General features: G+C 42.5%; 2 protein-coding genes and 1 pseudogene across 2 annotated transcripts in view; all 3 read right to left on the bottom strand.

The window, feature by feature from the left end:
- Positions 1-12,813: 12,813 nt before the first annotated feature.
- On the bottom strand, positions 12,814-47,370 carry LOC145356756 (chitinase-3-like protein 1). The gene is made up of 12 exons (XM_080209624.1): positions 47,346-47,370; positions 45,851-45,883; positions 40,706-40,823; positions 40,434-40,490; positions 32,462-32,627; positions 30,366-30,490; positions 30,066-30,189; positions 29,437-29,619; positions 24,816-24,932; positions 22,446-22,587; positions 13,784-13,925; positions 12,814-13,042 (listed from the first exon to the last, which is right to left on the bottom strand). The coding sequence occupies exons 1-12, from the start codon at positions 47,368-47,370 to the stop codon at positions 12,814-12,816; spliced, it is 1,461 nt and encodes a 486-aa protein (XP_080065750.1).
- Positions 47,371-52,918: 5,548 nt separating this feature from the next.
- LOC145357177 (U2 spliceosomal RNA) lies at positions 52,919-53,099 on the bottom strand (annotated as a pseudogene).
- Positions 53,100-64,390: 11,291 nt separating this feature from the next.
- LOC145356944 (acidic mammalian chitinase-like) overlaps positions 64,391-72,089 on the bottom strand; it is an 18,526-nt gene continuing 10,827 nt past the window's right edge. The window contains exons 10-12 of the mRNA XM_080209956.1: positions 71,669-71,785; positions 69,026-69,167; positions 64,391-65,124 (exon numbers count right to left, since the gene is read on the bottom strand). Of these exons, the coding sequence (XP_080066082.1) occupies positions 64,868-65,124; positions 69,026-69,167; positions 71,669-71,785 (516 nt within the window). The 3' untranslated portion in view covers positions 64,391-64,867. The remainder of the gene's footprint in view (positions 65,125-69,025; positions 69,168-71,668; positions 71,786-72,089) is intronic.

Raw genomic sequence — 72,089 nt, 5'->3', positions numbered from 1 at the left:
TCTGTGTGGAGTCTGCATGTTCTCTCCGTGTCTGTGTGAGTTTCCCCAGGCACTCCAGTTTCCTCTCCCAGTCCAAAGATGTGGGGGTTAGGTGGATTGGCCATGCTAAATTGCTCCTTAGTGTTCCAGGATTTGAAGGTTAGAGGGATTAGCGGGGGAAATATGTGGGCTTATAGGGATAAGACCTAAGTGGGATTGTTGTTGGTGCAGACATGATGGGCCGAACGGCCTCTCTTGCACTGTAGGGTTTCTATAATTTTTTTTTATGTGACCTTATGAAAGAAAGAATAGGAAGTGCAAAAGTATCCAAAGATTCTTTCATTCATGCTGACACAACAAACACTCAGATAACAAGGCAAGTGGCAGGTCCCTGCAACATTTTGCTCCTTGGATTTGGAATCTTTATGTGGGACTTGTAAGAATGTGAAAGTCATCTGCTTGGGGAAGTTTAAAGTTTATTTATTAGTATCACAAGTAGGCTTACTTACACTGCAATGAAGTTATTATGAAAATCCCCCAGTCGGTACACGGTGTACCCAGTGTTTGGGTACACCGAGGGGGAATTTAGTATGGCCAATGTACCTAACCAGCACATCTTTTGGACTGTGTGAGGGAACCCGAGCACTTGGAGGAAACCCATGCAGACATAGGGAGAACGTGCAGACTATGCACAGACAGTGACCCAAGCTGGGAATTGTATCCAGGTGCCTGGCACTGTGGGACGGCATTGCTAACCACTGTGCCACCATGTTGAAGTCTATTCACCTCAAAATTTCTGACTTCACTTCCCACTGTCGGGGTCCCCAACCTCATGATTAATTATCTTTATAGGGTCCAGGATGGTTAGCACTCAGATCAGTGAAGGGGGAGGTGGCAGAGCGATGGCCAGTCTGCTCTGCGCCTGGGGAAAACTGAATGAACGGATCCAAAAACTGTATAATTAAAAGAGTTCAGATACTCCAGTCTCAATCATGCGACCGGTTTGTTCCAGATTGTTATTCAGCTAATGAGGCCCCTGAATTGAAATCATGTGGGAATTGGCACCATATTGGAGGTCAGGAATTACAAACAGTTACCTTTTCACCATAGCTGTTCAAGACGGCTTGTCTGCTAATCCATTGTGTTTGCTTGGCTGGAGTGTTACATTCTTGTATTAGCCTTTGTTAGTTTTTCAACTGCTCAGACACATCTTGATGTCAGCATGTGACCAGTTGTAGCCACTTATTCAGCCAGTGGTTGTCCATTTTGAAAAAAAAACAGAGAGCAAAATGTATATATGTATAAATTTGCTAGGCTGACAGGGATATATTGGCAGGGACAATGATGTTTTGTTTATTGAGGAATAAAGCTCTAAGTCTAAACTAAAATACTAATTTTATTCAACACTTTAAAATTGAATTCTAGCACCTTTTTAACCTGTAGGTTCAGTGGCTGAAGGATAACAGCTTTGGAAGTGCCATAGCGTGGGCCTTGGATCTGGATGATTACAGTGGAACTCACTGCAACCAAGGAGCTTTGATCAATGCACTGAAGTCTGCCCTTAATATTTCTAATGCTGTTAAATTATAGTTTGTGAACAGACTGAACTTGACCTGCATCCCCTTGAAATAGTGTATAATATTTTAACAAATAATTTTGTTTGATAATGTTTTATAAATAATAATAATATAATGGTCACTCTATGAAAGAAAGGATATTATTATCCTTCCTATAATAGGATAGAGAAAGAGATCAGAAAAGATCTACTCAGATGCTCATGGAACTTGATAGTTTGAGTTATAAGGAGAGTCTGGATAGATAGGGATTTATTTCCCTGGATCACAGGAGGCTTAGGGGTGATCTTATAGAAGTCTATAAGATAATGAGGGACATAGATCAGCTAGATAGTCAACATCTTTTCTCAAAGTTAGGGGAGTTTAAAACTAGAGGGCACAGGTCTAAGATGAGGGGGAGAGATACAAAATGTTTCAGAGGGACACTCTTTTCAGACAGAGAGTGGTGTGTGTTTGGAACAAGCTGCAGAGGCGATAGTAGAGGGATGTACAATTTTGTCTTTTAAAAAGTTTTTTAACTCTGGAGACTTGTATCTAGAACAGTAAACCAGCCAGTCATAGCTGTGATGTTGTATGTTGTCTAATGAAGAGGTTGAATGGATTGTGCATCAGAACAGTAGCCAGACTTGGCCAGACTGGAGCCAGACTAGAAACATTGGCTCTGTTCTCTCTCCACAGATGCTGTCAGACCTGCTGAGATTGCCCAGCATCTTAAATTTTGTGGGTGGCATTTTACGGCCTTTCTTGGCCTAAGACCATAAAATCTCACCCAAGATCGGCCGACCCTCCTGTTGTCTGCCCCTTGCTTGCTCCAATTCCCATGGCGGGTGGAGCCATAGAATTCCAGTGCGTGTCTTTAATACAGACGTCAGTAGCCTTTTGTAGTTATGTCAAGTGTTGGGTGTGGCAAATTTTGATGAGGGCGAAGCTCATTTCTGCTTTTAGGCTTGCTCTTACCAACTTTGGTATTATTCTCTTTGGTTGGATTGGTTGTTGTGTGAAGTCTTTTGTCCATCAGAGTTCAGATGGGGCTAGATTGCATTTCAATGGATGTGTATGTTAACAGTTCTGTGTGAAAATCTTCCTTTATTTTTAAAGAGTCCTTATAATGTGGCCCCCTTTTTTGGCCACCCTTTTTGTTGTGTGTATTTTGGGGAACTGGTACAGTGATGGAAATAGGATGCGAAATAGGATTCAATAGGCGAATTGAGCAAAATCCTAATTTGAAAAGTGTAGGCAGTTATCAGGTACAATCATATAAATTAAAGTTTATTTATTTATTAGTCACAAGTAAGACTTACATTAACATTGCAGTGAAGTTGCTGTGAAATTCCCTTTATCGCCACATTCTGGCATCTGTTTGGGTCAATGCACCTAACCAGCACATCTTTCAGACTGTGGGAGGAAACTGGAGCACTCGGAGGAAACCCACGCAGACATGAGCAAATTCCACACAGACAGTGACCCAAGCCATGTGTCACTGGCGCTGTGAGGCAGCAGTGCTAACCACTGTGCCACCAGAATCCCATGGCTCATGACCATCCCGTGTTTTAATTACTGCCTCTTTAGTAGTTGTGTACAGTTATTTCACTACAATCAATCTGGAAAACAAATCCACCAAGGAACAACTTGCTGTTGATGACAAATAGATGAATGCCTAGTCCTTCCCATAATCTGTGACCTGCTCCGGAACTGTATGGGTATGAGGGGCTCCCATTAGTCCTGCTTATGCAGCATACACATCTGACAATTCACTCTTGTGTCAACTGCCCTAGCAATGCCTGGCCACCGAAGGGAAATTGGGATGATCAGCTACTCATTGTAGACCAGGAGATCGCAAATCACAGTGTTCTTGATGTTTGAACAAAGCTTGGTCCCTGTTGTGCCTGCCCTTCTTGGCAGTAATAGCGGATGGTGCACACTCCTCATCTCACATTTGTTTCTGGTGAATTGAATGAACTTTACTTGCAGTTTCCAGCAGGTTTCTTCTTATCAACTGGGAAAATGATTTGGGAGAAAGAAGTTCCTTTGACATTCTATTCTGTTGGAAAGTTCACTGTGGCTTGTGGAAGGTGTGTCTGCTGTTTGTTTTTTATTCTGGTCTTGCAGGCAAACATGCTGGAAGACATCATTGTGAGCTCCTTCTTGCTTTGCATTGAGACCAATGGCTTATGGTCTGATTTTTGGCCATTTTCTTGCATGCTCAGGTGACTGCAAGGGTTTCTTTTTGATGATGATTGGCAGCATGGTGGCACAGTGTTTAGCACTGCTACCTCACGGTGCCAAGATCACAGATTCAATTCTGACCTCAGGTCACTGTCTATGTGGAGTTTGCATGTTCTCCCCGTGTCTGTGTGGGTTTCCTCTGGGTGCTCTGGTTTCCTTCCACAGTCCAAAGATGTGCAGGTTATGTTGATTGGCCATGCTATATTGCCACTTAATGTTAGGGGGATTAGCAGGCTAAATGTGTGGGATTGCAGAAATAGGACCTGGGTGGGATTGTGGTCAGTGAAGACTTGATTGGGCAAATGGTCTCCTTCGTTACTATAGGCATTCTATGATAGTCTTAATTCAGCAATAGATTTTGACTGCTAGAATTATATACTTCTGTATATTAAAGGGTCCAAACTCAGAGCTCTCTCCATTCTTACTTCTACACATGACTCTGACTACACAAACCTCTTATATCACTGTGTGGGCAGAACTATTCTCAGCCCCACGTCAATTCTTTATGTGCTGGACCCTTATACTACTCATGTGGGAGAGACACTGGACAGGATTTATGGCCTCACTCATCCCGAAACTGTAAAATCCTGCCAGTGGCCAGAACATTCCGGCTGTTCAAGGCAGCGGCATCTTCCGGTCCCTTCTGACAGTGGGGCCATCATGGGTTTTTGGTGGTATGGAGTGGAGTCAGTGGGAAATTCTATTGACTGCAGCGGGACTAGAAGATCCTGTTGCCTGCAAACATGGTGCACTTCCCACTGCGAGAGGCCAGGGAATCCCATCCACTGTCCAACAACAGTCACACTGTTATCTGAATTTTTAATTGTCTTTATTGTTGGGCTAGATGTTATATTCTTAAATTGTTGAACTGACTGCTAAATCCAGAAAGCTGTAAAGAGCCCAGTCAAAGTTCTGTTCATTAAACTTACCTTGAGTTTTATTGGTACACTGTGCCAGGTCAAGTTCAACAAGGCCAGAATGGGAACAAGGTGGAGAATGAAGGTTTAGGAGGTTGGGCTCATGCTTGTGGACTGAATGTCAGTGTTCAGCAGAGCAGTTACCCAGTCTGCATTTGGCCTCTCCCATGAAGAGGGGATCACATTATGAACAGTGAATATTGTATACTAAATTGAATAAAGTACAATCACTGCTTCACTTGGAGGGATTATTTGGGATCTTGGATGGAGGAAAGGGGGGAGGTAAAATTGCAGGTGTCACATCTCCTGTGCTTGCCTGGAAAGTTATTTCAGGATTTTTTTTATAGTTTATTTATTAGTCACAAGTAGGCTTGCATTAACACTGCAATGAAGTTACTGTGAAAATCCCCTAGTCACCATACTGTAGCACCTTTTTGGGTACAATGAGGGAGAATTTAGCATTGTCAATCCACCTAACCAGCACATCTTTCAGACTGTAGGAGGAAACCGGAATATCCTGAGGTAATGCACGCAGACATGAAGAGAACGGGCAAACCCTACACAAACAGTGACCCAAACCAGGAATTGAACCCAGGTCCCTGGCGCTATGAGGCAGCAGTGTTAACCTCTGTGCCACCATGCTGCCATGGTGTTGGGGAGTGACTGAGGACTAACAAAGGAAACAGTCTCTTTGGAACACTGAAAGGAGAGAGAAAGATGCATTCCATGGGAGCATTACACTGGAGATGGGAGAAATGGGAGAATATGGAGGCTGTTTGCAGAGACAAGGGGAACACTATTGTTCTGGGATGGATAAAAGCAGAAATGTACAAAATAGAATGGATGCAGTTGAGGAGTCTTATAAATGAATTGATGTGGTTCAGGTTGTTTATAATATGTCTCCAATGGAGATCAAATCAGGTTCTACAAGACTTAACCATCTGGCAGCAATAAACACTTTAAATGGTGAATTCAGAAAGTTCATTAAGTGAAAATATAATAAACCAAAAAGATAAAAAGCAAAGTATCAATTGACAGAATGAGGAGCCGGCTTAACTTTAACAATTGATAAAACTTCTCACACCTCTCCTTGGTTGATCAGGCCAAGATGTGAAGGGGTAATTCTGAAAATGTGGGTAACATGTTAAAAAAGGAAGCTTTGTAAGGCCTTTATTTTATACCTTAAGGATGATATAAACTCAATTTAGCCAAGTTGTTGGAAATAACTAATCATTTATAATCTGCCAATAATGAAGTAAGGGCTAGCCCATTTGTGAGAAACACAGCTCACAGTTAAACAATTTAGTCAAGTCAAGTTCTGAAGGAGCAAGATTTTATTTGACGTTCTTGCAAGACCGGGTGTCTAGCGAAATAGGCACACTTTACATAAATTGGCAGCACATTTTATACTTTTTTTTTTACAAGCATTGTAATGGATTTGCAATATGTTGTTCTCCCCTAATTGGTGGTCCCTGTCCCATCTATGTGTTGTCATTCCCCTATTGGCTCGAGGTGTCATCCTCTCTATTCCCCATCTAACAATGTCTCCTGTTATCACAAGAGTGCATTAGCAAACTCATCCATCTTATCTAACACGGTTACATGTCCAGTTCAGATTGGCGGTAATCAATCCTTTGCCAACCTAATCACTGCTGTCCCAACCATCTCAGTGACCTTTCCCCCCTTTTATGCTTAGTTGTAAAAACAACACATCTTGCAGACCATTTGCTTTTTATAACGTGGGCCTCTTACATTCCTGCAGGATGTGGTGTATGCTTCACTGCACATCACATCTCTGATGTTATCTCTACATTACAGGCAGTCTTTTTATTATCCCTAAGTATTGCTGTGTTAGCAGCATCGAACCTTATGTCCTATGTTTGTGACTAAACTCACAGTTGTTTCCATAAAGTGGGTTATCAATGTGCCTGACTATATCCAATCTATTTAACTTTAAGCTATTTCTCTATGCTCTACAGATATATGTGTTAACAGCATCTTTACCTATTGCTCACACATTGTCTTAAGGTTAAGGCGTAATTAGCTAAGACCAATGAAAAGAACAAAGAACAAAGAAAATTACAACACAGGAACAGGACCTTTGGCCCTCCAAGCCTACACCAACCATGCTGCCCAACTGAATTGAAACCCCCTACCCTTCTGGGGATTGTATCCTGTATGACTTCTCTTACCTTGAATAAAACAAAGTGGAAAAATGTAACAGACTTGTGTTAATTCTGAATTGTGACAGTCTGAATGAAGCTCCATTCCATTCATTCAGTCATGGTTAAAAAGGTCTCAAACTCCATGTCATCCTTCCAGGTTGGTTAGGAATACAGCATTTTACAATTCTAATAATTTATGCCCTGTGAACATGACATCAAGTGTTAATTGCACGTAATAATAAACATTAAAAAAATTGTGCTGCAGGTTATATTACCAGCCTTACTAATACATATTTTCTCTTTTCAGGTGAAGGGAAGGTAAGGCCTGCAGGTGACCCCCTCTCCCTGGGTTACAAACCCGGGTTGCATTTATCTGCATCCCTAAGTTCTCTCTGGTGTCCCCAGAGCATGGAGTGCCTTGTAAGGTGATGTCTACCTGAGCTCCCCCCCTATATTCAACATAATCCTCAGTTGAGGGAGAAGCAAGATATGTCAGAAGTGTGTTTATGGAAGATGACTTCATCCAAATGGAGGTGAGGAAATTGGGAGAATACAACAGGGTCCTAACAGGAAGTGGGGAAATGTATTAAGGTTTAAGCTGTAACTAATTTTTAGCAGTACAAAGGCAGAGAGAAATGGGAGGGGAGGTAACAAGGAAATGTCTGTACAGAGTGGAAATCAGGAGTAAATAAATTGCAAAAAGACTGAAAGAGCAAGGTAACAGAGGATGACAATGGGACACAATAATGATTGGCTGAAGCCAGACAGAGTGGAGCCACAATCAGGATGTGTGTGTACCTTTACAATAGTTAGATGAACTTGGGTGACCTTAATGCAGTTAACCTTTAACAATTTAATTGTAGATGATTGGACATTTGGTCTGCAGAAGGTTGCACCTCATTCTGAGCAGAACTCATTTGAGATAATATTTGGTTGAAACTAGAGAGCTTGGAGCCAATGGTTTTTGGTTGATCCAGGGACTTGTGTGGACAGCAAAACCATAATGAAAAAGTCATAAGTACCTTGAGAATGATCAGTTCTGCTAATGTCACATTAAAGCCTCCTTATTCTTAGTTGAGATGGTGGAGACAAATTATTGACATAGGATCAAATGGTTACACCCAAGAGGGTCTGTTACAATGGTGTCCAAGTAAGGACTGAAACCTGCACCCTGCTTGAAAATTATCATACTTATTTTCATATTTTAACAGATGTGACAGGTCAATTGTTGGTCTGATGAAATTACATTGTACTCAATTTTATGTATTGTTCTTCCAAATATCCCCCCCAGACAGTATATATCCAATGGTACATTCCTGTAATTTGAATCTCAATCGTACTGTTATCCAATAAACTTTTCCCCTGTGTCTTGGGTGTAAATATTATAAGGCAATGGAAATATTCAGCAATGCAATCTCAGAGCGACACATTGATAAACAGCTTTAGCTCTGCTGTCCTGATGGGTCATATGGATCTTGCTAAACACTATCTACTTTATGAATCTTTCCTAGCCTCCATCACTGAAACACTAAACTGCAAAGAGCAGCTTGATCTGAATGTTTACTGGTTTCTAATCTCTCTTTCATGGGAGAATAATCTGATCACAAAGTTGTGCAAATGCAGGGCTTGAAATGTGAATGTTCTAAAAATGTGCAAAATGGTCAGTCTTGGTCTGCAGCTTTGAAAGGGTCGTACAACATCTCACTGCACTCCCACTCCACTCATTACTGGTTCAAAATCAAATACAAAAACAGATTGTAACATGCTAATTGAAACTTAAGCTATAGATATCACACAACTCACTGGTAGTGAAGAGAGAAGAAAACTGTAAACATGCGAAAGATAGAAGGAAACCCTAATGTTAAAGGCACTAAATTGCCAATGCTGTTCTAATGAGTGAAGGAACCTCACCTGGTCAATTTTACAAATTTCTGGTAAATTGCAACCACCTTACTACTTTAATACATCAGAATAGCCTGTATGGCAACAGGTAAGATGAAGGAAAACTAGATAGCATTTTCAGAAATGTTAACACAAATATAAAAAATGTGAGGAGTCAGAAGTAACTTGTATCCGGAAAATAAGCCTGATTAATAGCTTAATAACAAGACCATCTCATGGAAATCTTTGAATCTTTGTACCTTGACTGAGCAATATGACCTGTCTGGAACAGCCTGCTCCAGAAGCTGATCACCAAATTTATAACAACAATGAAAATGGACACAACACAGTCTCAGTTTTTAATATGCTGTTCATCTCTGTGTCCTCTGTCTAACTGGTGCAGCTCGTCAAATTTAGACAAGTGTCACCCTGCAGTCATGATAAACATTTTCACAGACTATTAATCTTTGCAACACTTATATCATGGTCTCCAGAACATTCCATATTGTTTTGCAGAGGCCTCTTTTTTTAAAAAAACTACATAATCTAAAGCTGTGCACAAAATTATATAGAATTTCCTGGGAGTTACTCCTGTGCCAAGGTCAACATTTTCTGGAAGTTCTGTGGAAATCTTATTCTGTGGGATCTTCCAGTTGATTTATTATCTTAACTGAGACCCTTGCTCCAATTGTCAGACACAAATCCTTGGTCTCAATTTTCCTATCCTGCCTGCCACGGGGTCCATACCAGGTGGGACATGGATAATGCAAATGCCTGTTAACATTGGATGGGATTTTTCAGCTTTGGGGTGAGCGCGGGATGAGAAAATCCTGCTCTTTACCTTTCAATCAAATAACATTTTTATTAGGAAAATATAAGAAAGTATTAAATACTCATGATTGCTACAAGACTGATTCTCCTACTCTGTATCTCAAATCAATGCTTCTATTCCCCAATAAATCTACTATTACAAATATACAAACATAGATTTTAATTACTTATTCTCATGTAATGGAGTTGTCGGGATGCCTCTATCCATTCATGCTGACCAGGCATTGAGAGGGTTCAGAATTGATCAAGCTGAAAGCTTTCTTCTTTCTTTCTTCTGTCGTTCTTCTCTTCTGATTCGGACCAAAGGATGGGCAGGTTGCTCACCAATTTTTTCACAGCACCCACTTCCCAGCCCCCTCCCAAGGGTAAAAACTCCAGATATTTTTTGGAACTGTGTACTTTTTATATTCATCTATGGGATATAGGTGTCACTGTCTAGACCAGCATTTAAGGGAAGATAATCTTTTAAGACAATTTTATTAGTGTCACAAGCTTACATTAACATTACAATGAAGCTACTGTGAAGATTTCCTGGTCGTCACACTCTGCTGCCTGTTTGGGTACACTGAGGGAGAATTTAGCACGGCCAATGCACCTAACTGGCACATTTTTCAGACTGTGGAAGGAAACCAGAGCTTCCAGAGGAAACCCACACAGACACGGGGAGAATGTGCAAGCTCCACACAGACAGTGAGCCAAGCCAGGAATTGAACTTGGGCTCCTGGCACTGTGAGGCAACTAACCACTGTGCCACTGCATTGCCCATTTATTGCCCAGCCCTAATTTCCCTCCCTGTGGTGCAGACACACCCGGGGTGTTGCAAGGGAGGGAATTACAGGATATGTTCACTTGGTCAGTTGAGCCCTCACACACAGCCAACCTCTGAAATGCCAGCTGGAGAGGAAGCCAAGGGTACAGCCTGCTTGTCTGAAACTGAAAGCAAGCGTGGTTGATAGATAGCAAGAACCAGGAAATACATACAAAATGGCCTGATTGGAAGCAGCTAAACACTTCCCAGGAAAACTAAGTAACAGGTTCAGGTACAATATGTTTCAATCAGCATCACTTAAGGCAATGACTGCAGGCAAGGGCACTCCAATCTTCAGGCTCCAATCTTGAAAACATTAACTCCCTTTCACACTCCACAGATTTTGCCTGTCCTGTTGAGTATTTCCAACATTTTCTGTTTTTATTTCAAGTTTCCATTAAGTGCTGTATTTCTTGTGTTATTAGAACTGCACTCTTCCAGGCAAGTGGAAAGTATTCCATCACACTGCTGACTGAAAACTTATAGAAGGTGGACTGGTTTGGGGGATCAGGTGGTGAGTTACACATGACAGAATTCCTAGCCTCTGACCTGCTTTTGTAACCACAGTATTTATGTAGCTTTTTCAGTTCAGTTTCTGATCAACGGTAATCCCAGGGTGTTGATAGTAGAGGATTCAGTGATAATAATGCCATTGAATGTCAAGGGGTGATGGTTAGATCCTCTCTTGTTGGATTGTCATTGCCTGGCAGTTTTGTGGTACAAATGTTATTTGCCACTTTTCAGCCCAATCCTTGATATTGTTCTGGTCTTGCTGCAATTGGACATAGACTATTTCAATATCTAAGGAGTCATGAATGGTGTTGAACACAGTGTAATTTCCAATGAACATCAGAAAAAAAGTTAGCTGAAGATGGTCAGGCCTAGGACACTATGCTGAGGAACTCTGCACTAATATCCTGGAACTGAGATGATTGACCTACAATTACCGCAACCATTTTCTTTGTGCCAGATGTGAGTCCAACTAGTGGAGGGTTTTCCTCTTGATTCCCTTTGATTCTAGTTTTGCTGGGGCTCCTTGATGTCATACTTGGTTACATGCCTCAATTATGTCAAGGGCTGTCACTCTCACATCACCTGAAAAGGTTCAGCTGTTTTGCCCATGTTTGAATTAAGGCTGTAATGAAGTCTGTGGGTCCCTGGCAAAACCCAACTGAGCATCAGCAAGCAGGTTATTTGCTAAGCAAATGCTGCTTGATAGCACTGTTGCTGACCACTTGCATCACTTTTATAATGAGTGGGATGGTAAAATGCCAGTCTACAGGTTAGAACTGCTCAATCTCTCTTCATAAGACAAACAAAAAAAGAGAGGATGCTGTGGGGGAGAGTTACCAAATCCTGAATGTATCTTACTTATAATGTTGGTGCCACTGTGATCCACATGAGTTTTATACATGCATCTATTAGTATTAAAACTTTAGTTCATATTTACTTTTCTTGCTATGATGGCGAAAAATTATTAGTTATAAATTTCACTCAGTTTAAACCACATTCACATTTTCACATTCAAATCATGTTTAAAATATGTGATTATGTTCTATTTTAGGAGAAATACTATCTTAACATAAGGGGGAACAGGGCGGCATGGTGTCAGCATTGTCAGCACTGCTCCCTCATAGCGTCAGGGCCCTGGGTTCGATCCCAGCCTTGGGTGACTCTGTGAAGAGTTTGCAAGTTCTCCCAGTGTTTGCATGAGTTTCCTCTGGGTGCTCCAGTTTCCTTTCATGTCCAAAGATGTAAAGATTATCTGGATTGGCAATGCTAAAATTGCTCCTTAGTGTCCAAAAATGTTTCGGTGAGGTGGATTGGCCATAGTAAAAGTGTCGGTTTATGGGGGTAGAGCAGAAGCAGGTCAATCTTCCTAAAATCAAACCCTAGTCAGCAATCCCAAAGGATCATTTAAAACTTTATTAGCCCAGATTAAAATAAACATGTTTGTTATATTGCTTCAGTAATAATTAGAGATCACTGTTTACAAACATTGTGATGCTCAAAATAAAACACTAAAGCTATTCGGAAAAACCTTCAAAGAAACAAAGAATACATATCAAAAAGGCACAGTAACATCACACCTCCCCCTTAAGAGGGAAATGAACCATTAATACTCAATGATGGTTTCATCTTTCAAAACGTTTTATTTTCACACTACTAGTACTTTGCAATATCTATATACATTTTATAAAACCAAAACATGCAAACACAACAGTATATAGTCCATTTCAGTCCTTGTCTTCCACCATCAATCATTCCTTCTCTTTTCTTTTCTCAACACGTTGCTTTTTTCCTCTCCAAAATTCTCTTCAGCACTCAATCCTGCTTTGATTTCCAAATTCAAGTTTAACTTTGTTGCTCCAATTGTAAATTAGCTCTGGGAATGTCCTCAGAGAGCTAGGCAGGATCAGGATGATAACATTTTACAATGTGTAGTCAGGGCTGTTCAGAAAGGTCACTTTATCTCTGTTTTCTTCTTTGTCAATTGTCCTCAGCCCATCCTCTGTCAGGCAGTTTGAGTCCTTTGTTTGCTGTGGATCTGCACCATCACTTTCTACATACTCCTTGACAAAGACACACAGCAGACTGTTTTCCTTGCTGTCAGGACTCTTTGCAACCATGGTTCCAGAGATCACTGTGGTAGTTATGCTGCTGCAAAAACCACTATAGTTTACATGAACACCAGCTGTGTACAATGCTGTTTCACTGAATATCCCTGTGTGTGCGGAGTGTACTGATTCATTATCCCAGCAATTCATTTCGAATGATGATACAGTTTCAGCAAACAGTCTCATTTTATGTTTGTGTCCTGTGAATCTCTGGAATTCTCTGCTCCAAAAGGTAGTGGAGGCTGCAGCATTTGGAATATTTAAAGTGGAGGTGGATAAATATTTGATAGATCGAGGGATGGACCGTTATGGGGACATGGCACAGAAAAGGATTTGAGGCCAGCAAAGATCAGCCATGATTGTATTAAATGGCAGGGCAGCCCTGAGGGATCTGGTGGCTATGCCTGCTTCTATTTCTTGTATTCCTGTGATAGCTATTTGGGGTAAACCATTATTAGTAAGGCATTTGGGCTCATGGCATAGTTCACTGTGAGGTGTTTGAGATTGGAGTGATGCCCATGAACTCTGTGGGAGGGAAGGGCATAGCGAGCTATCAATAAAATGCCGAATCAGGGTCTCCCTTGCGTCTCTGGCCTCTGAACATTCCTGATGTCAGCCTGTTCATTCTCACCGTCTGGCTGCCTGGGATTTGCATCTGAGTCAGCTTCAGTGTCCTGTCCTGATCCAGTACATCAGCCATATCGTCCTCTTGATCCAGAAGTTCATCATAGAGAGCGCAAGATTATGAAGGTTGCAGCAGACAACAATGATGGGTGACACTCACTTGGGCAGATACTGCAGGGTGCTCTGAATCAGTCTTGTCATTGGAAATTTATCTTCAGCAGCCCAATGGTCGTCTCCATTTTTGTCCTTGTGGACAGTTGGCAGCGGTTGTATCTCACCTCTGCCTTTGTCCTTGGGTGCCTCTGCAGCAAAGAGGTATGCAGCCACCTCTTTGCTGCATACCCCTTATCAACAATCAGCTACCCTTTGAGGAGAGCTGGAGCAGTGAAAAGCCTGGGCAATTGTGAGTGCTGTAGTATGTAGGCATCATGACAGCTGATCAACTACCTTGCAGAGACAGTCTATCTGAATTTTCATTGAGTGGAATCCCTTTCTGTTCACCAATGCAATTGGTTGACTTCACCTTGGTAGTTGCATGGAAGCAATTTATGACACCCTGAATTCGAGGAAATCTAGATGGCACGGTGGCACAATGGGCAGCATGGTGGCACATGTGTGACATAGTGGCACAGTGGTTAGTACTGTTGCCTCAAAGCGCCCTGGACCCCTGTTCAATTCCAGCTTTGGGTCATTGCCTGTGTGGCGTTTATACATTCTCCCTATGTCTGCGTGGATTTCCTCCGGGAGCTCCGGTTTCCTCCCACTCTCCAAAGATATACAAGTTTGGTGGATTGGCCATGCTTAATTGCCCTTCATGTCAGGGGGACTAGCTTGGGTAAATACGTGGGGTTATGGGGTTAGAGTTTGGGTGGGATTGTGGTCAATCCAGACTCGTTGGACTAAATAGAAACATAGAAACATAGGACATTACAGTACAGGCCTATCGGCCCTCAATGTTGTGTCGAGTTCTGTCCAATCCCAAGATCAACCTATCCCATCCCCATAATTCTGGGGTGCTCCATGTGCCTATCCAATAACCGCTTGAAAGTTCCTAAAGTGTCCAACTCCTCTATCACAGCAGGCAGGCTATTCCACATTCCAACCACCCTCTGAGTAAAGAATCTACCTCGGACATCCCTCCTATATCTCCCACCATGAACCTTATAGTTATGACCCCTAGTAACAGCTACATCCACCCGAGGAAATAGCCTCAGCACATCCACTCTACCTAAATGGCCTCCTTCTGCACTGTATGATTCTATGTGAAATCTACAAATGGTGACAAAGCCGCTGGCCCACCTCAACATAACTGACTTGGTCTGCCCTGAAATGAGTAAATGTTCTCATTTGCCTGAACAGAGCAATAATCACCAACCTGTCACAGCTATGTGCAGCTGACTGTGCAACTCCGCAAAGATCACTCACTGAGATTTAGAATGATCTGGAGGCATAAAAAGTTAGTGCCACAGTGACCTTCAGATCGACTGACGCTGGGTGTTTGCCTAAACAACTGGAAGCAATCTCTGGGTCAATCATCTAGCATATGCTCATCACAGCTTCCCTTGAAAACTGTAACCTTCAGTGGCATTGGACATCTGTTCAGTCCAAGTGGTTTAAATATTGCCTGTACAGGCAATCCACTGAGGGTACATGCTCTGGCCTCCCGGCTGTCCCTCATGATTCAATGCCTGTACCTCTGCCAGAAGTGGATGCCTGCGACCATCAAGCCACCTCCCTCTTTGTCCCTCATCCTTCTCCTCCTCAGAGGAGGTGCTGTTCCTGAGTAAACAGTATCCATCTGTGGGTCTGCAGAGTGGACTGCCCATGCACAAAGGGTGGCAGAGGGAACTACACCTCCAGTTCTAGAGAACAGCAATATCCAGAGAACTCCACATTGGGCCTGATTTTACCATTTTCATTCTAAGTGCTGAATCTGGGCGTAATTCAGATGCGACTTAGAAATCAGCTTTCAGGCACTCCCATACGTACTCAGCCTGAAAAAGAATCGCAGGTCCTATTAACGCTTAGGGCAGGGCTTAGCATGCCCGAAATGATCAGAGCTCTGAACTGCGCATGTGCAGTTGGAAAAATATTTGAAAAAGCAAGCCTGTGTCAGATTGCTCTCGGGCTGTAGAAAGCGGAGAAAGCGATGGCCCTCACAGACATCACTGTCCCCCTTATTCACGACCCCCCCTCCCCGCTACCCAGACTGATTGCCACCCCCTGCCCCTTCCCCACCCCCCACCAAGTGGCAGCGGACCCCCTTGACATCTCCCCCCAACCAGTGAGTGATTGGGCCCCCCTCCCCACCACCACTCCCCCCCCACCCCCCCCAAGAGATACATCTCACCTGCCTCCCTCGTCCTCTCCCCAAGAGAATAATCTGGCCTAACTCACCCCACTCCCCCTCAGAGAACATTCTGGCCTCACTCCCTCCCACCCCCTCTCAGAGAATGATCTGTCCTCACTCCACCCCCAGAGAATGATCTGGTCTCACTCACCCCCCCCCAGACAAACATCTGACCCGCCTCGTCTTCCCTCCCCACCAGACAACGATCAGCCCTCCCCCCAAGCACCAGAGAACGAGCGGGCCTCCCTCCACCACCCCCCACAACCCCCCCAAACAGAGATACATCTGACCCACTTCCTCCTCCTCCCTCCCACCCCACCACCACTGATCTGAGTCAGAGAGCCGTTGGAAGCGCTGAACGCGCTCTTCAGAAGCTGGAGCACCCGAATCAGACTTTTATTCAGCAGGTTCATTTTGGCATAACTCTGGATCAGTGAATGTGGCGGTAAAGGGGGACCTGCTGATAAAGTTGGACAGGCAGTTCATTAGTTCATTTGAAATACATGCAAAAGCATTTAAATCACTGTTGCGCCTGTTTTGGGTGCAAATCAGATTGCTGCCATTCCCGGGTTTTGGTAAAGTAGTCATCTGTGTGGACGCGGGCGCGGATTGCGTTAATGGCCTCACACCGAACTTAACCGTGTTTGCGCGCCCGAAAACAGGCACGATGCAATGGTAAAATAGGGATCATTGTGTTGAGCCCAACATAGAAACCACTCTCTCAAAAGCAAAAAAGCACCAACTTAACTCTCTCCCTAAAAGTCCCAACTCTTCATACTGTATTTGATCCATTCCCCTTTCTTATCCCATCCATCCTTGAATGGAAAAACTGAAAAAACAAGTTTAATCTGTGTGTGTTTCTTATGTACGAAGATTGAAATTGCCTGTCAAAACTTGAACAATTGGGGGATTCAATCGTCTCAAGAAACAGCACGATAGTCAGCAGGTATGCTGCTCATTTGCGCTTGTGCCCCTGACTGAAATCTCGTATGAGTTCGCATTGTCTAGGGAATATGCATCTGATGTTCTTTTTATTCATTTGTGGGACATGGGCATTGCCGGCTGGCCAGCATTTATTGCCCATCCCTGAGTGAAACTGAACGTCTCACTCGGCTGTGTCAGAGGGCAATTAGGAATAGCATGGTTTTGGAGTCAGGTGTAGGCCAGACCAGGTAAAGATTTCCTTCCCTAAAGGGCATTAGTGAGCCAGATGGGTTTTTCTGACAATGGTTTCATGGTCATTAGTAGATTCTTAATTCCAGGTATATTTTATTGAATTCAAATTCCCCCATCTGCCATGCGGGATTCGAACCCGGGTCCCCAGAACATTAGCTGAGTTTCTGGATTCATAGTCCAATACCACTGGAGCATCGCCTCTCCTCTCATCACGTGCTATTTAATACACCTCCAGGTCAGACAGGCGGCCACCTGGCAGGCATAAAATGCTACCCCTGCAGATTGGAAGGATGCAAATGAAACCCCACTATTTAGGAAAAGAGAGAGACAGGCAGAGAGAGAAAATGGGGACCTACAGATCTGTTAGCCTGACATTAGTAACAGGAGAAATGCTTGAATCTACTGTATTATCAAGGATATAATAACTTTAGAAAATAGTGATAGGATTGGGCAGAGTCACTATAGGTTTGTGAAAGAGAAATGATGTTTGAGAAACCTGGTAAAACCTGTTTGAGGATGTAACTAACTGAATATGTGAGGGGAAAATCAGTGGATGTGACACATTTGTTTTTTCAAAAGACTTCCAATAAAGTCCCACCCAAAAGGTTACAAAGCATAATTAGACCAAATGGGGTAAGAGATAACATATTGACATGGATTGAAAATTGATTAATTGACAGAAAACAGAGAGCAGGAATAATTTCTTAGGTTGGCAAGTTGCTAGTGGGATACAGCAAGAATCAGTAGTCGCGTCCCAATTATCCAAAGTCTACATCAATAATTTGGATGGGGAAACAAATGCAACATTTCCAATTTGCTGATGAATCAAAACTAGTCGGTTTGTGAGTTGTAAGGAGAGGCAAAGAAGTTTTAAGAGGCTCAGACAGATTAAGTGAGTGTGGAGGAAATGGCATATGGAGTACAATGTGGAAAATATGAAATCACTAATTTTAGTAGAAAAACAAAAATGTGGAGTATTTTTTAAAAGATAATGATTGGAAAGTGGACCTGCATGTCCTTGTTCGTGAGCCACTGAAAGTTTTCATGCAGGGGTAACAAGCAATTAGGAAGGCACATGATATGTAGACCTTTGTTGCAAAAATATTTCAGTACAGGAGTAAAGTAGTCTTGCTGCAATCTTTTGAAGTCTTGGCAAGACCGCACGCAGGTATTGTGTACAGTTTTATTCTCTTTACGAAAGGAAGGATGTACTTGTTATGGAAAGGTTCTGAATAATATTCACCAGGCTGATTGCTAGGATGGTGGGATTGTCCTGTGAAGAGAGGTTGAAGAGACTGGGCCTATTCTTCATGAAGAGTTTAGAAGGAAGAGAGATTTCATTGAAGCTCCAACCCACTTACATTGCAAATAAATGCTTTGGGTTGTATTAGTAGCTTCAATGGGTGCGGTTAAAATCTGTGCTCCTTCACCACAGTCAGCGCTACGTACTTCAGTACTTAGCTGTTAGGATGAGACAGGGATCTCATTCTTTCCAGTGTGGCATTTTGGATTGGATATTTAGGAGATCCCTTTTCTTCCCTTTTCTACCTGTTTTAACGTTCTTGGCTTGGCTCCAGCCCTGTTAATAGCAAAATGACTTTCCTCAAGCTCTTTGACTAAATGGAGCATCTTCCTCAGTGTCTCGACTTGTTAGTGGATTTTCTTGGTTTTAATTCTGTGGTCTCCGTTTGAAAACTCATTTATAACCTGCCATACAAGAATAATACTGAAAGAGGGCAAGGCAGTGATTACCTATTTTCACATCCAGGAAGGTGATTACTTCACCTGGCAGCAACTGGGAGAGGGAGCTTAGTTCTGAAGAGCTGGCTACTTGATATCCATGCCTGTCATACAAAGTTTGCAAAAGGACATTCTGATATTTCTGACCAGTATTCTTATTTCCCCATTTACTGGCATTCCATTGTAAAGTATATAAGACATTTCAGACCAATATTCTTATATCCCTGTTCACTGGTGTTCCATTCTAAAGTATACAAGACCAGTTCAGACTGGTATTCTTATTTCCTTGCTTACTGGTGTTCCAATGTAAAGTATAGAAGACCAGTTCAGACCAGTATTCCTATTTCTCCTTTTTACTATTTCTTTCCTTCTGGGTTGCCAGTGGGAAGATTGACTTGCACTTAGAGTTCCAGGAACCTAATTGCAAAATTTTGTCATAGGATTCTTAATTTTGGTGTGACGTGCAATTAGGTTCTCCCAGCTGACTTTTATCGTGCTTCCAGCAGCAGCAGAAGGTTCCGCTCCCTTCACCAAATTCAGATTTATTTACAATATTTAGTAATACTCAGACAGACTTCCCAATAAGAGTATACACCCTGAGTGCCGATATTGCAGACACTCCATATTATGTACCACTACAGTTTGGACATTTATAACTGTCTCAATCAGGGATCTCATATTCCAACAGGTCCACCTCATGGACTTTGCTAAAGTCATTACAAACCCTGACTTCAAAGCCACGGGAAATGAGTCCACTTCCTCTATTTCCTATTTCCACATGAAAACAATCATTTGTGTTGTAGAATAATCAATTGATTTGGATACTGATAATGCTTGGGGATGGGGTGGGTGGAGTTGGGAGCAGTGCTGTTGGAACTTAACCACAGTTTTCCAGTGAGGCAACTTTATGTTGAAGGATCTTTCTCTTGTCTGGATAGGATAGAGAGTGTACTTATCCAACCCTGTATTTGGAAAGCTTTTGTGTGGGTGTAACTAAATAAAAGACACAAGCCCAAAACAAAGTCGCAGGAAATGTTGAATCCAAGATCATTTTACTTGCTTTCACATTTCATAATTGTCTTTTTTATGATAAGGAGGATAGAAAGTAAAAGGGGCAAGAAAGTAATGAATGCAAAATAAGGCAGTTTAGGCTGGAATTCTCTGACCTCGCCCGAGGCTGGAATTTTCCAGTCCTGAAAATTCTCCCTTCGGGGGCCTGGGGGTGGGGGGGGGGGGGGGGGGGGGGGGGGGGGTGGGGGGGCTTGGAGGTGGGGTGGGGGGATGGAGGTGCAGAGTGAGGGGCGAGGGAGCGAGATCAAAGAATCCTGGCCTTAATGAATCTATATAATATGTCTAGAGACTGATTCTATAAAGCTTGGCTTTTTTGTTGTCATCATTCCATTATTACATAGTCAAAATATTCTTCTTTGCATAATTCTCTGCTATTTATTTTTAGTTACAAATAAGTAATTCAATACAGCAATCTTTTTTTTAAACTAAATATTGCTGCGGTTACTTATGAAGCAATCATGCATTGAACTCTGGAAATGAAACAGCAAATTAACATGCCAAAGGCATTCTTATTTCGAGAACTCTAATTCACTATTCATTTTTGATGGAATCTTTGCAATTGAATCTGTTTTCAACTGTAGCACGGCTTGTTGCAACAACGACAACCATTACTGTAGACCAATTTGTCAGGGCAATTCATGATGTAAGTTTGTCCGTCACCACAATTGTAAAATTTAGCAGTATCATTTTGGGTAGAATAGAACCCATCAGGCCTCTTGGAGCACCAATTTTTTGTGCCAGTATTCCTTATCGTTTCTGGCATATCACATTCTGCAAAACATAGTGTTAACAGTGTTTTAATGATTTGGATTTCATTAGAGATATTCATTCTCCATTCAGTCTGTTGCCTCCACAAATAATTGCACTATAACATTAGGACAAGTGGGGGGAAAGAAACTGAAAATACAAATTTTGACCTGATTTCAAGAATTTCTACTTCTTAAACTATAGCACTGACAATGCATCTTGAATTCAAACAGCATCCCACAGAAAAAGCAAAAGATGCTGAGCAGCTGGAGTCGAAATTTGAGGAAGTGATTGAAGCTTAGTATGTTTTCTGCTCTGACCAAGACCGCAAGAAACTACAAAGGGCTGTGATCTTAGCCCAATCCATCATACAAACCACCCTCCCATCTATTGACTCCATCTACACCTCTCACTGCTTTGGAAAAGCAGCCAGAATAATCAAGGACTCCGTGCACCTTGGACATTCTCCCTTCCACTTTCTTCCATCGGTAAAATGATACAAAAGTCTGAGATCAGTACCAACCGAGTCAGAAGCAGATTCTTCCCTGCTGCCATTAGAATTTTGAATGGACCTACCATAGATTATGCTGATCTTCCTCTACATCCTAACTATGGTTGTAACATTATATACTGTATCCTCTCCTTTCCTTCTTCCCTATGTAATCTATGAACAGTATGTACTGTTTGTATAGCGCACAAGAAACAATACTTTTCACTGTATCCAAATACACGTGACAATAGTAAATCAAATCAAAAGTTATTTGAAGAGTTTATGCAGGGGGAACCGGGATGAAGAAAGACTTAGAGACAGAACTCCAGTACATATGGCCAGGACAGTGGTAGATGGAGTGACGAGTGGGATAAAACCTGGTAGAGTACAGCACGACTGTTAGCATGAAGACCAACAGGGGATAACAGAAGAAGAATGGGCCCAGGCCACAGAAAGAGATGAAAGACAGTTAGAGAAATTTACTTTTGCCTTTGATCTATCTTTGCCTTTGCTCCTACTCCCAGGGTAACAAATCACTTTTTGCAATTTGAAATCTCCACATATTTAGAAAGCTTGACATAGTTATCATTTATGTAACATTCAACTGTTCACAATAATACCACGCAATCTCCCATGGCCTTACACATGAGCAGTCAGGACTAAGTGGAGGTTTCAAGCAGGGGCTGGGTTATTGGGAAGGGAATAATTGAACCAGTGGCTGGTGACTTTATACAATCCTCATTGAGAGTCCAACAATATGTCATTACTTTTGGAAAATAGTTTTATTTTATGATGTTATAGTAAAATTTTGAAACGTACAGAAATTTGGGAAGCAGGGAAATAGCTTTGATTCATGGAGAAGTGTTTCTTTCCAGTTGAAGTCAGGCATGGAGAAGTACAGTGCTATGGTATGACAGTCACTATTGATGGAAATGTGTGATTACAAGGTAAGGAGTAGGAACATAGAAACAGGAGAAGGCCATTCAGCCCATTGAGCCTGTTCCACTATTAATATGCAGATTGAACGCCTTTTACACCTACTATCCCCATAACCCTATCCCCATTATTGAAGTGGTTTGTAGTAGACATGTTGACAGTGGAAGTTAGATTGGAAAATGCAGAAAGGACAACAGAAATTGAGGTTTAATGCACAGGAAATACAGGTAGCAAGAAGGCTTGTTAAAAAAAAATGTACAAAGCAGCATCAGCTGCAGTTCAACATTAATTTGGTAACATATCATAAATTACCAGGACTTTTGATGTCAAGGACGGACTTCAGGGTTTTGACCAAAGGGTAAGCTCCTTGATTACATTGAGTTCCAGAGTAATCATCGAGATTCAAAGCCCACACCATGGCACCTGCAAATTTGTTTTTCTTCAGCCATTGAGCCTTCAAATAACAAGAATTCAGGTGAGTTACGAAGCACTTTGAATGCATTGTGATCAGGGCAAGGAGCAGGGGAACATTGCTATCGGGATTCCTAGACTTATTCTTCTATAATCAGCTAGTTTTTTCAACAATTATTATAACCTAACTGTATTGTACACTGCTGTTTTCCAATCAGAAGTCGTACAGTGGCTTGAAATAAGTGTTTCCCAGTTGACGATGTTTATTGTTGATCCAATGAGTGATGGTGGAGGACATTCTTCTGTCCAACACAAACCCATTTTGTTTCATCTCAATTCTATAGTCAGCTTTACACATGTTCTCGAGCTCTTACACCCTCAGTGTTTCGGTCTGTCACTGCATATGATATCCTTTAACTCACAGCCTATTATAATAATGATCTGCAAAATCTATTTTTTGGATCCAATCCAAAATATCAAATAGATTCATCACAGATGGTGAAATGTAGAATAGGTCTATCACATCTGATGGAATGTGGAATGGACCATACAACATGACATGAATGTGGATAACGACAAGAGTTACTAACTCCTGGATGCCTCTTACTTGTAATGCTGATGCTGCAGTGACCCCTCTTTTTATGGATTGCAAGAGTAAGGCAGGATTTTCCGGCTGTGCTTGCCCTGAAACCGGAAAATCCCACTTGAGATAAATGGGCCTTTCCCTGGTCCACCCCTCACCCGCTATGATTCCCATGGTGGGCAGAACAAGAAAATTTTCCCCATTGTTTTACTTCCCTTTTCTTGCTAGGACCATAGCACTTTCATAGTTATACATTACATTAAGTTAAAGCTAACACGCAGGTTATCATATTAAAATCTTGCTCAAAATACATAATTAAGTCCTCCATTAGGAGCAAAGTACAAAGTTATAACAGTAATCCTTGGACAACATGGGTGGCATGGTGGTACAATGGGCGACACGGTGATACAATGGTTAGCCACCAGGGTTCGATTCCTGACTTGGGTTGCTGTCTGTGTGGAGTTTGCACATTTTCCCTGCGTCTGCACGGGTTTCCCCCAGGTGTTCCGGTTTCTTCCCACACTCCAAAAATGTGCAGGTTAGGAGGATTGGCCTTGTTAAATTGCCCCTTAGTGTCAGGGGACTAGCTACAGTAAATACATGGGGTTATGGGGATAGGGCTTGGATGGGATTGTGCTCGGTGCAGACTCAATGGGCCAAATGGCCTCCTTCTGCACTGTAAGATTCTATGATTCTAAGAAGCTCTTTCCCCAGGCAAGATGTAATTCCTTCAGCCTTTATTACAACTGAAAAATAGTAGTCTTTCTTTTTGTTTTGTACCTAAATGATATAACACAATCAGTTCTCTTTTTGAAATGTGAACACTACTGCAAGTCTTTAAGCTGATGATTGTGAAAGCTCCATTGATTGTGATTTTTATTATTAAAATTGCCCTATTTGAACAAGTGCAATTCTCTGCTACTATTGAACTCTAAAAAGTAATTTGTTTTTGTTCTTTCATGGGATAAGGCAAACACAGCATTTGCTGCCTAACCCAAATTGCCCTTGAACTGAATGGCTTCTTTGGCCATTTTAGGAGGCAGTTAAAATTCAATGACGTTGCGGCAAGTCTGATGTCACATGTAGGCCAGGCAAAAATGGCAGATTTTTCTGCCCTAAAGGACAGTGATTGGTTTTTACAACAATATTTTCGTTTTTTTAAAAATAGAAACCCTATCATGCAGAAGGGGGCCATTTGGCCCATTTACTCTGCACCAACTTTCTGATGGACTGTCCCACTGAGACCCTATCCACATAACTCCACATATTGACTCCACTAATCTGCACATGTTAAGACACCAAGGGGCAATTTTAGCATGGCCAATTAATTATGCTGCATATTTTTGGACTGAGAGAGGAATCCAGAGCATGCAGAAGAAACCCGCAAGGTCAAGGGGAAAACATGCAATCTCCACACAGACAGTTACCCAAGGCCGGAATTGAACACGGGTTACTATGAGGCAGCAATGCCAACCACTGTGCCGCCATGCTGCCCATTTTTAAATTCCAAATTTTTGTCAAATTCAAATTCCACCATCTGTGATGTGATTCATTGTCCCTCACAGCATTACCCTGAGTCTTGAGATTACTAGCCCAGTCACAACAATGCAACACCATTATTTGGCGTTGCGTTGTTGTTGCGCAGCTCCCTATTTGTACCATTATGAAGGTAAATAAAAAGCTCCTACTTTGGTTTCAAAGCTCTGTGGATCATCATATCCAACCCATTGATCTCCCTTGAACGCATAAGGAACCTTCTGTTCATTAATAAGTTTACGGGTAGCACCTTTCAAAAATGGACAGATCTGTCAATCAAAACCAATAAGCGCTGTTAATATGTTAGACCAATGAATCCTGCCCTCTCACAATTTTAATGACATTTACGTATAGTATAATCAAATTCTCAATCAATGCTAAATCAAATTTTATTCATCATTGATAAAGTATGTTTTCAACTGTGATGGAAGAGGATTGTTGAAGTTTTATCAGAAAGGAAAGAATCTTTCTTAGAAGAAAAACTATATTACAAAAAAGCATAAATTAATATTGACTGTGAAATGGTGGTGGTGTTAACTTCTATTAGCTGACAATTAAAGTCAGCATTAAAGTCCCAGACTAGACCTCCAAGGTATATTATGAAGCAGAATAGACCCCAACAATTCTTTTATTTTGGCATAAATGTAAGGAAATGATGCTTCGCTCAAAGAGTAATTTCTCTGCCAAATTAGGGGTTTTTAATCAGAAAAAAATTATTCATAACACAGTTACAGCATAACTCTAACCAAATGAAGCAATTTTACTCTTACCTGTTGAATGATCTTTAAATATGAAAAGAAGAATTCTAATTCCTAACTTGTCATTATTTCTCTTCCAAGTAAGCAACAATGTTCCCATAGATGCAAATCTACTTTAAATATAGTCAGCAAACCTCAGGATACTTGCTATAAATTAGTGAAGGAAGTTCTGAAGCTATCAGAGAGACTTTACAGATAAACCTTGTGGAGAGACTTTGTGACGTGACTTTGTGGAGAAACTTTATGGAGAGAGCGAGAGACTTCTGTCTTTAAATAGTTCCAGCCAACTCAAAATTAAAAAGAAACTGTGTCTCTGCTACAAAGCTAGCTCCTCCTACTTCTAGTGTAGCATGACTCTGTATATCTAAACTTGCCTTCCATTACTTTAATCAAAAATATAATCCAGATGTAATTTCCCATTTATAAAACAACAGTCCATAAACTCCTCTGCTAAATAAGCATGGGGGGAACGGGGGTTCTTTCTAAAAAATGGCAGTGTTGGTTCTGGCAAGAAAATCAGTTTGTTTCTCTCGAGGGAAACATGTTAGTTTTCCCTTCAAATCTTATGACATTCTGGCAAAAAACCGCAGGTGGGCATGTTTTACACTGCGGGGAGGCGGGGCCTCAACATACTGGCAAAGCCCAGCCTCAATGAGATTGTGCTATCATGTTTAAAGGACACTCTCAATCGGAACAAGATTGATCCAGCTCCCCAACCCACCTTAGAGGTTTCAGAGACCCCCCCCACCTTCTCCCCCAATCATAACCGACCCTTATTTCTCCCTCCCCCCACCCCCCCAATTGGAGCCAGTGTACATCCCTCTCTGTCCCCCCTGCCAACCATTACAGCCATTACCGGCATTGCTCCTCCCCCCCCGGCCCCCTACCCACACATCTAATGCCAACATCTCCAGACCCCCACCCACACAGGTGTTCCCTGCTACCATGTCTGCTCCCGATCACCACAACAAAGAAATGAAACCCTCCTCCCCTATGAGACTGCCACTAGGTTCTGCCCCTGGGGGGTTTGAAAATACGGTGGAGGGGTCAATATACAATGAGGCAGGTACGCTTCTGAGACCTCCATGGTGGTCTGGGGGAGGGGCGGGGGGATATCATTGTTCTGTTGCCTTTTAATCATGGCACTCTGATCTCAGTGTACCTGGGTTTTGCCAGCATGTTGAAGTCCCACTGTCTCTCCACCAACTGCCGCCCCCATGCGCCCCCCCCCCACCCCCCAAAACTGCTATATTACAGAGTAAAATACACCTCCTTGATATATTTTGTCAGAATGTCAGAAGATCTGGAGAGAAATCCAATCACTTTTTCTAGAGAGGAACACACTAATTTTCTGGCCGGAAGCAACACCTTTCAAAATTTGGAATGGTATTGTGGCATATTTTTCTCTTTTTGTAATGGGCATCACATGTGTTTATATATTCTGTATATTATGCATTTACACATAGACAGATATCTATTTATTTACCATCTGTGTTGTATGGTTATGATAACACAATTAATCAATATGGACGCATTGAAATGTGACATTTGCAGTTTATTTGATGGGGTATGGAGATTATTGGACTACTTTTCTGCTTCCACACATCTGTGTGGGTGGCGTGTGGTATGTGGGTGGTACGGTGGCACAGTGGTTAGCACTGCTGTCTCACTGTGCTGGGGAATCAGGTTCAATTCCAGCCTCGAATCATTGTCTGTGTGGAGTCTGCACTTTCTCCCCATGTCTATTTGGGTTTCCTCTGGGTGTTCCAGTTTCCTCCCCCAGTCCAAAGATGTGTGGGTTAGGTTGATTGGCCATGCTAAATTGAGCCTAGTGTCAGGGTGATTAGCAGGGTAAATGAGGGTTACAGGCATAAGGCCAGGACTTAGTACAGACTTAATGGGCCGAAAGGCCTCCTTCTGCACTGTAGGGATTCTATTCTATGATCTGGATGCCCACTAGTAGATTGTAAAAAAGTGATCTACCCCTCATGAGAACCTGTCATATTGTGTTGTCGAGGGACTTTTAAGAATTTTGTTTCTGACTTTTTGTACAATCTAGAACCTTTCAGGTGTTTGGTCTCATTGCAGGGGGTGATTTTCAGGCCATGTTCACCATCAGAGAGAATGGTAATACAGATTGGAAATCTGGAGAGAGTCAGGTAACACAATTTTTCCTGTAGAGATTACGTTTTGTGAACTTCCGCGCCCCTCACCAGTGACAATGTGAAGTTCACGGCCACTCTGCCAATATAATTAACAGCCCCTCCCCCTCCCCCCAGCATGTTATCCCCCCCAATTGTATTTTCATACCTGTTGGCGAGGTTTCCAACAGGTTCACTCAGACCTATGGCCTCTGGGGGAGAGGGGCATGGACAGGCACTGCTCCCAGGCATAGGTTGGTAACAAGGCAATGTGGGAGTGTAAACCTGTGCCAGGTGGTGATGCCGGAGGCAGACCCTCGTGGGGGCCTCAGGCGGGGGAGGGTGTGTGTATGTAGTGCAGAGTGGGGCGAGGGGGGGAAGAGCAGAGGCGGAGGAAGTGATGTCAGTAGTGATAGTGGAGGGGGAGGGAAGAGAGAAAGAGGGAGCAAAAGGGAGAGGGGGTGATGGCATTGATTGTGGGGAGATGCCAGTGTTGATCGTGAGGTGGGGGGATGCTGGCATCGATCGCATGGGGATACTATTTTTGATCACGGTATTGGGGATCTGGGGATGCTGATGTTGATTGCTGGGGATGGTGGAGGTTGGAGGGGAACAGTGGGGTAGAGGGGTGGGGATGCCAGCATTGAGAGCAAGTGTGGGAGTGCCTAAGACCTTCATGGTGGGTTGCGGGAAGGTTTACTCTTGGTCCGATCAGGGTGCTCTTTACAAAAGGCACTGCAGTCTCAATACAGCTGGGCTTTTCTTGTGTGTTTGATCCCCACCCTTCAACATGATGGTGTGAAATACACCCCTGTTAGTGCCAAAGCATCTGGAGAGATAACTCACTGTTTCATCAGTTTTCAGTCAGGTTCTGAGCTTTTGCCATTTTTTTGGTAAGATTCATCCCATAGTTCCAACTGACTGGAAATGTTGTAATTTGAAATAAGTCTACTTAAAAATGCAAGCTGTGTCTCAAGGTGAAGATGAGAAGCAAGCCAACCACCCTCATGGGAGTGCAAAGAGAGAAACTTTTCCTATAATCCATTCATTCGCCAATCCTGTCCATTCTATCTCTTCCTGATCAGACAAAGAGTAAACCTCCCTGCAACCCGCCATGGAGGTCTCAGGCACTCCCACACTTGCTGTCAATGCTGGCATCCTCACCTGTGTGATCAATTCTGGCATCCCCACCCCTCTACCCCACTGTTCCCCTCCCACCTCCACTATCCCCAGCAATCAACACCAGCATCCCCTAATCTCCAATACTGTGATCATGATTCTGTGCACCTCTATCAAGTCATCCCTCAGCCTTCCAAGGGACATAACTCTAACCTATCTAATTTTTCTTCATAGCTACACTTTTCCAGCCCTGGCAACTTGTTGTAAACCTCCTCTGTCCGCTCTCCAGAGCAATTACATCTGTCCAGAAATGTGGTGACCAGAACTGCACACAATACTCCAGTTGTTGCCTCACCAGAGTGTTTTTTTACAATTCCATCATTAGGTCCTTGCTTTTATATTGTATACTTCTGCCAGTGAAGGAGGCCATTCCATATGACTTCTTTATAACTTTGTCTGCTTGCACAGCTGCCTTTAGAGACTTGTGTACTTGTATACCAAGATCTCTCACTTTATCTGCTCTTCTGTCTAAGAAAGATACCTACATGCATGTGTATGTCCATGTATAAAATATATATTTTTATATATATACATTTATTTATATATTTTTTATGATCTAAAACATATTTAGAATTTCTAACAGAAACACCATAATTCTACCACAATGTTTTGAAACAATTTATTGACTTTCTACTTAAGATCAGCTTTACATAATTTATTATGTAATAAACTAATAACATTTGCATCATAATTACCTCAGAGTATGCAAGGAGTCCAGATTTGCCAGTGTATGGACCAGGTGCACCAGCTCCTGAAACGGGAGCACGAAGACCTGTTTCAAGAGATTTCAGGGTGTAGCTATTTCCAAAGGTTGGAAATGCAACAAGTAGTTTCTCCGCTGGTGCTCCTTTGTCTGCCCAGAATTTCAACGCAGATTGCTGCAAGATAATACAGCCAGATATCTTAGTTAAAATTTAACAAATTAAAAATAATTTCTTGTAATATTTTTAAATGATAATATAAATAATTAAATACAGATGTCAATTTTTGGAAGACAGAGGCAGCACGGTGGTGAAGTGGTTAGCACTGCTGCTTCATAGTGCCAGGGGCCCAGGTTCGATTCCTGGCTTGGGTCACTATGTGGAGTCGGCACATTTTCCCCATGTCTGCATGGGTGTCTCTGGGTGCTCTGGTCTCTTCCCATAGTCCAAAGATGTGTAGGTTAGGTGGATTAGCCATGTTAAATTGACCATAATTTGGGGGAATTAGCAGGGCGAATATGTGGGGTTGAGGGAATAGGGTGCAATTGTTGTCGATGCAGACTCGAGGGCCAAATGGTTTCCTTCTGTAATGTAGTGATTCTATGATTTTATGATATACTTACAACATTCAAGTTACTTTGATGATCATTATGCACAGAGCTGCGAAACAGGGGGCTGTTGTGTCCAGTGAATTTATTCCAGTTACCATAAAAATGATATGTAATCACAGAGATAAAGTCTAGATATCTGTTTAAAAAAAACAAATACAATTCAAATTTTTATTGAATAGTTATTAGATATCATTGTAACCTTTACTCTGCCAATGTTTTCAGTCAAACAATGATTCCCCATTAGAGTTCCTTCAATTGATTTTTCTCTAACTTTTTAAATGATTCAGAATGAGAACTTTATCCTATACTCACTTTGACACCATCGCTATCTCATATCCCTTCTTGATAACATTTATGTTGCTAGCTACTGGAGCTGTAAGCAGGAGTCTGTCCTTCCCAGAGGTCTGAGCCTCAGCTGTAAAGGCCTCAAACAATTCCTACAAAGAATGAGCAATTGTTAGTGGTGATAAAAACTTCTTCAGAACATAATTCTTGCAGTCCAAGTGATAGTCAACATTCTGTCTCTCTTGAAGAATTATAATTGGTTATGCATCAGACGTTGACAAAGCACTTTTTAAAAGTTCATTGGTGGGACATGGGCATCGCTGTCTGGACAACATTTATTGCCCATCCCTAGTTGCCCTTGAAAAGGTGGTGGTGAGCTGCCTTCTTGAAACACTGCAGTCCATGTGCTGTGGGTTGACCCACAATGCCGTTAAGGAGAGAATTCTAGGATTTTGACCCAGTGACTGCAAAGGAACAATGATATATTTAAAAGCCAGGATGGTGCATGGCTAGGAGGGGAACTTGCAGGTGTTGGTGTTCCTGTGTATCTTCTGCCCTTGTCCTTCTAGATGGAAGTGGTCATGGGTTTGGAAGGTGCCATCTAAGGATTAGTGGTGCACTGCTGCAGTGCATTCTTGTAGATAGGACACACTGCTGCTATTGAGTGTTGGTGGTGGAAGGAGTGGATGTTGCGGTCTGCTTTGTCCTGGATGGTGTTGAGCTTCTTGAGTGTTGTTGAAGCCACACACATCCAGGCAAGTGGGGAGTATTCCCCACACTCCTGACTTGTGCCTTATGGGCAGGCTTTGGGGAGTCAGGAGTTCCAGCATGAAGTGGCAAAAGAGCACAACAAGGGAGAACAAATCTCTTTTTGCAACACCAGCTGCCATAAAGCAGGTGAGTTCAAAGAGAATGTAGAAAGGGAGAAGATAAGTTTCAAAGATAAGTAAATATAATGTGGGATAGAATTCAGGCATTGGTGTGGGTGGGCCAGACCTGGGGACAGTGGGGGATGCTGTGGGGAAGGGGGATGGATGTTGGGCTGAAGGAGGCTGTGGAGTCAGTTGGAGGTTGAGGAGGGATGAGATGGGCCAGGTCAGACCAGGGCAGGCTGGTGTCTGGTGTTAGTTCAGACTGGGGAGTTGGGACACAAGTGTTAGCCTGGATTGGATCAGGAGAGCGGAGTGCCTGGTGTGTCAGGTCGAGTTGGTTTGGTTGGGGAGAAGGTGCTGGCCTGTGTCAGGCTGGGGGAGGGATGTGCCCAGTGTTGGACCAGGCCATAGCGAAGGTGGGGAGGGGTTAGTCATACGACAGGTCAGCTTGGGGAGGTGGGGTCAGAGGTTCAGGTGTGGCACTGGGTGGGGAGTGCTGTCGGATTGGGGGCAGGGGGTGCAGGAAAGGGAGGGTGATTGGGTCATGAGGCAGGATCTGAGCCTGGTCTGGACAAGGAGTGTGTTTACTTGGGATAATGTGTGAGGGGGATTGGAGGAGTAGGAGGTGTCCTGTGCAGGGCACGGTCTGGGTATTTAAAAAAAGTTATGCAGAACTTAGAAGCCCATGTTTTGCTTCTAAATCTTTCAGAGTAATTATTTAGGTAAAACTGGCAGGACCATGCAAATTTAGCAATTTCATTTACTCTGTGGATGGTTCACAACACAGTGCAATTGCCCAGGGGAAGTTAGCACTTTTGGATAATTACCAGGTGAACCTGACCTGGGACCATCCAAGAAGGTCTATTTAAAGAAGATTAGGCTATTGAGTTGGATGATCAGCTATGATCGTAATGAATGGCAGAGCAGGCTCAAAAGGCCAAATGGCCTCCTCCTGCTCCTATCTTCTATATATCAATGTTTCTATGAGGGTTTCCCCAGTGCATCTTTGGGGTATTCCCCCAAATCTGACACTGGAGATCCAGAAAGTTATGGCCCAATATTCTGATACTGTGCATATTTCCCTAATATCCTGGTTAAACCAAAAATGTTTGTGTCATTTTCAGTGTTTTTCCAAGAGCTATTTTTTAAAGGTTCGTCCTCCTCTGATGGTGATGTATTGTTGATTTTAGATAATCTCTGAATGATTTTTAGAAGATGCCACATGAAACATAATTGCCGTTGACCTTTCACCTTGACCAACAATGTGAAGTGTTTTTTATCTTTCCTTGGACTGCCGCGAGCAGCAGGATACTTCCAGTCCAGATCTAAACCATCAAATCCTTGTTTCCGTAGAAAGATAATCACAGCCTCGATAAATTTTGAACGAGATTTCTTTGTAGCTGCTATGCTGGTGAATCTAATTACCAGAAGAGATTGAAACGAGAGAAAGCATTAAATGTTAAATCCATAAATCTTCTTTTGAAAATTACACTATTATTTCTGACCAGCACTGTTTTGTGTAACACGCTTAAACTAATCCACGCTCAATGTTGTATAAAAGATTATCATTGGGATATCTTAATTTGTCATGTAGTGGGTGATGTATCATTAAACTAGTCAGCTATGTGTTAGACTTAAGAGCGAAAGAGAGAGAGAGGTTGGGATCATGTGTAAGAAGTGTCTCTGTAACCTGTTTAGCAGTAGTAATAATGTGGTACTGTAGGGATCTATGCTAGGACCCCAAATGTTCACATTATGGGGGCAATTCTCCCAAAAAAATTCTATGTCGAATTCACGTAAAAACTGAAGTAAATTCTGACGTTTTTTCAGTGGGAGTTTCAAAATGAATCTCCCACACTCCATGCACTACAGAGTGCACGAGGGTGAATATCATTAAAAATCAGTGGGCAGGGCCTATTCCCACTGGGGAGGTGGCAGCACAGCACTGAGTGGGCCACTGCGCATGCGCTGATCTGTCAGAGCTGAGATTGGCGCACGCGCAGTAGCTGCGCACTGCTGCCTTCCCAGTTGCTGGCCAGATCTATGGCTGGTCAGCACAGCAATTCCTCATTGCTGCCCCTCCTGACCCCACCAAGCCTGATCACTGTGGCCCACCAAAGCCCCAATCTTCTGATTGCCCACCCACTCCCACACTGGCAGCCCTGACCACCCCCCTCCCTTAGTCCTGATTGGCCCTCGGCAGTCCTGACCACCTGACCTCCCCCCCCATCCCAATGCCCAGCCCTGATTGCTGGCCTGCCTCCTGCCTCCCTCTACCTGTAATTGTTTTGCAGAATGGCAGCAGGGAACCCCACCCCCACTGATACCCCCTGAGGCCCCACCCCCATTCGGCCCATCCCTTCTGGTCGTACCCTCTTGGCACTGCCTGATGCCCAGTGGGCAGTGCCAGAGCACCTGGGCATTAGCATTTTGCCCCTTGGGCAGTGCTGGGGGCCAGGCTGGCATTGCCATACTGGCAACGCCCAGGGAGCACTCTCCTCATCTTCGACCTCCTGGGGGGCCTTGGTGGCTTCCCCTTTGACTCCAAGGGGTCAGGCTGTTCGCTCCTCGCAAATGTGGAGATGTTGGAAATCCTGCTGTAGTGAAACACTCCTGGCGGTGGGCGGGCTAATTAATTATATGTTAATGATATTTAAATTAGGATTATACTAATTTACATAACTCTGCATGTAGTTGATGGTGCCGGAAATCCAGCTGCCGGAGACACACAGAGGCCGTGGCACCCAGCCGAGAACCTGCATAACCGTCTCCGCTTGAGTCTTCCAGCCCACTACGCAGATTTCGAAGTGCAGCAGGCTAGGAGAATCGCACCCTATATATTAATGAATTGAAAGAGGGAACTGAATGTATTATATCCAAATTTGCAGATGATACAAAGTTGGGTGGGAGGATGAGCTGTGAGTAGGATGCAGAGATGCTTAGCATGATTTGGACAGGCTGAGTGTGTGGGTGTGTGCATGGCAGATGCAATATATGTGGATAAATATGAGGTTATCCACTTTGGGAGCAATTATAGGGAGATAGATTATTATCTGAATGGGTGTAAATTGAAAGAGGTGGATACTCAATGAGACCTAGGTGCCTTCGTGCATCAGTCACTGAAAATAAGTGCATAGGTACAGCAGGCAGTAAAGAAGGCAAATGGAATGTTGGCCTTCACAGCAAGAGGATTTGAGTATAGGGATAGGGATGTTTTGCTGCAATTGTATAGGTCGTTGGTGAGGTCACACCTGGAGTGCGCAGTTTTGGTGTCCTCATCCGAGGAAGGATGTCCTTGCTGTAGAGGGAGTTTGGTGAATGTTTACTAGGCTGATTCCTGGGATGGCAGGTCTGTCATATAAGAAGAGATTGAATCATAGAACATAGAACATAGAAAAACTACAGCACAAACAGGCCCTTTGGCCCACAAGTTGCACCGATCATATCACTACCTACTAGGCTTACCTATAACCCTCAATCCTATTAAGTCCCATGTACTCGTCCAGAAGTCTCTTAAAAGACCCTAACGAATTTGCCTCCACCACCACCGATGGCAGCTGATTCCACTCACCCATCTCCTCTGTACCTACTCCCCATCACCTTAAACCTGTGTCCACTCTTAGCAACCATTTCAGCCCTAAGAAAAAGCCTCTGAGAATCCACCCGATCAATACCTCTCAACATCTTATACACCTCTATCAGGTCACCTCTCAATTAGGATTGTATTCACTGGAGTTTAGAAGAGCAAGAGGGGATCTCATAGAAACTTATAAAACTTTAACAGGATTTGACAGGGTAGATTTAGAAAGAATGTTCCTAGTGGTGGGGAAGTCCAGAACAAGAGGGCCATAGTTTGAGAATAAGGGGTAAACCATTTAGGACTGAGATGAGGAGAAATTTCTTTACTCAGAGAACGATGAATGAATGGAGTTCATTACCACAGAAATAGTTGCAGCCAAAACATTGTGTGATTTTAAGAAAAGAATTGATGTAGCTCTTGGGGAGAAAGGGATCAAGGGATATGAGAGAAGAGGGGAATGAGGATATTGAATTCGATTATCAGCCCTGATCATAATGAATAGTGCAGCAGGCTCGAAGGGTTGAATGGCCAATTCCTGCCTTTAGTTTCTATGTTGTTTCTAATACACAAATGTTATCTGATATCAGAGGATGTCTACAATCTGTCAAAGAGCCAAATCCCATGTCTAGCATCCAACCACAGAGTGAAGAAACCTGTGATAGCAATTTAAGAAATTTTAGCTGTTGAATGAAGCAGACTGGAAAGAGATAACAATGACCACTGGCCGGATTTTGTTGCCTTTTCCATTGGTGGGATCTGCAGGTCCCAAAAAAGCTTCAGCAAGTTTGGAAGATCCCGCCAGTGGCCAAAGTGAGTGCCACCTCCGCCAATGGAAAACAAGCCTTGGTTGGTGGGGGACAGAAAATGCCCCCCATATCTAGTAAGCAGACTCTGTTCTTGCCTTTCCTGTTTGACTGTCTCGGGGTCTGAAGAGCGGTCAAAGCTGCAAGTTATTTCCTTTCTACAAAGAATAGATCCGGCAGCAGACAATGTTCTCCCAGGTGTATAGAAATCCACCATGCATTTTGATTTCATTAGTAAATTCTTTGACATTTTCTCACCCATCATGCAACCCCATTATCAAATAAAAAACATATAGAAACATAGAAGATAGGAGCAGGAGGAGGCCATTTAGCCCTTCAAGTCTGCTCCACCATCCATCATGGCTGAGCATCCAACTCAACAGCCTAATCCTGCTTTCTCCCCATAACCTTTGATTCCATTCATCCCAAGTGCTATGCCTAGCTACCTCTTGAATACATTCAATGTTTTGGCATCAACTGCATCCTGTGGTAATGAACTCTACAGGTTCACCACTCCTTGGGTGGAGAGATGTCTCCTCATCTCTGTCTGAAATGGTCAACCTCAAATCCTCAGACTGTAATCCTAGTTCTGGACATACCCACTATCAGAAACATCCTCCCTGCATCTACCTTGTCTAATCCTGTTAGGATTTTATAAGTCTCTATGAGATTCCTCCCCCTCATTCATCTGAACTCCAGCAAAAACAATCCTAACCTGGTCAATCTCTCCTCATACATCAGCCCCGCCATCCCCGGAATCAGCCTAGTAAACCTTTGTTGCACTCTTTCGAGAACAAGAACATCTTTCCTCAGAAAAGGAGACCAACACTGCCCACTGCCCATGATGACCTCACCAAGGCCATCTATAGTTACAACAACACATCCCTGCTCCTGTACTCAAAATCTCTCGCAACGAAGGCCAACAAACCATTTGCTTTCTTTATTGCCTGCTGCATCTACATGCTTACCTTCAGCAACTGGTGCACAAGGTCACCCAGATACCACTGCACCCTTCCCTCTCCCAATTTACAGCCATTTAGGTAATAATCTGTTTTCTTGTTTTTGCTTCCAAAGTGAATAAGTCTTTCAGTGCACATATGACAGCAAGAGATTTGATCTGAGCATTGATCTGGCTAAAATTTGAGACCATTATGAGGCTTCATTGACTATGTTGCCTCACGGGCAGCCACCACACCCACAGGAATCCTGCCAAATCATGCAAAAAAGCATGAAAGCATGATGGTGCAAAAAAACAAGCATAGACCCCAAGACTGTCCAGCAAGGGGAAGTCGAATGCTAACAATGTGGTAAAATTGAACATTTCTAGCATTTCTGCAAATAGTCACTGTCATTCAAGTCGCAAAGACATTGCACCAAAAAATGGGAATGACCAGAAAATGATGACCCTACAAGAGTTCCTATGGGAAGTTGATGGTTGCTGGACCGTTTAAGGCCCATGCACTGGCAGAGTCTTTCAATCTTTTCACCCGCTGAGGAATGAGCATGGGGATCTTGCTGCAGAGTGCAGCCAGAGTAGATCCTCAAGCTGGAAGTATTAATATTGTGAAAGTATTCTGTATTGTATGTCTGCTTGTAAAGAAACTGATTTCATTATATACTAACTATCTGTCACCAGTCCTACCAATTACTACATTGGCGATGAGATAAATCAGAGCGACTCTTTTTGCAGTGAGGAATTCAAATACAATGTTGCTGCAAAACTACAGAGTGAATCAGATCAATGCAAGGCTGAAAACAAGGGAGCAGACGGGCCTCTCTTTGGGAAGCTAGAAGCTTTCGATGTGACAACTGAGAACCAGTTACAGTATGTGGAACAGTTGGAGTAATTTTTCAGGGCAAACGGAATAAAGGGGAGGGATGAGAGGAAAGTCATTTTAGTTATCACATGGGGGACTCAGACATATATCTTGATCCTCAGTTTAACATCCCCAAAATCTCCCAACATGAAAATATTTGCAGAGCCCATTGAGCTAGCAAAGGGACATTACCATCGTAAAGCCTTGGGAATACTGCAAAAGCTATAAGTGTAACTCAGTGGAGAAGGGCTAGAGGAGACCAATACAGCTTTTGGAGCAAGGCTAAAGCAGATTACAGAACACTGTGACTTTGGGTCAGCTTTAAACGACATGTAAAGGAATCGATTGGTAATGCAGATAAGGAAAATCCAGTCACTTTGCATTTGGTTGAATCTGAGTTGATTTGTAAGAAGGTGCAGGAAATGATGGCAGAGTTACAGGGTGTCAAGAAGGGTGTCCAGGAGTTACAAAGTGAGCAAAGCTTTGAGGTCCACCAGTTAGGCCAGGAAACTGCAAAGTAGTAATAGCATCACGAGCAGGATCAAACTCAAAGTTTAAAGTTCATTTATTAGTGTCACAAGTAGGCTTACAATAACACTGCAGTTAGTTACTTGAAACTACCTGGTGCCTGTTCGGGTACACAGAGGGAGAATTTAGCATGGCCAATGCACCTAAACAGCACTCACAAACAGAGTTGAATGCAAAAGCAGGAAGAATCACTAGATGCGAAGATTTAAGCAGCCTAAGGGTAACACATAGTACTTTTGTTATGGGGGAACACTCCATAGAATCCCAACAGTGCAGAAAGAGGCCATTCAGCCCACTGAGTCCACACTGACTCACCAAAAGAGAATCTTACATAGCCATTCTCCACCATCCTATCCCTGAAAACCTATGCATTTACTACAGCTAATTTACTTAACCTACACATCTTGGGACATCAAGGGGCAATTTAGCATTACAAATCCAACTAACCCATACATCTTTGGAGCATGGAAGGAAACTGGAGCACCTGGAGGAAACACCCAGAGACACAGGGAGAATATGCACACTCCACATAGTCACCCAACGTGGAAACCTGGGTCATTGTCAGGCAGAAGCACTGACCATGGCAGTAACATCCCCAGAAGTGTGTAGATGTAAAGGAACAGAGAATTTTGGGTGCGGAAAAGTGGGCAATTTCATTTAAGTCAAAAATGTAAAAACAAGCAGCTCAGTACAAGTAAAGTAAATAATTCATCCCCATTACATAGTATGGAGGATTGTCCAACAGGGCAGAAAATGTTATGACATTAAATAATGTGGAAGCAGACAAAGCAGCCCTTATCACAGTAGCGTTGTTAGTAAATGGCAGGCCACCGAAGATTGAGGTAGACATGGGGTGACAGCTACTGTTGGAAGGAAGATGAGATTAGTTGAGAGGATGGTGTCATCTTTGGGAAGCTAGAGTGGAACTTCCCAAATCAGAAAGAATTTCTGCTAGAAGAATTGTGTCATGCCTATCTTGAAGATGAAAATGTCAGTAAGAAGCTACATTTGGTGGTCTGGATACATTTGGATGCTGGTTCGGTGCAATGGTCATGCTAAATTCTCCCTCAGGGTACCTGAACAGGCACTGACAGTGTGGCGACTATGGGATCGTCACAATAATTTCATTGCAGTGTTAATGTCAGCTGACTTGTGACACTAATAAATAAACTTTAAACTTTAAAAACGGAGGTGCCAACTTGTGAATGGCAAATCAATAGATTGATATGGGAGATTAAGGGTAATCAAGTTATGGAAAATGTTTTGGGGTAGAGTAGAAGCAACTGAATTCATATACAGACTTTCACATTCACAGCATTTCATAAAGCACTTTTGTTAAAATTGAGACATTTTATAGTGTAAAGCAACATAATCTCATAGTATCATAGTAATATAGTAGGTATCATAGTAATATATCATAGTATCCCTACAGTGCAGAAGGAAGCTATTTGGCCCATTGAGACTGCAACAACAATCCCACCCATAACCCATACATTTAGAGAATCAGAATCACAGATTACTCAAGAGCAGAAGAGGCCCTTCAGCCCATTGAGTCTGCCCCAACACATGAAATTCCCTGACCTGCTCACCTCATCTCATTTGCCAGTACTTAGCCCACAGCCTTGAATGTTATGGTGTGCCAAGTGCTCATCCAGGTATTTTTTAAAGTATGTGAGGCATTTACCCTGCCAAGGAGTAAGTTAGCATGACCAATCCCCCTAACCTGCACAACTTTGGAGGGTGGAAGGAAACCAGAGCACATGTTCTCCCTGATTCTACCCATGTAGGCACAGGAAGAACATACAAATTCCACATGGCCAGTGACCCAAGGCTGGAATTGAACCCGGGTCCCTGGTGCTGTGAGGCAGCAGTGCTAAGCATCTTGCCACCATGCTGCCCAAGAAAATGTAGGCATGAGGTACTGAAATCTTTTCAGAAACAATCATATATTGTAATGGGAAACTTTAAGGTCCTTTCTGAATGATTATGTGAAGAATGTCCTCCTTCCTCGTTAATGATCTTGTACAGTTCTGAATCACAAAGATAGAGTTAGGGAGAAATTTTCAATTTACTAATTGGTCAGGACAAATTATTCTCCTAGTCCCATCCACATGGTCAATGCCAGATAGTGTACATAGATCCCCGGTGACAGAAAATGTTCATAATAATAGTTCATAATGCCCCTTTGGAGCCCACAAACATTTTCATTCAGCAGATGGTAACCAATAACTTAGAGTTAAATTCCTAATGCAGTCACCATATTTGTGGATTGTGTCTGACAGGGCAATCTACACTTCGCAGCACTTAATGGGGAATCTAACAAGAAGCCTGGAACACTATCAGCTAAATGCCTGTTGCCAATGTTCTTTTGCACCATTTAAAATGGCCAATTTAATCTTAGCAAATAAGCAAGAAATGCTGACATTGATATTAAAGAACACTTGACTCATTAAACTTTGAGACGTTATACATATCTGGGGAATTATAAATTTTACCTGCTGGTTCCAAACTTCCAACCTCCGAATCCAATAAGTGTTTTCAGATTCTTATTTCTGTTCATTAAAATGAGAAACACCATGGATGTCAGTATTACAGTGAATAAGGTAGGAGTGCACAGCACCAACACTGAATTTTTCTACCCATATAAAAGATGCACGCCAATTATGTCAATGACTCCTTGATTACAAAATTATTTCAATTGAGAGTAATTGTAAAATGGATTGGAAATGTATAACTAATGCACTTTGGAGAGAATGATGAGACTTACGAAAGTTTCAGACCATTAAATCTCTTGTAGTTAGGTTCATCTTTCCACTTAGAGATGTCATCTGTCGTATTGACATGGGAATAAACCAAATGGGTGCACAGGCAAGGGTCAATATTTTCTGGGCAGAACTTGATTCCTTTAAATCTTTCTGGGGACAATTCCAAGTAGTGGCAAAGCAGTGTGTAGGAGAAGACTAAAGTATGAAGAAAATATAATAGTTATTTGAAATTTTAAAGACAATAAGCTGACAAAACTAAAAGAAGGAAACATATGACAGACTTTCCTGAATCCTTGGACCTGCTTGGAATAAACTTTTGTGGGACTTCGAAGCAAGCTTTTACTTTTATTCAGAAGGAATATTTTGCATTTGCCCTCATTGTAAATTGTTTGGCTTCAGTGCTGTTTTTTTATTGTGTTCCATGAGAGCTCTTATTGAACTGATCTTAAGATGTCTGCCTCCAGAAACCTACACAAACATGGGGAGAACATGCAAACTCCACACAGACAGTGACTGGACGTTAGAATTGAATAACAGAGTCACATTTAGGTTGTCACACAGTACAGGATTACATTTCCAAGACTCAAACATCCCTTTTCCCCATCGGAATCTCAAAATCAAGATCTGTGTGAAGCAGCTTAACATGGCAATCTGAAAATGAAGCACTTGAAAGTAAGATTGTGATTATAGGAAGACATGGACTGGAACTCTACCACCTCGCCCGCCTCGGAATCTGCACGGGCAAGGGTCCGACAGCAGAAATCTCCACTGACCTGGGGTAGGAATTTCCAGTCTTGCCTGAGGCCGTAAAATCCCGTTCATGATATTCAGATCAAGAGGACAAGTTAGTCTAACAGCCCAATGCCATGGAAAGAAGGAAGGTCAAGATTTCCAGATCATAGATGGGACAAAATGACCACTCATTTCAACTGAAGCAAGTCTAAAGATTAGGCTAGTAACCTTGAATGTGACAGCAGTTATTCACAATGTGTCACAGCATACAAAACCACATCTGGAAGGAGTACAAAGATGTGTTTACAGGTTTTCTATGTCTACCAGGATCATAATGTTGAGAAATAGATGAGACTATTATATGACCAGTTCAGCATTTACCAAGAAGACCCCCACTGCCCTAAAGTCAAATCTAAAAGACAAAATTGAAGTGCTGAAAAAAGTGGGGGGGTAATCATAAAGTGACAACTCATACAAATTGGATTGGCAGCATTGTAGAAATGAAACAACCTGGTAAGCTGTGAGTATTCTTAGACCCAAAGGATCTAACTAAAGCACTGAGGAGAGCTCACTACCCCATGCCAACCATTGAAGAAATGATGCTGTAACTTGTCAAGGCAAGGATATTCACTACCCGAGACACAAAGGATATTTATTAGCATGTGAAGCTGGGTGAAAACAACAGATGAGTGGCGGCACAGTGGCACAGTGGTTAGCACTGCTGTGTAACAGCGCCAGGGACTCAAGCTCGATTCCTGGCTTGGGTCACTGTTTGTGCAAAGTCTGCACATTCTCCCCATGTCTGCGTGGGTTTCCTCTCAGTTCTCCGGTTTCCTCCCACAGTCCAAAGATGTGCGGACTGGATGAATTAGCCATGTTCAATTCCCCATTAGTGTCAAGTGGAGTAGCAAGATAAATACGTGAGGTTATGGGGATAGGGCCTAGGTGGGATTATTGTCAGTGCAGGCTTGATGGGCCAAATGGCCTCCTTCTACATTGTAAGAATTCAATGATTCTGTGATTCTAACAGCTTTCTAAGGACACTCTGGACACTGTTTGGGAGGTACAGCCTGTTTCATGTGCTGTTTTGTATTTCCACGGCTCCAGAAGAGCATCACTGCAGACAAAATGGGATATTCTGTGATCTTCCAATTGTGGAAGCCAATGTATGACATGCTAGTTGATGGGTGTGGAGACACAAAAGAAGAAGCCATAACTGATCATGATCAGAATTTAACCTTGAGAAAGCCTGACAGATGAATCTGACGTTGAACAATAAAAGGTTGCTACTGAAGATGCCTGAAGTCAAGTAGGCAGCTCATGTATTGACAGCAAAATGTCTTCACCTGAATTCTGAGAAGGTGAAAGCCATAGCAACGATGCAGCAACCAAAAGATGTGTAAGCAGTGCAATAATTCACTAGATTCATGAACAATTTAGCCAAATCTTTGCCTAGTTTGTTAGCTGAATGTGAATTGTAGTGCAAGCAGATTGTCAAGGAGATGCTGTGGTATTAAGGGACAGAACAGGAAGCAGCGTTCGCTGCAATCGAGTGCCCAGTGATGGCAATGCCACTGTGGAAGTACAATGATATCATTGAGGGAGTCAACTTGCAATGTGACGCTAGTGAGATGGATCTGGGAACAATTCTGATGCAGCAAGGACATTCAGTCATGTTTGCATTCAGGACATTAATGCAAATATGCTTAGTTTGAAAAAGAGCACCTGGCCATGGTTATTGTCTGTGAACATTTTCATCAGCACCTGCGTGGGAGAGAGAAAATAACAGTGGAGTCCAATCACAAGCCTCTTCAAAATATTTTCTGCAGCCCCCACCAACTGCTCCAAAATGACATTGCTTGTTTTATAAAAATATTATCTGGACATGACATGTAAGCAATGGAAACAGATGCGTGTTGCAGATATGCTATTGAGAGTAATGCTCCCCCACCCTACCTCCCCACACCGCTGTCGGAAAAGCTAAGCAGACTTCAAGAGAATGCAACATCTTCCAGGTCCAATGTGCAACAGCAGCTCGACATGACCTGGAAGACATTAACCCAGCAGAAACATGGAATCGGTAAAAGAGTGTCTTGCTCCAGTCGAGTGAACTACTCAACAGGTTGCAGCTCCACAAGTTTTACAAGAAGTAGTGATGTAAAGATGATTTGAGAACATTTTGGACACACCTGTGGTTGCAAGAACATAGCAAGCATACCAAGTTGAATTGTTATCCCAAAGTGGCATCTTGTGCAAAGGTAATGGAGTCATCATCCCTAAGGTGATGAGAGGAGAAATGCTGAAAGGCATTCATGAAAGCCATCAAGGGATTGAATTTACTCTGAGGAAGGCAAGAGATGTTTTTTACTAGCTAAACATGAGCAATGAAGTCAAAGACCACATTTGTGGTGCATGCAATGAGTACCAAGTTAAACTAGCTCGAGAGCCATTGATGCATGACATTCCAGATAGACCATGGATGAAGTTAGGAGTACATCTCTTCGCTTTGGTAGGAATTTATTATCTCATCACTGTAGACTACTATTCTAACCACTGGAAGTTAGACCCACTGAATTCAATGATAAAGAGAAACAGAATATCTGAAAGCACTTTTCAGTTGGAAAGGCATTCCACACATTATGGTGAGTGACAAAGGCCCTCAGTTCACGAGTGAAGAATTCAGTAGATTCACAAGGGATTGGGAAATCTAGCACTATGCATCATCTATGCACTGTCCCCAGTCAAATGAGAAGGTGAAGGTGACAGTGGAAATCACCAACAGACTCATCAAAAAATCAAGTACAGATATGTACAATGTAATCCTTGAATGGAGAGACACAATGACCAGAAGTATGGACATTGATCCTGTCTAGACACTGATGTCATGATGCATGCAAAATACTCAGTCACACTAATGTCATGTTATATTCAAAATACTCAGTCATGCTGGGTTGCATATGCAAATATGACCAAAGATGTGCAGGTTAGGTTGATTGGCCATGCTAAATTGTCCTTTAGTGTCAGGGACTTGCAAGGTAACACACGGGGTCACGGGGTAGGACCTGGGTGAGATTGTAGTCGATGCAGACATGATGGGCCTAATGCCCTCTTTCTGCACTGCAAGCATGGACATTGATCCTGTCTAGACACTGATGTCATGCTACATGCAAAATACTCAGTCATGCTGGGTTGCATATGCAAATATGTCCAAAGATGTGTAGGTTAGGTTGATTGGCCATGCTAAATTGTCCTTTAGTATCAGGGACTTGCAAGGTAACACATGGGGTTATGGGGGTAGGGCCTGGGTGAGATTGTAGTCGGTGCAGACATGATGGGCCTAATGGCCTCTTTCTGCACTGTAAAGATTCTATGATTCTATGTCCATCTCAGGGCTGAATACTCATTACATAAAGCTGAGGAATTGAACCGCAGAAGCTCATTTTGACCTCTAATGAAGGAATGTGAAATCTAAGCAACCGAGGTTTGCTAAGAACAGATGAATATGATTTGCTGAAGATGATGATTGATTTGATCAGAACACATCATAGTTCCAGTCTGCTCACGCACAGGACTTTGACAGGGTGGAGTGAACTACGGGGAAGATTATCTACTTTAAATGCATTAGCGATATTGCAAATTTTGCCCAAAGTTGTATTTATGTTGAAAAAATATTGTTTGCCCTCAAATTTCTGCTTGAACTTATTTGCAGATTTCCAGATACAAACTGTACCATGAACCAACACATTCAGACAAAGTGTGAAGATGTGAATGTCTTATTAAAAGCAGATTTTCCTTCATACTAATATTCTTCAATACATTTAAAAATGGTAGGGTTATGGAATTTAATTAATGTGGCTTATCATTTCAAAATTCATATTTCAATCACAGTGACAACCCAGCACCTACGAGTAAGCCCACTGTAAAATACTGCAAATGATTTGTTGATCATTTTGAACAATATTGAACAATTGTAGTATTGAACAATTTTCCAGTTGTATTTGGGATATAGTGATCAGTTTCCTAGTCAATTAAAAAGATATTCAAATAATCTCCACTTCTTGATAAAGTCTCTCCATCAGGCACTGAATGTCTTTGAAAGAGAAATTAGGGAATTCTTCAAACAACACTCAGGGGGTATGGTTTTTGGGTTTCCCACTTAATAATATTCCTGCCTGTCACTGTTTGAATACCAGTGATAAAGCAGTAAAGTGAGCATTAGTAGACCACTTACAGGCCTCAATGAGCCTTCTCACCCAGACATCATCAAACAGAAATGAGAATGTACAAGGTCCAAACCGACACCCTGCTGCCCTGCCTCCAAATTCACAATCATTTGAGGCATTCAATCCCATTACCATCCCCTGGACCAATGAAACCTATGTCTTAATAGAGGCTGGAAATGTACAATGACTTACCAAATGCAATGTGATGCAAGAAGACCAAGCTCACTAAAGTAAAAATAAAAACACATTTTTATTTCATGTAGCACTTAACAAAATTATGATAAATACCTTCAGAACTTTACTCTTAAAAATCCATTACAAATTAAACATAATTAATATTTTAGTTGGCTTATGCTCTGGTTGTGAAAGTATATTTTAACATCAATGTTGTATGTTAATTGTTATTCTCCAGAACCTAATGCAGCCTGACCTTTATTGAAAATTTAATTGATTTGGACATATGAGTATAATTGTGAAAAAAGAAACATGTTACTGAATCTCCTCATCCTGCACTCATCAGGACAAACACAAGAATACCAAATTTCAAATGATCACAACAGTCTATGCTATAAAAGAACATGGTACTGATTGATTGGCAAGTCAGCACTGATTGGCTGAGATGTTGCCATGGAGAGAGTGGCAGGGAACTATCAGCTTCCTGAATCTCTAGGTGATTCAAAAAAAGTTGCCATTAAGTCTATCTATGTATGCAAGTTTGTGAATTCTAACAAGTGTTGGTGAGCCACATGGACTGAACTGATTATCTTAAACTTATTGATAGTGTCGCTATCAGTGCATTCAGGTCTGCTCAGACAATACTGCCCAAATGTGGAATAATACCCAATAGGAGGCATCTTATTTCATGTTTTGTCAGCATGAGTAGGCTGTGTATGGTCTGTAATCTGCCGATTCCAAACAACCAATGGAATATGATATTTGAATCAGTTGGCCAATCACTGAGGTGTGCTGTTAATGTGATTCTGTAATTGTGCAGCAGTTGAGACAGTAACAACCAATTTAAGATAATTAATCAAACATGTAACATTTTCATTTGTTAGAAGTGACATACATTGATACGTAAGAATTCTCTGAAAAAAAAAGGAACATGTCCACGAATTGTTGGTTTTATGATATTTTCCAGGAACTCAGGTGCCTATAGTTCACCATTGATTTCTCCATGGCAACACCTTGGCCAATCAGAGTCAGCTTCCCAACCAATTAGTTTCCATTCCTTCTGTAGCATAAACTGTTGTGGTTGTTTGAAATTTAATATTTTTGCATTTGTCCTGAAGAGCACAGGATGAAAGGCTTCAGTAGCATGTCTCTCTTTTCATCAATATTCAAGCTCTCTGATATCCCAAGCATCAAATAAGGATAATTTCCTGAGTAGGTGCTGGCATTGAGGAAACCCATCTAGTTCCAGCGCACAATGGGCAATCATAGGGATGATGCCCACACAGATGGTGGTGCCACATTCTGGATGCAATGCTAAACTGTTCCAGCATCTCTCTGTTACTATGAGTGTAAACAATCCCAGAGCACTATGTGAACAATACCCACGTGGACAGACAGAATGTGAGAAACGCAGGACCTTCTGATGAAAGCAATTGTCTGGTTATGTGGCCATATTTACCACTTCAGGTAGTCCAAAATAAAAATAATCCAACACAAAATAGCCAACACTGACCAGTCAAGAGAAGTGCCTTCCCCATCTGAAAGCTTTGAAGCAGTTCAGTCACTGCTTTTCCGTTCAGTGGTGCCTTTGATAGCGTCTGCACGAGACTGAATAAATGATCTGTAGAAGAAATCATTAACAAGTAAAGACTTTGCAAAGCGACAATAGGCACAATTTTACTGGTTTGCCCACCCCTTGATGGGCAGAGCAAGACAGTAAAATTACACAGGACTAAGAAATCAGGATCACGCCCGATTTCTTGGCTCTCACGCTTTTACAAGAGCTGGATTTCTGGTGAGGTCTACTTCTCACCGGAAATGGGCATAGAGTGAATAAATTATTTAAATATATTGCAATATTGATTTGCATGGCTGCAAAGCATTAGTCAGCCTGGCGCTCAATTGTCTGGGCTTACTTTCCTTTATAGCCTTGTTGGAACAGGGAACAGTCATGTAAGAATCACCAGTAAAACTGGAGGCAATTGAGACCCCCTGGGAAGGTCAAATGCAAGAAGGAGGTGTCCCTTGCGCAGTGCCAGCCTGGCATCTCGATAATATTCACTGGGCACCTTGGCATTGGTCACCAGGGGCAGGCCTATGGATGGAAGGGCCTGTGGGGGTTGGGAATTATAGAAGGTGGGGCCTATGGGGAATGGGCATTTGAGGGATGGGGCCTTGGGGGTGGGGCTTGTAGGAGGTGGGGTCTATGTGGCAGGACTTACAGAGGTGGAGCCTGTGGTGGTGTGGGCAGGTCAGGGTCTGACAGCTCTCTCTCTGTCAGACCTCCACTGCTATTATTGCGCATGTGCAGAATCAGAGGTCTGCACATGTGCAATAGCTTCTTCTGCAGCTTGCCGATGTATTAAGCCCAGCCCATTGCCTACTGCAGCTAGAAATGGTCTAGACCATTTTTCCTTGCACAATGTGCACAAGATTGGGCAACTCTCCCATTTTCACATTAGCTAAACACTTAGAATGATTCTTATAAAATTCTGCCCTATGGGTAGAATTTAATGGAGGACACTGCAATGGCACTTGGTGTGGGCGGAGCTGTGGAATTGTGCAGGAGTTGGATCATCAAATCCCCTCTATTAGCAGCCTGGGAGATATACTGTTGGCCAGAAACCAGAGGGGTCAGTACCTGTCAGCTTGACGGCTCAGACATGTTGATAAGGCACAAAAGCACAGAAATTCAATGGATGTCTACCAGCCTTCCCTCAACATCTCCAAAAACTGGTGCTGTGTTTATTGGCCAAGAAGGATCATTCTGGCCTTAACCTTGCACAAGTCCACAGATGTCAGTACTGAGGAGTTTGCAGTGTTGACAGGGCTGAGTTTGTCACTGTTGTGTCTGGTGCCTTGATCTGTTGGGCTTTATTCCTTACAGGTTTTCTTGTGGTTTGGCATTATCAAGTGACTTTTAAAGCCATTTCAGAGAGCAGTTCAAAGTCAACCATCTTGCTGTGCCTCTGGAGTCACATAAAGGCCAGACCAGGTAAAGATAGTAGATTTTGCTCTCAAAAGAACGTTAGTGAATCTGATGGATTTTTACGGCAATAAAACATTTTCATGGTCATCACTGAACATTTAATTCCAGATTTAATTTTATTGATTGAATACAAATTCCACCATATTGTGAGAGAAAGAAAAACATTAGTGTGGTCCAAAAATAAACATCTTGAAATCCAATTTTTTAAAACTAAGTACTCAATCATATGATGCCTTGTTCAGAGTTTCTTTACCCAGGTATGTGTTGCTTTTTGAGTTCACACTTTTTTTGAGAGTTGTGTCATCATCTTTGCCACTCTAAGCTTTTCTGCAGTCTTGGTGGTGATAAAAAACAGTGTGAAATGTCAAGTTGGTTAAAGTTAACCAGAACATTTAACACATTTGTAAAAATTCAACATTAGTCGGAAGTGGTCTCTTTGGACCAAAGGAACATCATTGTTATTTTTGTGAATTTGTACCCAGTTATTCACCCATGCTCAAGAAAGAGAGAAATTAGAGCCCACAAAAGATGCATTTGGATCATCTGCTCGTTACAGATTTGCCATATTTCAGTCATGGGGACTTGGTGATTTTCATAGATTAAATAATTGGAAGCATTTTCATAGAATCATAGGATCCCTACAGTGGACAAGGAGGCCATTCAGCCCATTGAACCTGCACCAACAACAACCCCACCCAAGCCTTATCCCCATAATCCTAGGTATTTTTTCTGCTAGACCCCCCTGACAGTAAGGGCAATTTAGCATGGCCAATCAACCAAACTCACACACCTTTGCTCTGTGGGAGGAAACTGGAGCACCCGGAGGAAAACTTTGCAGACACAGGGAGAACGTGCAAACTCCACACAGACAGTGACCTGAGGCTGGAATTGAACCCAGGTCCCTGATGCTGGGAGGCAGCAGTGCTAACCACTGTGATATCATGCTGCCCCAATGATGGGTCACATGTGATCCATGTGACCCATCAATCTGCAGAATTAAAGCTGTTTATCAATAGGCTGCAGCCGAGAATACACTAGAAGATATTTCTACTGCATTATAGTATTTATACACAAGACACAGAAGTTTAATTGAGAACAGTGCACTTGACATTCAGATTGCAAGAAAGTACCACAAGACATAAAAGCTGGAAATCTACCGCCTCACCTGCCAAGGAATCGGAGTGAGGCCGTAAAATCTTGCCCAAACTGTCTGAAGTGACGTTTTGCATAAATTTGAGTAACAAAGTACATAATTTCATTTGACCAACAATTAAAATGTTAAAATAGATGTGCTAATCTGTTTACACAGTAAAAAGTCTGACAACACCAGGTTTTAGTCCAACCTATTTATTTGATAATATACTCACAAGCTTTCGGGTTAGCCCCTTCGTCAGGTGAATGGAGAGTTCTGGCCTCAGACAGAGCATATAAAGCACAGACAGTTTAGAGATTACTGATTAGAATGCGAATCCTTACACCTAACCTGCTGTTCAAGACCTGAAGTGGCTGATAATGTGAGTGGAAGGAGCACTGATCACAGTTTAAAGAGATGTGTATTGTCTCCAGACAGTACAGTAAGTGAGGTTTTGCAAACCCAGGCAAGTCACGGGGGTTACAGATAGTGCGACATGAACCCAAGATCCCTGTTGAGACCGTCCTCATGTGTGCGGAACTTGGCTATCAGTCTCTGCTCAGCGACTCTGCGCTGTCGTGTGTCGTGAAGGCCGCCTTGGAGAATGCTTACCCGAAGGTCAGAGGCTGAATGCCCGTGACCACTGAAGTGTTCGCCAACAGGAAGGGAACAGTCTTGCCTGGTGACTGTCGAGCGATGTTCATTCATCCGTTGTCGTAGCGTCTGCATGGTCTCCCCAGTGTACCATGCTTCGGGACATCCTTTCTTGCAACGTATCAGGTAGACAATGTTGGCCGAGTTGCAAGAGTATTTACCATGTACCTGGTGGACGGTATTCTCACGTGTGATGATGGTATCCATGTCGATGATCCGGCATGTCTTGCAGACAATACAAGACAAATCTCTTTAAACTGTGATCAGTGCTCCTTCCACTCACATTATCAGCCACTTCAGGTCTTGAACAGCAGGTTAGGTGTAAGGATTCGCATTCTAATCAGTAATCTCTAAACTGTCTGTGCTTTATATGCTCTGTCTGAGGCCAGAACTCTCCATTCACCTGACGAAGGGGCTAACCCGAAAACTTGCGAGTATATTGTCAAATAAATAGGTTGGACTAAAACCTGGTGTTGTCAGACTTTTTACTGTGTTTACGCCAGTCCAACGCCGGCATACCCACATCATGACTAATCTGTTTAAACAGAGTACAGGTTTGAGTCATGCCCTCGTCATCAATGTAGCGGAATCCCTATCATGGTAACACATGGCTCAAAGTTATTTTGTCAATGATTTGGTTTGGCAATCCCAATTGGGAATAATAAGCCTTTAGTGTAACATTAGCAGAATCAATCATACTCACGATACTTAATCAACAATTCACCGCATCATAGTTGATGTTACCTGGTCTGAATCTGTGGACAGCAGTGCAGCGTCAGAGCTCTCATACAAGCCAGCAATGTTTGGTTCTGTTCATTTATAACCCTATCCTTGTGGCTCACATGGCTCACTTGTCCACGTATGTTGCTGCACCAGCCAAAATCCATTGTCTCCGATCTGTCTCATTTCTACCAACCATTATATTATGTGACCACTGCCCAGAATGAGGTGAACCCTAACATCAACCAAATGTTGAATTATCCAAATATACATTGTTAAAGATTAACGAGATTACGGCCACTCGGTTCCATTTAACCACTGTAAATGTACACACACACATCCTGACTGTGGCTCCACTCTGTCTAGCTTCAGCCAATCATTATCATGACAAATTTCCACCCTCTTTTCGTCTTGCTCCATTCTTTTTATTGTTTATTCACTCCTGCTTTCCACCTGAGCTCAGACATACCCTTTTCTTCACACCTTCCTTCGCTCCCCTCTTTCTCTGCCTCTGTACTACTTAAAATTAGTTACATCTCTAACCTTGACTGCACTTCCTCACTCCCCACCTGCTGTAAGGACTCTATTGTACTCTCCCAGTTTCCTCATCTGAATTGTATTTGGTTGGATGATCCAATCTGCTTTATTAGTGTTTCTGATATGTCTTTCCTTTCCCTCAGGGTCCTCAACTTCGTCATTCTATTTCATGCACTTCAGCTCTCCCAGAATCGTGAGTGCAGCCTATCTATCCAATCATTCCCCATATTGAAAAGTCCAGCCCCACCATTTCCTCCACCTCTAGTGTGATGGTTCCATCAAACGCATCCTCCTCTTCACTAAAATCCCATATTCTGTGGAAGACTGGGTGAGAATGCTGCTCTTAACTGAGGGATTAGATATGGCATCAGTCATAATCCACACAAAAACTGGCAGAAGTGGCTTGTTTTAAACATTCACTCTTTTAGCTGAGGGCCTTGGTGTTTCCATTTTCCTGGATCTTCTCAAGGACAGTTGGGGTTTGCCACTCATAATCCTGTTTCATCCCTCACTCCTTCAGCTTGGTGACTTTTCAACTTCATGTCCCAGGTTGATCCAAAGGAAGGATCCAGGAGGACAATGTAGTCAACTTCACTAACTCCAGAGGATCTGGAGACCAGTTTCTCTCCTTCAGCTTGCTTGAATTCAATAAGGCTACTGCTGTTCCCCCAAAACCCAAGTCTGGACCTCAGGTTACTGCACAGATGTTCCACCACATCCTCTGCCTGCTTTCGCTCATTGAGGATCCTGGTTGCTATGACCAATTGCATGTCCTCACTTAGGTCCTCAGCTGCTGTCTTGTTTCCCCCCAAATCTGTCCAGTTTTCTACTTGTTGGCAGATAGGATATGCCCTGCTTCTCCCCTATGTTGGAGAAGGCCCATTGGGAGACATCATCTGCTCATTGTCTCTCAGATTCATCCTATGAAGCCGGCATCTCTTTTTTTAAAATCCAATTCAATCAAATCAAGTCCAATTCAGAGTCACCACAAGTGAGACATTCCTGATCCAAACTGACGAGACAAGGCTCTCACCACCTGTTTTGGGCTTGATCTACATGATCCAAGCTGATTGGAGTAGGCATAGCTCCTCCTCCAAGGCTTGATCTCATTTGCATCTTAGCCAAAAGGGCGAGATGTCGCTTTTAAAATGAAGCTAAAATGTAACCTAATGACTTCAATCGAGCACAGCATGTTGATACTACACTTGATCTTAGCCAAAAGGCCGAGAAGCTGGCACCTCTGCTCCAGCTGCAGCTACTAAATCCTCCCTTGCTGTCAGAGCCAGTTCCAGAACTTTCACCACCTTCATCTTGACCAAGCACATTTCTGTTTCATCTGCTATTCATCATGGAATCCCACTCCTGACACCAAAATACAGAACATAGAACATTACAGCGCAGTACAGGCCCTTCAGCCCTCGATGTTGCGCTGACCTGTGAAACCAATCTAAAGCCCATCTAACCTATACTACTCCAATATCATCCATATGTTTATCCAATGACCATTTAAATGCTCTTAATGTTGGTGAGTCCACTACTGTTGCAGGCAGGGTATTCCATGCCCTTACTATTCTCTGAGTAAAGAACTTACCTCTGACATCTGTCTTATATCTATCACCCCTCAATTTAAAACTATGTCCCCTCATACTAGCCATCTCCATCTGGGGGAGAAGGCTCTCACTGTCCACCCTATCTAATCCTCTGATCATCTTATATGCCTCTATTAAATCACCTCTTAATCTTCTTCTCTCTTATGAAAACAGCCTCAAGTCCCTCAGCCTTTCCTCATAGATCTTCCCACCATACCAGGCAACATCCAGGTAAAACTCCTCTGCACCCTTTCCAATGCTTCCACATCCTTCCTATAATGCGGCGACCAGAACTGTACACAATACTCCAAGTGCGGCCACACCTGAATTTTGTACAGCTGCAACATGACCTCATGGCTCTGAAATTTAATCCCTCTACCAATAAAAGCTAACATACTGTACACCTTCTTAACAATCCTATCAACCTGTGTGCCACTTTCAGGGATATAATATGAGAAGAAAGACTGCACAAAACGGGGGTTGCTTATTTTGCTGACATTGAAGTGATATCACTCTCAAGTGAAAGTGTAATTCCTAGAAGCAAACTATTTGCAGAGAATGTTCAATGTTGGTATTCCAGATCTCTGTCCTATCCAGAGCCCTGGATCTTCAGTGAAATTGTGCACCAAACATATAGAGGCTTGTTTTGTTGCCCAGCTCTGGGCTGCAGGCTTGTTCTTTCTCTCTTTCTTTCTCTCTGTCTCTCTCATGAGGCTTCTTAGACTCTGGGAAGTGCCAGTAAGTTTGACAAGTTACCTCATTGCCTTACTGGCTTCTTAGCCACCATCAGAGGTTTCAAGCTACCCTAGCCCCCTGCCACACAGCCACTCCTAGGCATTGGATTAGGCCTTGCAGCTTTCTCTCTTGTTTCTCGGCATGTGGTTTCACGTCTTAGTGTGCCGAACACACGTTGATGGCTCGCTGGGACTGACTAGTTCCCCTGCTCAGTGCTCTCCCTTAAATTGGCCTCATCCTGCTAAAGACCCCACTACACATGTCTGCTCTTTTGATTACCCAGGTCAGAAGGTTCTGGGTTCACGTGCTACGATGTGGGTATGCCAGTGTACGGTGTAAGGTGTTAGGTGTAAGGATTCGCATTTTAATCAGTAATCTCGAAACTGTCTGTGCTTTATATGCTCTGTCTGAGGCCAGAACTCTCCATTCACCTGACGAAGAGGCAGTCCCCTCGAAAGCTTGTGAGAAGATTATCAAATAAATAGGTTGGACTAAAACCTGGTGTTGTCAGACTTTTCACGTGCTACACCAGACACTCATGTGTTAAAACAAGGTTGACAATTCAGTGCAGTACTGAGGGAGCCAAGGTTTTAGACATTGCACAGTTTGGCCAAGTTGTAAGCAGACACATCAGTTGCATGGCCATGTTTCTAACTAAAGTTCAATTTGCAGTAAAAGATCTTCACCCTTTGTTAACAGTGCCCAATTTTCTACTGGAAGTCATGGCTAACTTCACGGTCAGCACCTGCAAGGGAGGGGTTCTTCACTTTGCCTCCTCTGCTCTGGTTTAGACTCTGGAAAGCACAGAAATTCTTCCAACTGGGAAAGTTTTCAGATTTAATTTCTTTTCAGCCAGACATTGTGTGTGTGAGGGTGACAGGGGAAGAAATGGGGAAATGGGGTCTGGGTTTTGAGATCTGGGACGAGAGTCTGTGAGATACAGTGAGGAGGACAGCGGATGTGGGAATATTAATAATATTTAGAATGATTATTGCTATACGTGCTTTGAGGCCTCCTTGCTGCAGTTCAGTTACTTTCTGTGGTAGTGAATTGTATAGGCTGATCACTCTCCGGGTGAAGAAATTTCTCCTCATCTTTGTCCTAAGCGGTCTACCTTGTCTTCTTAGGCTGCAACCATTGGTTCTAGACATACCAACCATCAGGTATATCCTGTTTACATCTATCCTGTCTAGTCCTGTTAGAATTTTACAGGTTTCTATGATATCCCCCAACATAGTTCTAGACTCCAGTGAATAAAACCCTAACTAACTCAATCTATCCTCATACTTCAGTCCTGCCATCACAGGAATCAGATTTAAACCTTCTACGCACTGCCTGTATAGCAAGAACATACCTCCTCAGATAAGGAGACCAAAATCGCACACAATATTCCAGGTGTTGTCTCACCAAGACCCTGTATAATTGTAGCAAGACATGGATTTGGGCCAGTGTCTGTGGGAGTTTACGCATTCTCCCTGTGGTTGCGTGGGTTTCCTCCGGGTGCTCCGGTTTCCTCCCACACCCCAAAGATGTGCTCTTAGGCTGATTGGTGTACCAAATTGACCCTACACTATTCTCCCCTGAATCTGGCTACAGTAGGGGTACCATTCGCATACACACGGGGCAAGATAGGCGTAGGAAAATGCTTTAAAATGGCGGCGTGGGCTCGTTGGGCCGAAGGGCCTGTTTCCCATGCCGGGTTGTTCTTTGTTCTTTGTATCTCTGCTCCTTTACTCAAAACCTCTTACTTTGAAGGCCAATATACTATTTGCCTTTTTTATTGTCTGCTGCACCTGAATGCTTACCTTCAGTGATTGATGTGTGAGAACAAACAGGTCTCATTGTATATTCCCCTCTGCTAATTTATAGCCATTCAGATAGTAATCTGCCTGCCCATTTTTGCTATCAAAGTGGATAACTTCACATTAATCCAATCATTTGCCTACTCACTCAACTTATCCACATCAGACTGAAGGATCTCTGCAGTTTCCTCACAGCTCACCCTCCCACCCAGCTTTGTGTCATCTGCAAATTTGAAGATTTTACATTTAGTTCCCTCATCTAAATCATTAATAGATATACAAAGTGAATAGCTGGGGTCCAAGCACTGATTGCTGCAGTACTCCACTGGTCATTGCTTGCCATTTGGAAAGAAGGTGCTTGAATATTTGGACGAGCCAAGTTGAAAAATAAACTGGTGCAGTAAATCCTTGTAATGAAACAACAAGCCTGACTGAAAGGAACATAGTTTATTTGCAGAAAGCGAAGTAAAACCACCACTGTGGTGTACACATCAACCTGGCCTGGGCCTTCGGTTCAGCAAGTTCAACTCTGGACCTGTTTTATAAAAAGCTCAGGTAATGGGTTCCAGGGTACAGACCACTATCTGTTAAGAGGGAACTCTTACTCAATGATCCCCACAGGGAGATGATTGATCAGTGATTCCCTATGGATCTTGTGGGGGTTATCACAATCCTGTTCCCAAGTCCGAGATTTACTCCATCTAAAGAACAAAGAAAAGTTCAGCACAGGAACTGACCCTTCGGCCCGCCAACCTGTGCCGATCATGATGTTCGAACTAAACAATAAAAAACCTCCTGCCCTTACTCGGTCCATATCCCTCTCTTCCCTCCCTATTTACATACCCATCCTGATGCCTCTTAAATGTTGCTAATGTGCCTGCTTCCACTACCTCCTCTGGCAGCACATTCCAGGAACCCGTAACTCTCTACGTGAAACACTTACCGCACATCTCACTTAAACTTTCCACCTCTTATCTTGAACCTGTGTCTCCTTGTAATTGACACTTCCACCCGGGAAAAAGTTCCTGAATATCCACCCTGTGTATCCTGTCCCTCAGTATCTTCAAAAGCTTCAAAAAGTACATTACTTTAAATATAATAATCAATGTGTTTATTAAATGGATTGAAACCTTCCCCATCAGGAATTGTACCACACATACGGTGGTGAAATTATTGACGGAAGTTATTCTCCATTTTGGGATACCTAAAATAGTGAGCTCAGATAATGGACCACATTTTGTGGCTTGGATCAATACTAATTGTGCGAAGCATTCGTAATTAAACAACAACTGCACTGTGCATATCACCTGCTGGCAGCAGGAACTGTGGAAAGGGCCAACGGGACTTTAAAAGGAAAATTATCTAAATTCACTGAAGAAACAAGGTTAAATTGGCTTAAGGTATTGCCCTTGGCACTGTTTCACATGTGGGTGACTCTACATTCGCGGACCGAACTTTCAGCTGCAGAGATAGTCTACGGTCGGCCAATGAGGACTCCCTGGGATGTCCATGAAAAATCCCTAGAGGGGGTAGACCTCCATGTGATGAGGGAACAGATGCAGAATTATCTGAAGCAATTAACACTTTCTCTGAAGTTTCTCCACTCACAGGTGAAACAGGCACATCTCCCAGTGACAGCAGGGACAGCCATCTCTCGATATCCGGTGATCGAATCTGAAGAATGGTGAAGAACTGGGATAGAAAGAAACTAGGACAATGCTGGAGCGGACTTTTTCAGGTACAACTGACCACACTGACTTCTGTCAAGCTTGTATATCCGATTGCAAGATGATTGTCTCCAACCCAGATATGAACACAGGATGAAGATCTTCGTTATATTTTTTGGATGTTTTGGACTATTTGGCCTTAATGGCCACTCGGTAGTGAAAAAGCGAACTACCCTGCATGCCAATAGATATTTATATATGTCATATATGTATGCTGAAAAATTAAATGTAAGCAAGTGTTGGGTTTGTACCCACATCCCCGTCCATTCGAGGGAAGGAATACCTCTCCAATCCCTCCCATTCTATATAGCAGAAAGAGTTGAGTGGATTCTATGTCAAAACCGAACAGGGATCGGGGGAGGTATGAAAGAATGGAAATCAGCTGGCTATGAAATGACTAGGTTTTTGTCTTGATACCAGCCTGCTTATAATCATGCCTTGCTCCCACTCTTCCTTATCACCCCCTCGAGTGATGTGCGAGGTTCCTTATGTTTTAGTAAATCAGAGAAAGGAAAGTTGATGGAGCAAAGTAGATGCAGCCTTACAGCTGAGTGGCAAGGACCAGTAGCAAATCTATCTACCAAGGGTATGTTTGTTCTTGATTGGTCCAGGGTATGGAATATAACCTCTAAGAACTTAAGGGCAAATACTTCCCCAACACCGTAGTTAACATTGGCCGATGATTTTACGTCCTATAATGGAACATATTTTATATGTGGCACTAAAGCTTACTTGTGGCTTCCTACCAATTGGATAGGATCCTGTTATCTTGCATATGTCGTACCCTACATGCACCACCTACTCTCCCTTCTGCATTACCCCTCACGAGTCAAAAGGGCCATTAGCAGAACTGAACAGTTCTTTATGATGGCCTTTCCACTATATGGAAGGGGCAGGGCAGCCAACGAACTGATTCTTTTGGTCTCAGTATTGGAACAACTGGCAAACGTAACAGCGGCAGAAGCCAAGGCAACTGGACAGGTACTGGCCGAGGTTTTGGCTGAGCTGGTGGCTGTTCAGACCATGGCATTACAAAATCAACTGGCTTTGGATTATCTGTTAGCCTCGTAGGGAGGAACGTGCGCCACTGTAGGTCAGGAATGCTGTACTTACATCCCAGATGCCTCTGAAAATATCACCAATCTGGCTGACCATATTAAGAGACAGGCTGATCAAATTCAAGAGATTGGCTGTGAATTTCATGATTATGACCCACCGGGTTGGTTAGGATGGCTGGGACACAGATTATTTGATTGGATCTTTAAGGCCTTCATGTTACTACTACTACTGCTACTGGGGATAGGATTGCTTGGTTGCTTGTGTAAATGCATTTTTAATCGGGTCACGGATATACCTATTTAACTAGTTGTCATGATATGACAAAAGGAGGGAATGTGAAATTGTACAAATGAAGTAGTGGCATGATGAGAAAATTGGTCAAGTATTTGGTACAAAATAAGGAAAGCTGACCAAGCTATTTCAAAATGCCAGTCCCCTGTAAGACTTGATAAGACTGATTCTGCATAACTTAAAACATGAATAAGACCACAGAACGTCAAGCTATACCTAGCCTCTGTAAGACCTGATAAGGCTGACTGTAAATGATCTAGGGCTGTATGAGTGAGACAAGGTAAGGTCAGAGATGACAAAGTCATCGGTCTTCTTTTGTTCTATCAAAAGGACGAGATAAAGATATGAATGATGAGACAAAGAGTTCTAGGAGGTCAGCAAGTTGTACCATTGTTTATGACATCACTTATGATGTTACTATTGATCAAATTCCTGAATAAGCTCTGTCACGCAAACTGATAATAATTGTGTATAAATACTGAACTGATTCTTTATGTAAGTGTGCACTTGAGAAGGAATTAGCAAGTTGTAATGACTGCTCACAAAGCTCAAGTTACTGCCAATACTGCATGTAGTCTTTCGTAAATAAAGACTAGTTATTTTGTCGGAAGTACTTTTGTTGAGTCTGACTATCACAGTCAAGAAACAGGAAAATTTCCACTTCAACAGTGGATGATTTTAATCTACATGTAAACTGGAAAATAAGATTGACAGTTGTAGCCTGGATGAGGACCCCTTGGAATGCTTTTGAGATAGCACACTAGGGCGGCATGGCGGCACAGTGGTTAGCGCTGCTGCCTCACAATGTCAGCGACCCAAGTTCGACTCACGACTTGGGCCACTTTTGGTGTGGAGTCTGAACATTCTCCCCATGTTTGCATGGGTTCCGTCTGGGTCCTCTGTTTCTTCTCAAGCCTGAAAGACATGCTGGTTAGGTGTATTGGCCACGGTAATTTCTCCCTCATGTACCTGAATAGGTGCCAGAGTGTGGCAACTAGGAGATTTTCACAGTAACTTCATCGCAGTGTAAGCCTATTTGTGACACACTAATAAAAAATCTTAAACTCCACATTCGCAGCTACCCCTCATTCTCTTGCCCGACAAGAATTGGCTTATCTCCACTTTAAAGTTAAACTTAAACTCTAGACCTACCTAAATAGCAGGTTACTCTAAACTTAGTATTATGTAATGCGACAGGATTAATTAATGACTTAAGATAATGATAGCAGTGACCCAGCGGTGGAAGTGGGATCACTGAATAATTCTGAGGTGAAGGTAGGCTGATTCTTGTTGGCAAAGGAATTAAAGGTCATGAGGGATAGCTGGGAACGTGGAGTTTAATTTTTTTATTAGCATCACAAGTAGGCTTACATAACATTGCAATGAAGTTACTGTGAAATTGGTCACCATACCCCAGTGCTGTTTTGGTTCACTGAGGGAGAAATTAGCATAGCCAATGCACCTAACCGGCACGTCTTTTGGATTGTGGGAAGAAACCCTCACAGGCACAGGGAGAATGTACAAACTCTGCACAGAAAGTGACACAAGACCAGAATGGAACCCAGGTCCCTGACACTGTGGGGCAGCAGTGCTAACCACTGTGCCACCCACCCTGTTGCCCCAACTCAACACAAACAGAACCAATGTCCTACTGAATGGCGAGACAATCTCTTGAGGTCAAATGACCCATTCTGTTCCTATTCCAGATGTTTGTATGTCCATATTGGTGAAATATTAAAGTTTGAATATGAATACTAAAATATAAATGTCAATTCTTAGCAGACATACTTACGATATTCAAGTCACTTTGTAGTTTATTTCTGCCAGAGGCACGATACAGGGGGCTATGGTATCTGATTTCTTTATTCCACACGTCATGAAAATTAAGTCATCACAGCAATAAAATCTAGGTATCTATTTAAAAAATATACTAACTGAAGCATTATAACTTAAAATTGTTTTTGATAGCTTGGTATATGTATCACTGTTAGTTTTACTGTGTTAACAGTTCCAATCATTGGATGATGATTCCCAGTCAGAGCTCCAGGTTTGCATCCTATTTTTGACAACTGGAACTAAGGCAGCTCTAGATGATGGAATTTCTTTATTTCTCAGCGAAACTACCAGATGGCACTGTTCACTCCGTTTGAGAATCATATCTCAAATAATGGGAAATGTCAAAGGGCCTCATTCTCCACCGTCACTGCACTCCCCGCGCTGCTTAATTCAGAAAACTGAAAGATCTAGATTGAGTGGTGCATGAGCAGAAGATGTTTCCATTAGTAGGCAAGACTAGAATCCGAGGGCAGAGCCTCAGAGTAAAAGGACGAATCCTTAGAACCGAGATGATAAAAAGATTTCTTCAGCCAGAGGGTGGTCAATCTATGGAATTCATTGCCGCAGAAGGCTGTGAAGGTTGGGTCATTAAGTATACTTAAGGCAGAGATGGATAGGTTCTTGATTGGTAAGGAAACCTAAGGTTGCCAGGAAAAGGTAAGAGAATGGAGTTGAGAAACTTATCAGCCATGATTGAATGATGGACCAGGTTTGATGGCACAAATGGCTTAATTCTGCTCCTACAGCTTATGGTCTTGTGGTATTTTGCTTTATTTCTGATGTATGGCTGTTAGGTTGGTTTTGCTATTACAAATTAAGTTGTATCTAGGGCCTGCCTCAGAAATCTTATTGTACTCGCACGTTCCTGTCATGTTGTGGTCACTGATTGTAATGGTGATATTTAGGTCACTAATGGCCCATGGGTTATGTGTACACCCTTTCCACTTTAAGTCAGGAATTTCAGAGAGCTGGTGCAGACTCAATGTGCAGTATCTTACAAAAATGTATTCCAAGGGCTCTATTTTACCATTTTGATTCTAAGTGTTGGGTGGACTTGAAACTGTGAGTGTTTCAGATCTGACTTTTAACCCATTCTCAGGTACACCTTATGCACTCTGCCTGTAAAAATATATGAACAATTTTGAATCGCATTGCAGAAACCTGTGGGTGGGGCTTATCGCGCCGGAAACACTACAGCTCCGATGGGCACCTCCAACTGCACATGTGCAAAACAAAGTGGAAAAATGCTCCCCTGCCACATTGTACCCGAGCTGGATAATGCCACCCCCCCCTTGGCCCCCACAGACATTGCCCCACCCCCACAACATAACTGATCCCCCTTATCCCCCACCATCCCACTACATAGACCGATCACGACTTCCTCCCCCACTTCCCCCCACCTATCATATGCAGAATGGCAGTGGACCCCCCGCCCCTGCCGCCCATGCCCCCCGACTAGAGAGCCATCTGACCCACCTTGCTCCCCCTCACCACTGCTCTGAGTCAGAGAACTGCCCGAAACTTTGAAATTGCCTCTTCAGAAGCTGGAGCGCTGGAATTGGACATTTGCAGACCATGTTTGTTTCAAACTGAATGTGGACGGGCAAACATGGCAGTAAAGGGGGAAGTGCCAGTAAGTTTGGGCATGCAGCCCATTAAGTTACTTTAAATGCATGCAAATACATCTAAGTTGATGTCGCACCCGTTTTGGGCACGGTCCTGATGGTGGCCATTTTCAGCCATTGATAAAGGGTGAAAAGGCGTGGAGGCAAGTGCAAATTGCGCTACTCGCCTCACACCCAACTTTACCAAGTTTTCGCATCCGAAAATGGGCGCAACTTGATGGTAAAATCAGGCCCTAAGTGTCCAGCTAGCATGAGAATGGGAGAGTTCCTGATCTGTTTTTGGGTGAGTTTTCATGCCTAATTTTAACTACTTAGACATTGAAAGTGTCTGTTGGTTGGACTTAATTTGCTAGTCAGCCTGCAGAGGGAGATATTGCACATACACAGACCTCTAATTCTGCATGTTTGCAATTTCAACAACAGGGGACTGACAGGCAGAGAGAGCTGGTAGGCCCCCGCTGTTGTAGGCAACCTCACAATCCCTTCCCCCCACCCCCAATTGCGGGGCTCAGTGGCCTATCGTAATCCCCACACTGCACAGACATGTAGCCCCCGCTGCCTCCCTGCTGTCTAGACTGATTGTGCCACCCCAACCCCCTCCTGCCCGATCCAATTGCCTACAAAGCAGCAGCGCGTTTCCTCCTGCTTGATCCGATCGTGATGCAGAGTGCACAGTTGCCTCCCACCCCCTCCACCTGATCACAGTCAGTGTGACAGCCTATCCCCACGTGCTGTGATTGGGCTGCCCCTTTAGGTTCCATCCTTTAAGGCCCGTCCCATTGGTGCCATCCCATGGGCCCCACCCTCTCTATGGTCCCCACCCCCATTAGCTCCAGTGGGCATTGCTAAGGTGCCAGGTTGGTTGTGCCAAGGTGCCAGGGCACTGCCCAAGCAGCACTCTCCCTTGCCGTCTAATAAGCCAATGTCTTCCTTCCACACTGTAGGGATTCTATGAAGAATTCTTTAAAATTGGAGCTCTAGTCTGCCTTTCTCCATTTTGTTCAATGTGTCCTCAATGCAGATCCTGCACTTATATGGTGGATGAATTGATGGACTTGCATTCCCCTGCAAGTGTAACATTGCAGCTCCCTTGAAACTGCCAATCTTATTTAAACATTCTGTACATTACAATGTTAGGTTCTGGACTGAGACAATAAGAGTCATTTTGGAGATTGATCTGCCTGGATTATTCCATGGATTGTCACTAGTACGAGGTCATGGCATGCTAGTGGACCTGCAGGCTGCCTTTAGTCATCACAATTTCGCCTTGAACATCTGTGTCCTGCGGCACATTTTACACCACGCTGCTGGTGAGGGGCTTGAAAGATCAGAGCTTGGAAACTCGCCAGCGCAAATCATGCTTTCCATATCTTGAACATGTTGTCATTCCTACAGATGAACATGGGCTCAAGATTGACCCCTAAGACTAGATCTCATGACTCACTGTCTTTCTAGTGATACCATGCTGCTCTCCCTAAAAAGCATATTAAATCAGAATTTGCAATGGAAATTGCTAGGGTCTTGTAGTCAGAGAAAGTTGTTCATGGCAATATCATCATTGCAGATGTGCCTTGCCAATGTAGTGATCCATGGACACATGTTTGCCCATTTTACTAGCCTCTGCATGTCCTGTTTTAGTGAATTTGTACCACCCTCACTGTCTGCCAATCTTCCACCTTTCAGCTAGTTTCAGTTACCTACCTTTGATCAAGCAAATTAACATTATATTGATGCTTCTCTTTGCCTGTATGCTACTGTGCTTGTGTAGATTTCTACTGGACCTCAAAACGTCTGTGTGGGTTCAAGTTAATATAAGAGAAAGGGAATTAAAAATCCAAAGCAAAATAACAGAAACTGTTCAATCCATGAAATTGAATTTTAATTTTGTGCTCCAAGAGAAAACTCAGAGAACAAAGAATACAGCGAAAATAAGACAGCTTTAACTAATCACGCAGGATCATTATTTAGCCTGTTCTGAGCTGATTATAAAATCACACACTTTTCATTCACAAGTTGCTCATTGGTGCCGTTGTATATGTTCCACTGACAAATAGTCAAAACATTCTTTTTTGTGTGATTTTCTGCCATTTAATTTTCAGCGATAAAGTATCTTTCCTCATTTACAACTAAGCACATCACAACAATCAGTTTAATGAAATCAAACTACGGTTAACATTATTCCGGGGACAAGCTTGCATTATCACTTTGAATTCTGGTAAACAGAATGACAAATTAGCACAACATCAATCTCATTTTCATTTTTCAGGCTTTAAGCTTTCATTAAGCTTCATTTTAGAGCAATACTTCACAATCAAATCTATGCACTACCATAACCTTAATTAAGGCCAAGTGCAACAAAGACAATTTTCATCGAAGACCAAACCGGTAGGACAAGACATATGGAAGGTTTGATTATTGCTGCAAACATAAAATTTCTGGTGATCATTTGGGTCAACATACAACCCTTGTGCTTTCCCCTGGCACCAGTTGTCTACATTGGTGTCAGGAACAGCACTTGTAGCAATGGAGTTTCGAGCAGTTGATTTGAGTGGTACGGTTACGGGTGAAGTTCCGGTTTGGGATGCTGGACTTTCCTCTGTGTAAAAAAAATCAAAGAAGTTGTTAATTAAACTACCAGATCTAAATCATCAAAATCTTCATTATCTTGTCAGGTTCCATTTCCTCCACACATCATTTCGTTACAACAGCAAAACGAGTGAGCATAATGTATGCAACTACCAATTTAAAACTGATATTAGAATGCTCACAACAATTTACACTTTCATAATGTCTAGCATTCTAAACAGTGTTGATCAGAGATGGAAAAGGATATTGAGCAACAATGGAAGATAAATTGGGGAGGTGATTGAAACTGGACAGTGAGGAAGGATTTGAGGACACCCTGTGGGGAGAATGGGATAAAGGATGTTTTAGGACAAGCTCTAGGCAAGACAATTGAAGGTTTTGCCATTGATAGAGCAGAAGAAGGAATGAAACAAACATGTGAGCTGGAGAAGTGGATTATGCATGTTAGGACATAGACCTGAAGGAATTTGCAGAGGAAGTGTGGGTTGAAGCTATGAAAGGAATAAGATGAGAAGGTTGTTTTGGCATTTGACCTACCTACACATTCTTCTAAGGTAATTTAAACCATCACTCATACTGAGATGTTTACAGAATGGGGGAGTGTGGGGTAAAACAGGGGAGAACAGAGGAGAGTGCAGTATAGCAAGGAAGAATGGGGTAGAGCAAGTGAGAGTTTGATATTGCCGTGACCTGTTTCAGGCTTCAGCATGTACCATATCACAACTCAATCTCTAAGGGACTTGAAGAGTCAAGTTCATCTAGTCAAGAACTGGATTCCTGTCTAGGGCATAGTTGAATCAGAGGCTGGTGATGTTGCATAGCCCTCACTGACAGATCAATATTTTGTTATTATTTTTATATAATTTGCAGAATAGTTCAGGCACAAGGGGCGCAGTGCTGGGGCATGACAGTGTCTTGGTTAAAATTTATATTAAGGGAACACAATGAGGAAAAAATGAAATGTTTGTTGTTCCCGGTTTTGTTTTCTCCCCATTCTATCTCACTTTTCTTGCTTTCCTCTGTTCTACCCTGCTCTCCACTGCTCCATCCATCTTCCCCTCTGTCACTTGCTCTACCCCATTCTCCCTTGCTATACTGCACTGTCCTCTGTTCTCCCCTGTTTTACCCCACACTCCCCCATTCTGTCCCATCCCCTGTTTTACCCCACTTTGCACTGCCCTACCCCACCATCTTCCACTGGTCTACTTCACTCTCCCCATCTCTTCCCCACTGTTTCCACCTTTCTCTCATTTTCTGCTACTTTACATCACTTCCCTGCCTCACTCCTGCTCCACTTGCACCTCCAATTTGAGTGCACCCATGTTTTGTGTGTCACCAGATATCAGGCATATGAGTAAATGAGTGTGTGAGAGAGGTTGAGTGCTTCTTTTTATTCATTCGTGGGACATGGACTTGCTTCATGGCCAGAATTAATTGATCATCCCTTGTTGTCCAAGGGCAGTTGAAAGTCAAGCACATTGCTGTTGCTCTGGAGTCACATGTAGGTCAGACCAGGTAAGGATAAGAGATTTCTTCCCTAAAGGATATTAGTGAACCAGGTGGGTTTTTCCAACAATTGACAATGATTCCATGATCATCAGTAGATTCTTAATTCCAGATATCTTTTTTCATTCAAATTCCACCATTTGCCATGATGGGATTAGAACCCAGGTCCCCAGAACATTAGCTGAATTTCTGGATTTATAGTCTAGCAATAATACCACTAGGCCATTGCCTCCCCATAATGAGGCTGAGTGAATGAGTGTGGACATGAGTGAATGTGAGTGAGTGAGGGTGAGTGAATGAGGGTTGGTGAAGGTGAGTGAGCGATGGTAAGTATGAGTGAGTGAGGGCAAGTGGGTGAATGTGGGTGAGTGAGAGAGTGAAGGTACATAAGAATAAATGTGAGTGATTGAGGGTGAGTGGATGAAGGTGAGTGAATGAGTGAGAGTGAGTGAGTGATGGTTGAATGAATGAGGGTCAAATGAGAGCGAGGGTTAAGTTTGAGTGAGTTGAGTTTGAGTAAAGTTTGGATGTGTGAGATTGAGTGTGTGAAAGTGAGTGAGTGGGTCAGGGTTCCCAGTTGCAGCACACTCATCAAGGTGACATTTCCTGAATACTAGGATATCCTCCATTTGGTTCCACCATCTCCAGACCCTCCTCTTCCTCTCCATCACCTCCACCTTCTCCTCTTCAGCAACACCATGATTGGTCATACAAACATCACACACCATGTGTCACCAGCTATGGTGGTTTCAAGCACAGCTCTCGCTATTTTTCTATTCTTTCATAAGATATGGGTGTCATTAGCAAGGCCAGTATTTGTTGAACATTCTAATTGGCCTTGAACTGAATGGTTTTCTTGGCCATTTCAGAGGGCAGTTAAGAGTCAACCACATTGCCATGGGTCTGGAGTCTCAGGCAGGCCTTGCCAGCATTTTCTATGTACTTGTGTATGGTTCAACATTTGGAAATTTCGATATATTACCATGATGCCTATATTGCAAGTGCACTGTCTGTAAACAAAAAAAAATCAAAAGCAAAACAATGAACAAACATATGCATGATAGATTTTCATTTTGGGTATTTTTCCAGGCAGCAGATTAAACATCAGTCACATTCCAATAGATGTGAGGCTAACAATTGTTCAGCTGCTGAATACCCACGTTTCATTCAGAGATACCGGGGCTCATTAGAGTCTTATGTCGCTCTATCAGGCCAAAGGGGCATGCTTAATTTCAGCATATCCTGGCACAGTGCTTAGCACTGTTGCCTCAGTGCCAAGGACCGTTGTTCAATTCCTGGCTTGGGTCACTGTCTTTGTGGAGTTTGCTCATTCTTTCGGTGTCGGCATGGGTTTCCTCTGGACGCTGAGGTTTCCACCCTTGGTCTGAAAGACTTACTGGTTAGGTACATTGACTCGAATAGGTGCTGACTTGTGGTGACTAGGGGAATTTCACAATAACTTCATTGCAATGTTAATGTAAGCTTTACTTGTGACTAATAAATGAACTTTTAACTTTAGCTGTATGTCACAACTGAATGTAGGAGCGAATTTTCTCATTCCGCCCGCCACGGGAATTGTAGGGGGTGAGAGATGGACCATGAAAAAGCCTGATGACCTCAAGTAGGATTTTCGGCTTTGGAGCAAATGCAGCTGGAAAATTCCGCCCATTGTCTAAAGTCACCAGAGACGAACCGCTTCCTGGATGGTTTCTGGTTTTTCCAGCTGACCCTGGCTGCATACCAGTTATTCCAATAAGGTGTATTCTGGTTTCAGCTGCTTTTTCTAAATGTGTCACTACTGATGGCAGCATGTGATGAGAGTGAGAAGTTTAAGAGCTGGTTTGCATTATAAACAAGGGTATCAGTCCTAAATTCAAAAATGTAGATGCAACATAGCAAGACTTTGTACACAGCAAGTGCGCATAGATACAAATCTGTTAACCGATTATTCAATAGGATTGAGTTTAGGATTAGTTAAGAACATAAGAACAGAAGAATATAAGAAATAGGAGCAGGAGTAGGCCATCTAGCCCTTCGAGCCTGCCCCGCCATTCAACAAGATTATGGCTGATCTGAAGTGGATCAGTTCCACTTTCCCGTTTTCTTCCCATAACCCTTAATTCCCCTGTCTATCAGAAACCTATCTACCCGTGACTTAAATATATTTAGCGAGGTAGCCTCCACCACTTCAACGGGCAGAGAATTCCAGAGATTCACCACCCTTTGAGTGAAGAAGTTCCTCCTCAACTCCGATCTATACTGCACCCCCCCTTATCTTGAGGCTGTGTCCTCTAGTCCTGCTATCCTTTCTAAGCGGGAAGAATCTCTCTACCTCTACCCTATCCATCTCCTTCATTATCTTATACATGTCTATAAGATTAGTGGGGTTATGTATAGAAAATTACCAGAGTGATGAATATGAAGGAGGGACTTCAATGTGTTGATCAAAGGGTAAACTCCTTGACTGCATTCAGCTCCCCTGAAATCATCCAGATCTAAAGCCCAAACCATGGCACCTCCGAAGTTGTTACTCTTCAACCATTGAACCTACAAGGAAAAAAATATAAGATGCAATTCAAAAGCACATTTGGTTAAATGAACTTGGCATTTCATCTAATACTTAAATATTCTGCTAGGCATTCTCTCTCTGGTGTTCGTCTTTCATAGCTCTGAGGATTATTCATTCCCAAACATATAGGACAGGGAGAAGGAAAAAGACACAGGGAGCAGTGCTTTGAGATTTCTAGGGGTATTCTTGGGAAGAGGAACAACCAATGCAGCATTGTAATGCCATGGAAATGAGAGGGGATGGGCTAATCAATGCTTCCTGCTTCAGTTTCCCTTGGGAATGATGGTTGTTTGGTGGGATACCTGTAGAACTTGTTATTGCCTGCACCCCCTCCGTCGCCCATATCTGTATCTCCCTCAGACAGGAGGGTCTGAGAGATAGGCAGTAAGATGAGGAAAGCCTAAATAGATAAGATAACTTTCTGCCTAATATGGTTCATGATGTGTTGTGACTGATTGCAGGTCGGAGGAGGCATGCAGAATAGCAATGAGGGGAGGAATAGATTTTGCAAGACCAGAAAATGCTGGAAAATCTCAGCAGGTCTAACAGCACCTGCGGAGACAAAATAGAGTCAACGTTTCGAGTCTGGATGACCCTTTGCCAGAGCTGTATTGTCAGACTTTATTTTTGTACCAGTAGTTTTTTCGAAGTTTATTCCACACCACCACCATTGTGCTGTGATCTTTTTCTATCAGAATTCACATAATAGCTTCAAATAAGGTTTTTACCAGTTGTCTATGTTCATTATTGTTCCAGTGAATATTAGCATGAAGCATGCTTCTGTTCCTTTCTAAAGTGCTTAATCTAAATTACAAAATCTTCTTTACACATTCTCAGTGATGCTGCCAGTCGGACTGTATGAAAATCAGTTGTTCATAGTTGATTACTGTAAAGTCGTTTTCATATCTAATGCAAAATATAGAATAAATTAATCATAGAATATGAACTAGTCATTGGATACATTATATCACATAAGATGTGGAATGGATCCCACAGCATTGAAATGCCTGTATATAATTATCAGAGTTACCAACCCTTTGAGGTTCCTTACTTGTTTTATTGATACTACATTTTTATCAGCTTAACTGTGAGGATTGTAATTTTAAATTGAATTTAACCCTCTTGCCATGATCAGATTAAATCATCAGATATCAATTACAGTGACTGAAATTAAAACCAAACATCATATTTAAATCTTCTTTAAAATTAGAGGTCACTTATTATCACAGTCCTGTCAGAATTTTAATCATTTTAAAGAAACCCCCAATTATTTGTCTAAACTCCAGTGAATACAAATCTATTTGACCCAATCTCTTCTCATCTAATAACCCTGCCATTACAGGAATCAACCCAGTGAGCTTTCGCTGCACTCCCTCATTGGCAAGTGTATCCATCCTTAGTGAAGAAGACCAAAACTGCATACAGTGCTCCAGGTGTGGTCTCATCAAGGCCCTGTACAGCTGCAAAAAGACATCCTTGTTCCTGTACTCAAGTCCTCTTGCAATGAAGGTCAACATACCATTTGTTTTCCTAATTGCATGTTGAACCTGCATGCTTGCTTTCTGTGACTGCTGTACAAGAACACCCTAGAGCCCTTGTACGCCAACATTTCCCAAGTTATCACATCTAAGTAATACTCTGCCATCCAGCTTTTGCTACCAAAGTGGATAAGTTCACACTTATTCACATTACACTGCCCGTTCAGCCAACTTGTCAAAATTGCCTCAAAGACTTATCCTCCTTACCACTCATATTCCCGCCTAGCTTTGTGCCACCAGCAAATGTGGAAATATTACATTTCTTTCCCTCCTCTAAATCATTGATATATAATTAATAGCTAGGGCCCAAGCATTGATCCTTATAGTACCCCGCTCATTACTAAAAAAGACCCATTTATTCTTACTCTGTTTCCTGTATGCTACTCCTAATCCCAAGTGCTTTAATTGTGCACATGAACCTCTTATGTGGGACTTTATCGAAAGCTTTCTGAAAATTCAAATACATCACATCCATTGGTTCACCCTTATCTATTCTGTTAGTTACAGCTTCAAAAAACTCCAACAGGTTTGTCAAACATATTTCCCTTTCATAAATTCACATTGACTTTGTCTAATCCCATTGATATTTTCAAAGAGTCCTGTTATCACATCCTTTATAATAGACTCTAACATGTTCCCTCCTGCTGATGTTTATCTAACCAATCAATAATTGCCTGTTATCAACCTCCCTCCTTTTTTAAAAAGCACAATCACATTTGCAACATTCTAGTCCAATACAACGCAATCGTTGTGATTTTCATTAAAAAGTGAACACCATTAATTAGTTGGTTTCTGAACTGTTCATTGCAGAGGTTGGTTCATCTTTATTGATAAAATTATCTTATCGTGACATGTGTAGACCTCTAATGTTACTGATAAACTGGAAAATGGATACTTAGAGTGTATGCATTAAATTATGGAGGTAAATTCAAAGTTCCTACTTTGGTTGTAAAGCTCCTCCAATCATCATATCCAACCCATTGTCTACCCTTGAATGCATAAGGAACCTTCTGGTCTTCAATAAATTTAATGGTAGCACCATTCAGGAATGGACAGATCTGTCAAACAAAACCAATAAGTACTGTTAACATGTCTGACAAATGAATCCTGTTTCTCTTGTTTCGTTCCCACTTATTCTTAGTTAGGTCTCATTGTTAATTAATCAAAGATATTCAATTGTAAAATATTATTAGCAGTTATCTTCTAAAAAGAAAACTGTTTTTACGAAAACACATTTTAAAGGCTTGTGGAATATTTAATAGGGGTGGTATTTTCTTTTAAATACTAACACCGCAAGGCAATAGGGGATTTATCAACACATAGAATCATGGAATCCCTACAGTGTGGAAGGAGGTCATTCAG

Source organism: Carcharhinus amblyrhynchos, chromosome 22 (genome assembly GCF_965287045.1).
Source record: "Carcharhinus amblyrhynchos chromosome 22, sCarAmb.v2.hapA, whole genome shotgun sequence".
NCBI classification, from domain to species: domain Eukaryota; kingdom Metazoa; phylum Chordata; class Chondrichthyes; order Carcharhiniformes; family Carcharhinidae; genus Carcharhinus; species Carcharhinus amblyrhynchos.
The sequence above is the reverse complement of the archived record's forward strand: the minus strand, read 5'-3'. Positions and strand labels throughout refer to the sequence as shown.

What these genes read in the sequence shown, in the direction of transcription:
- LOC145356756 (XM_080209624.1), bottom strand. Translation starts at nt 47,370, where the DNA reads ATGGGGAAGGCACTTCTCTTGACTG. An exon ending in CTTGCATCACATTGCATTTG is followed by an intron (nt 40,824 to 45,850) that starts GTAAGTCATTGT and finishes AGTTCTGCCCAG; the next exon opens with AAAATATTGACCCTTGCCTG. An exon ending in ATCAAAGTAACTTGAATGTT is followed by an intron (nt 29,620 to 30,065) that starts GTAAGTATATCA and finishes ATTATCTTGCAG; the next exon opens with CAATCTGCGTTGAAATTCTG.